Source organism: Lynx canadensis, chromosome A2 (genome assembly GCF_007474595.2).
Source record: "Lynx canadensis isolate LIC74 chromosome A2, mLynCan4.pri.v2, whole genome shotgun sequence".
Taxonomy (NCBI): domain Eukaryota; kingdom Metazoa; phylum Chordata; class Mammalia; order Carnivora; family Felidae; genus Lynx; species Lynx canadensis.
Window position 1 is genome coordinate 55,075,280 of NC_044304.2, and position 60,948 is coordinate 55,136,227.

The following is a 60,948-nucleotide window of genomic DNA, read 5'->3' on the forward strand; positions in this document are numbered from 1 at the left end:
CTGCTACACCTACCAACAGCTCTCTTAATGAGAATGCTTACATGTCGTATTTATTGAGCGCTTACTGTGTGCCAGGGGTTGTTTTGGGAGCTTTATGTTTGCCCTATCTTTTTTTTTTTTAATGTTTATTTATTTTTGAGAGAAAGAGAGAGAGAATGGGTGAGGGGCAGAGAGAGAGGGAGACACAGAATCCAAAGCAGGCTCCAGGCTCCGAGCTGTCAGCACAGAGCCCGACGCAGGGCTCGAACCCACAAACCGCGAGATCATGACCTGAGCTGAAGTCGGATGCTTAACTGACTGAGCCACCCAGGCGCCCTTATGTTCACCCTATCTTATTTCCTCCTCACAACATATAAGGTCTTGACACACTCCTGTGATTGCTCTCCAGGCCATTTAACATCCTCAGGCTCCCTGTCCCAACCTGCCCTGAGAGCTTCCTTTCTTCATCTGACCCGTGACACTCCTGGAGGCAGGTGAGGTGCGGTCACTGTGTCCATTTTGCAGCTGAGGAAACCAAGGGAAACTTACCTAAGGCCACACGGGCAGGGAGTTTCCAAGCTGGGTTCCATCCCCAGGTGTGTGTGTGTGACCCCAGTGTCAACGCTCCGGCTGGGCCAACCCACCTCTCTATCCATGTGTGGCTCTGGCCCGGGGGACGTCTTCACCTGTGGGGCCTGGGACACTTGCAGGGCATCCTCCAGGGTATACTGGTGACAGGAAACCCTCCTAGGCCAGGCTGCTGGATCTCGCCCCCCCCCCCACCGCCCCCGCTGCCTCAATGCCCTCTGTGTGCGTCCTTATTTATTATACTTTCCACGTGTGCCCGAAATCACTGGGGCCATTTATCTTCTCACCAAAGGCAGCGACGGAGGTGGGGGGCAGCCTCGTTCTTGGCCAGAGTTCTTGCTCTGGACTCGGACTGGCTGGGCTCCTGCCCTGGCTCTGCTGCTTAACAGTCTGCGTGGCTCTGGGCAGGGCAAAGCCGGCAGGTGCTCAGTACAGAGCCTGGCACACAGTAGGGGTTTAACAAGAGCTCCCTAACAGCCTGGCTGCGGTGGTGGCATAGTCTGGCAGCTGGTATCAGACTCTGCCACTTACATGCTGTGTGAGCCTGAGGCTGTCTTGTACCTCTCTGAGCCTCAGTTTCCTCATCTGGGAAGTGAGGATGATCCTAGGACCACCCTGGTGCACTGGAAGGCTTAACTAAGATGTGCATGGAAAGCACTGGATTCTTGACTTTCTTGTCTGACCTTAGCTGGGCCGTCACCTGGATGGATTTCCTGTCTCCACTCACACACAGGTGTTGGGCTGCATGTAGAATAACCATAATATGAATAGTTGTGATTTATTATTTATCAAGCCCCTACTGTGTGCCAGGACTCAACTAAGTGCTCTGTGCACAGGCTCATACAGGCCCCACTGTATGAGAGACAGGAACTGTTAGCCCCATCAGTCAGATGAGAAAACAGGCTCAGTGGGGCACACTGAGGCAGGATTCGAACTCAGGTCTCCAGAGACTTGTGATCTCTGACTCCTCCCCTCACTGTTTGCTAGGTCAGAGCTTTTCTGTTCAGCAAGAGGAAGGGATACCAGATGCATTTACTGAGTTCTTGCTGAATACCTGGAGCACTCCTCGTTACTCCCATCCATTCCACTCAGTCAGCCAGCTGGGTGGATTCTCTCTGTTACAGACAAGAGTCATTGTCAGGATAAGGAGTGAAGAGGCAGGGCCTACGTCTCATCATTATGCACCAGCGACCCCATCGAATGCCTGTGCTGAGTGTAGGGGACATGGGACAGGTGGACCCTATCCTTGTTTCGGGGAGCTCCCGGTTTCAGGGGTGGATAGTCAGCTTCACCCTAGTATGAACAGAAAGCATTGAGACCCGATAGCAAGGATTTCCAGCCATCAGGGGTCTCTGAAGTCTGAGCAGACCTTCCCAGGCAGAGAAGTTCAATGGTGCCATGCCAGACAGGACAGGCATTTGAGGTGGAGGGCCCTGCAAGTGCAAAGGCCTGGGGGCATCAAATAGCACCGCCTGGGGAAGGCAGAAGGAGGGGGATCTGCAGATTTTGGCAAAAGAAGGGGTAGGCAAGGTGAGCGCTTTGGGAGAAAGAAGACTGTGGTTTCGGGCCGGGTGCCCCATGAAGGTTTGCCCCAGGGTTCGGAATGCCCTGGTGCTTCACTCCCTAGCTGGGGCTGCAGTGGAGGAAGGGACTTGCTGCCACAGATGCCACTGCCGATGCCACCGCTGCTGGCTCTGGGGAGGATTATCTATTTTAGCAACTCGGGAGGGTGGAGGCTGGGAGCGCCCAGCCTCTGCCAGTTAGCACAGGCGGCTCCGGAGCGGAGCGCACAGAGGAGTGCCTGGCTCCAGGAGCACAGGGAGGCTTGGGCAGGTCGTGTCCCTGGCCCTGGGCCCCAAGGGCCCCGAGGGGCTGATGCTGGCTGTGTCGCTCAAGTGGCGGCTGGGCGTGGTGAGGCGGCGACCCAAAGGTACTGAGTGGGGAGATGGGCAGGGGGCAGCCCGGCTGCCTGCCCAGGGGCTGGGCGGCTGGACCCGATCCGGTTGGAAGGCGGAGGCTGAGGGCTCCTGGGGACCTGGGGCCTCCTTCCCTGCCCCGTCTCTGCCTCCACCCCATCTCTGCTGGCACTGTTTGGGCTTTGCTTCCGTTCCGGGTTTCTTTCTGAATCTGTGTGTGTGTCTGGTTTCTCTCTGCCCAGCCGGCTCTGTTGCCTTCTGCACCTCCCCATCTCTCGACGGTTTGTCCCTGCACCGCCCCCACCCCCCACCTCTTTGTCTGGCTGAGTCTCTCTGTCTCTCTGTCCATCTTTTTTTTTTAATTGTTAATCTAGTCTCATGGACCATATTGTTTTCAAATTGTTGTCCTCTGTCTCTCCATCTTTCTCTGCCTCTGTCTCTTTCTGTTCTCTGCCTCTTACTGTCTCTCTCTTTGTCTGGTTCTCTCTCATCTTTGTTTCTCTCTGCCCCAACCTGTTTTTTCCTTGTCTTTCTCTCCCCTTCTGTCTTGTTCTTCTCTCTCTCTCTCTGTGTCTCTCTCATGGTCCCTGTCTACATCTGACTGTCTCTTCCTCTCTGCTTTCCTGTGCCACAGTCCCTTTCATTGTCCCCCTCACATGGCATGTCGCTGATGGCCTTTATTTTCCCTTCTGTTTGGGGCATGAGGTTGTCTTGGTCGAGCTGGGCCGGCAGGGTGGCTGTGTGTGTGTGTGTGGGGGGGGGCGGCCAAGGGCTGTGTGTGGGCATTCAGGGCCGGGGGGCCGTGGGTGGAGGCAAGACTTGACCCTGGGTGACATGGAGTGTGTGCTGAGCCCCACTGTGTGCAAAGCCCCATCCTGCACAGGCGGCTCCAGGAGGGGGCCCGGGAGGGGGGAAAGGCTGAGGGGTGAGTCGGGGTCAGAGTAGTGTCCAGCTGGGAGTCAAGCTGCCCAAGCTGTGTGACCCTAGGTTTCATCTGTGGCTTCCCTGTGCTGCCATCTGTCCGTCGACAACATGGAGGGGAGGTGGGAGACGGTGGATTCACAGTTTTTATGTTGCCGGCCTCAGAACTAAGAATAATCATGCTGTTAATAAGAGAAACAGTCAGTGACATTAATTCAGTGCCACTGTGTGCCAGGCAATACATTCACTTAGTGATTCCTCACAACAGCTCTGCAAGGTTGGTCCCATCCTTATCCCGATTGTGTAGACGGGGAAACAGGCACAGAAAGGGTAAGTGGCTTGCTCTAGGCTACACAGGCAACACTCAGAGGCTCTCTCAAGCCAGCTCTCCTAACTGCCATGAACATTTTCTGGACTCAGAGGAACCTACAAACAGAGGGGCTGCCTCAGGAGTGGTCAAAGGGTAAGGTGGTAGGGTCTTTGGGGGTATCAGAGGGACTCTAGGCTCTGTACTTGCCCCCAGGCTGCTGCTGGTCTGACATCTAGAGGCCTTTGTCAGTCCCTTCCGTACAACAGAGCAGGAAAAACTTGGAGAGTACCAGGAACAGAGTTTCCTTTGGGGCTTTCCAGGGACTCCTGTGTTGGGACCGCCTCCAAGGGAGAAGTCCCCTGCCCCGTCAAGGCTGTTGTCCTCCTCTTCAGGTCCACAGATCCTGAGAACCGGGTGGGATCCTCCTAGGCTGGAGGGATAGACAGATACATCCCGGGCTGTCCTCGGGTTTTGGAGAACAGCCAACTAAATACTGTGGATCAGGCTCTGCCCCCTTGGAGGTAGAGAAACTACTTGTATTATCCATAGCCCACCTGGATTCAAATGCTATCCCCGTTCTTCCTTCCTGTGCAGCCCACTCAGAACCTGTTTCCTCTTCTATACGATGGACCCAGGAAAGGCCACCCTTCTGAGATTGCAGTGATGATTGGGAAAGACTAGCGCAGAGCCTGGCACACAGTAGACACCTGGGAATTTTGAATTTCATGTAGCCACTCGCTTCCTACTCCCACCCCAGCCATATGCACACCACTGACCCCAGGGTGGTGTCTGGGACCAGCAGACCTGTAACAAAACAGAGGGGGGAGCGCACCCCAATTGGGGGCACACGGTGTGCTGGCGTGTGCCAGGCTCCTGTCTGACATCTCTCCACTTCTTTGCCGGGGGCTCTGTCAGAGGCACAGGGAACTTGTTTTCATCCATTTGTGAAAATGTAAAACCTCAAGGGAGAAGGATTCAAGGGGGGAAGATCGGAGGAAGGGGAGGTGTTTCTTCCGTTTATGTTTGCAAAGCATTTTTTTTAATGCCTAAGGGCACATCTTCCCACTTCTAGCCAGTATTTTCTAGCAGGCCTTCCTGTCCCCTATCTTTTCTGGGTAAGGCCCTTAAGTTCTTTACCCTGTGATTGTTTAAGGGTGGGGGTCTCTGGGCCTTGCGGCCAGATGAGACCCCTCCTGTGTCCCTCAGACTGGGATTTGAGGCTTTGCCCAGATTGTGAGCTGTACTCCCCGCCCAGACCGGGACTGGAGACAGGAGGTGTTCAGTCCTGACTCAGCTTCCCCAATTTTGGTCAGGGGTCCGAGGTGAGAGGAAGCACCTAACGTGCATGCACAGATGGAAACACGGCCCTGCTCCATCTCAGACAGCCCTGACAGTGTCTGGATGTCCGCATCGGGACAGTGAGGAAACGGAGCCCTCGGGGGTGGGGAGGGGCCTGTGGTGCTGGCCTGACTCTAACGTGCATGTCCTGGACCCCAGTGCCTGCACAGGACACAGACATTCCCAGGCCACTGTGCCTTCTTTCCTAGCCTGGGCATAATGATGGCATCACCCCAGAGGATTCTGGGCTATCAGATCAAGGTTTCCTATGGAGCTATGCTTGGGCCTTTGCGGGCATAAAATGGTCATGTTTGATTCAAAGAGTGAGGGATTTTGTTTGCTGTGTGTGGATGTGAGGGAGGAAGGATATACAGAGCACAGGCCCTGGAGCCAACAGCCAGGGATTTATCCCAGCTGTGCAACTGGGCCTAGTGGGCCTCAGTTTTCCTGTCTGTAAAATAGAGTTAATATTAGAGCCTTCCTCCTTGGGTAGGCTGCAAGGACAACTGAGGTGAAATTTTCAGAGTGCTAGGTGTCAGGGCCCCCGAAGGAGATCACTTGCAGTTCCTGACCCAGAGGGCTTGGGGGAGGAGGAAATGATGTGTAGATGATGTTGGCACTTCAGTGGGATGGGGTGGGGGCGGGGGTGGATGGGTCCACTTGGTACCTGGAGAAGAGAGAAATGCTTTTGCTTGAGGGAGGTCAAGGAAATCCCCCCTGAATGGAGTTTTTAAGGATGAATAGGAGTTTGCCAGGCAAAGGGACTAGCTAGCACAAATATCTGAAGCTTCAAAGATCTGCCTCGGGGAGCTGAGAACTTTGTGAAGAGTGTAAAGAGAGAAGGGAGGCAGGGTGGAGGAGGCAGGAGGTTATGGAGTTTGGACTCTGTCCAGAGGTCCGTGGGAGCCATGGAAGGTCCCTGAGCAGGAGAGAGGGGAGAACAGCTTTTTGTGTTAACATAGGCTCTGGCTACAGTGCAGACTACAGGTGAGGATGCAGGGAGGGGACTAGGGTGGGGTCCAGGTGAGAGGTAGGGAGCTAGGGCTCTAGGGTAGGTGGAGTTGATGGATGTTGAGGCAGTAGACTATGCTTTGCCATTCACGATTTCAACAGGTATCTGTTAGCACCTGTTGTGTGCTAGAAATACTGTTCTAGGCCCCAGGGGCACATACGGTAGGGAACTAGATCAACCTAAATCCGGGCCCTTGTGGAGCTGACATTCTAGCAGCGGGAAAGCGAGGAAAATGTATGGCGGTGATACGTGTGTGCAGAAAAATAAAGCAGAAAGAGGGGATGGGGTATGCGGGTAGTGTGTGCGGTTTTAAGTGGTGTCTTCAGAGAGGGCCACACCGAGAAGGTGACATTAGAGCAAAGCCTTTATGGAGGTGAGGGAGGCCACATGGCTATCCAGGGGAAGATGTGGCTGGCAGAGGCCGCAGCCAGTGCAAAGGTCCTGAGGTATGAACATGTTGGTTGTTCCCAGGCTGGCAAGGCTAGAGCAGAGGGGCTGAAAGAGGATGGAGGGTATGGGCTCAAAGAGGTTCTGGGCAAGGGCGTTATTATCTGGCCTCCCAGGCCCGGGTGAGGAGAGGGGATATATTAGAGGCGCAGTGGGCAATTTTAGGGATAACAAGGTTATCCCAAGGTTAAGGACAGGAATCCCTCTTTCTGGCTACATGGCACCTCCTGGGCACAGGGAGGGACTGTGCCTCACCCTCCCGAGCTTTCTCTGCCTGCACCCCCTCCATGGTGCACATCTGTGATGAATTATTTACTCCTTCCTTCCCCTCTGTAATGAGGCTCTCTATCTCGCCTCCACATCCGGCTCCTGGCATTTCTCACAGTGCAGCAGCTGCATTGGGGTCTCACATCTGACTCCCAATGGGGAAGCCAGCCCCTCCCTCCAGCGCCTGAACAGCTCCCGGCTCCTAGGCCTCTGCCCTCCTCCATGCCCAGACTGGGGAGGGCACCAGAAGTTTAGATCAACTGCAGTGTCTCAGAGACCACGGATTTCTTTTTTTATCAAGAAGGCAGAGATAAAGTGCAAACCTCTGGTCCTGTTCTTTGTTCCCCAAGCATTTATTGAGCACTTACTGTATGTCAAGTGCTATGCTGAGTACTTCACATGTACTTTCTTATTTTCACAACAACCCTGTGAGTTATGAACTAAATTGCCCCATTTTGCAGGTAAGGAAACTGAGGTCCAAAGAAGAAGTGACTTTCCAAGGTCACACAGCTAGGAAGGAGATGGTGGAATCTGTGCCCTGCCCCTGCCCCCCAGGCAGTCTGACTTCCAAGCCCAAATGTCTCACCACAGGGGCATTTCTCAGTGGTCAGTTATCTGGCCGCCCTGCCAGCAAGAAGGGACCCCTCTGTTTCATTCCCAGCATGTGGCTGCTGGTCTGTCTTCCCCAGGCTCCCTCAAGGTTCTCCGCCCTCCCTCTGCTCCCCCTGCCCCAAGACAGCCCTGCGGAGACAGCACTGGTGCCTCCCCAAGATTGCCCTTCCAGGCTAAGTGGCCCCATTTCTCAGGGTCTCTCACCCCTCCCCACCTGGTCACCATCTCTGTCCATGTCCCAGCCTGTGTGTGTCCCTCTTGCAGGGCAGAGCCCAGAATTGAGCCCAGGCAGGGTGTGGGGAAGTCTGAGCAGGCAGAATAGCTGGGCCCTTTCCTGATTCTGGGCAGTGAACCGTCTTGATGGCACATTCACCTTGCCCATGTCACCCACCAGAACTAGTGCCCATCTTGTCAGTTAATGTCCCAGCATTGTCTCCATTTGTCAGCTTGAATGTTCAGTCCAGTGGGACCATCTGCCTGTCTTAATTGCCCGGATAATTGTGAAAGCTGCGGGCCCTGTCTCCCTTCCTGGGGAAATGGCCTGATGGAGCAGAAAGAACATCCATTAGACAGGAGACTGAGGCTGACTCTACTTTCTGGGGTCCTTCAGCGGGTGCTTGCTCTTCCTGGCTTCAGTTTCCCTTCTTTGCCCCCTGCTGTGCTCTCCAGTGGCTGGAAGCCCCCTCACTGCCTTTCCCCCATCCACCCATTTGCTCTCCTTGGGCTGACCTTCTGTCTCCAGCCCCCACATTTCGCCGTCTTGGCCGAGGTGATGGTGACTCATAAGCAGATGTGTGGGCAGGTAGGCGGGCCAAGGGAGGCCACACACTCAGCAACCTCTCACAGCTGCACAACTGGGGCAGTGGGTCCCTGTGGGTGACCTTGGGGAAGGTCCTTGCCACTTGCTGAGTCTTGGTGCCCCGTTTGCAGAATGAGTCTGTTGAGGAAGGTTTGTTTGAGATTTGGAAAAGGTTGGGGATCCTTGAGTCTCAGACAGAGACTGGGGTGAGGGGGTCCCAGGTTAGCTGAGGTCAGAGCTGAAATAGCACCCAGAGACCACAGATCCAACCCCGGCTCCAGCCCATGCGTGCACCCCTGTTTTACACATGAGAGGGTTGAGGCCACTTTTGCTGAAGGTCACCCAACCAGTCAGAGGTAGAGTCAGGACTTGAACCCGGGGCTCTGCTAAGGCTCCCACAGCACTACTGCTGGAGGAGGCGATGCTAATAGTCTGGGAGGGCAGTCTAGAATGTTCCTCACCACTTTGGTGTCAGGCTCATCTGGGGATAGATGGGCAAAGAGGGTGGGACATCTGGTGAGTGGACAGAAGTGGGACCTAGAGGTGCCCGAGGGCATTGGGAACCCAGATGAGGCAACAGCAGCTGGAGGATCAGGGAAGGCTTCCTGGAGGAAGGGACAGCGGGCAGCCTGGGGGACTTGCAGCATTTGGCCAGGCAGGCAAAGGGTGAGGGAGGGGGCGTTCCTGAGGGACCATGAGTGTGAAGGCTGGGAGGTGGAAAGGGCTCAGGGTGTGTGATGCTGGGGATGGGGGTGGGCGACGCTTGAGAGGTAGGCAGCCAGTTCTGGACACGGTTTGGCACCTCCCAGTGGTTCTTCCTAAACAGCACTGAGAGGCCATGAGCCGTGGGAGGCCTCAGCTGGCAGGCAGCAGGCACTGGCCCAGGAATCTCAGTGTCAAGCCTTGTCCTCAAACAAGTGGCCCACCCCCAACCCTGCAGGGCCCCCCCACCCCACAGCTCCCCAGTGGGAGAGCTGCTGCCCGGATCTCCTGGGATATTCATGAGCTGTGCGGGGACCCTTGGGTGGGCCTTCCCAGATCATCACCCTGCCTGAGGCGCCCCATCAGCCCCTGCCTCCAGGGTTCTCTTTCAATGTTCAGGCCCACCAGGAGGCCACGAGATAAAATGAGGCTCTCACACAAAGCCCTTTTGAGAACGTGTGGCTCCCGAACTGTGATTAAGGCTTTGGAGCCAGACACCTGCATATTCCTCAGTCTCTTGCCCCTCTGGACTCTAGTTTCCTTATCTGTGGAAAGAGGTGATTATCCCAGCCTCGTGGGCCTGGTGCAGACACACTGGAGGTAAAGGCTTGCCGAAATCCATAGGGGTTGAAGATGCACGTGTGAGCATGGCCCCAGAACGCTGGGATGTGTGGCCGCCCACTCATTCCAGCCACACACCCAGGGGAGGCCCTCGGGATGGGATGGGTGCTCGTGGGACCATGCGGTGGCAGCCACATCCAGATCCTGAGCGGTGGCCTCCCTCTCTTGCCAGGGCTCAGAGGCCATGGCCTGGGTCCAGACAGGGCCCCTGACTCTATGCGGGGCAGTCCTGGGGCAGGGGGTCTGGGTGCCCCAGGGAGCCACAGGAAGCCACAGGGAGGCAGGCTCCAGCTCAGGATAACGGAGCGACTCATCCTTTGACTCTTCAGGAGTTGGGTGGCTGCTTAGGAGGTGGTGAGCTTTCCACTCGTGGAGGTATACTAACTATATCAAACAACAGAAAACGTTTCTGTGTTGATGTGTTAGAGGGGATGAATTATTGCTTTCTTTTCCAACATAGCAATCTAGAGATTATACCTAATCACCATTTATTTTTCATTGATTTATCCTAGCACTTACTGTGTGCTGAGCTTAGCCCTGGATATAGGGTTGAAATCAATAAGCAAGATAGCCGGGGGCCCCTGTTTAGTGGAAAAGAACAGGTGAGCAAATGCATCGGTGGAAAGACTGGGAGGAGGTGAAGGGGACTCACCTGGTGTGGTCAGGGTGGGCTTCTTGGTGGAGGCAGCATTTAGGTTGGGCTGTACGGATTTTCATCTTTAGATGTGGGGAGAGACTTCCAGAAGGAGGGAAAGGCCCATGTAAAGGACCCGAGGAGGGAGTACCCGATTCTGACAATCTGTCCCTTGGCCTGTACTAGCTAGAGTCCTTGGCCCAGTCCCTTCTCCTCTCTGGACCTCAGTTTCTCCTCAAATGGGAGCAGCAGGGCTTTTGAAAGATTCTGCAGCACACTAAACATCAAGTGCTTGGTATCCAGTAGGTGTTTTGTACATGTTAGACCTTTTTTTTCCTCTGGGGCATATGCATTTGGACAAGGGTACTGCTTGACCTAGAACGTGGAAGGTGGGATTCCAGGCATAGTGCTTGCCACAAGGCTGAGCCCCAGTTCAGTCTCCTACTCCACTCTGTCACTCGAGGGCACAGCTTGAGGGCGGTGCCTTCCCCTCCCACATCCTCATCAAATACAGGGGGTGTCGCTGTAATCAGGCTCCAGTGTGCAGAAGCTCCACCCGCTGCTCCTGACAGCTTGAGACCATTCTTCCCTAAGTGTCATGCATGTGGTGGCCACGGTGCCAGGAATGCCCCATTCAGTGCATTCCCTCCTCCAAAGCAGGTCTCTGTGTCGTTGGGACTCAGCCCCACTTGCCGGCCCAGCCCACCTGCTCTTTGGGGTCCTCTGACCCCAGCCATGCTGGTTGGTGCCTTTCCCTACATATACTGTGCACCTTTCTACCTCCCGCCCTTTGCCTAGGCTGTCCCCTCTGTCTCGAATGGCGTTCCTGCCTCATCTTTGAGTGTCTGGTTCCTTTGTCCCTCAAGGCTTGGCTCAGACACCACCTCTACCAGGCAGCTTTCCCTGACTCCTCCTCTTTGGCCCCCTTTGCTATGTTTGGGCCTGTAGCAGATCCTCTTTGGGTATAGTTCCTTCTGCAAGAGATGCTGATGTTCTGATATCACATGTGACGTTCTTGGCATGGAGTAGGCCCTGCGTGAGCAGTTGCTGGGCCTTGAACCTGGTCTTTTGACACCCAGCCCAGGGTTCTCCCCGGGGCAGGGCAGGGAGGAGCCGTTGCCAGGGTGGCATTGACCTCCTGAGGTTGGAATGCATAACACTGCTCTTTCCCAGGGCTAAGCCCTGACAACTTGCCCATTTATTTTTATGTTTTGCTTTTTTTAAGTTTATTTATTTATTTTGAGAGAGAGACAGAGAAAGGCAGAGAGAGAGAGGGAGAGAGAATCCCAAGCAGACCCTGTGCTGTCAGTACAGAGCTCAATTCGGGGCTCAGGCCCACAAACCGTGAGATCATGACCTGAGCTGAAACCAAGAGTCATACGCTTAACCGACTGTGTCACCCAGGTGCCCCATGTTTTGCTCCCTTTGCTTGAAAGGCAGTGAGAGGGCAGGTGGGCAGAGTCAGAGCAGACTCTGTGGGGAGGAGCATGACGGGGGTGGGTGGGACTGAGGTCAGCTGAGGCCCTCATCCTGTGCAGTGACTCTCTTAGCACCCAGTCAAGTTTGTTTTCTAAGGCAGTTATCCCTTTCTCCGTCTAAACTCTTCAATGGCTCCCCAGTGTCCTCAGGAGAGACGCTGGGGTTCCAGGCTTCCTGCCTCTAAGGTGCCTTTCTGCTTTCCTCCCCTCTTGTCCCCACCTCTGCCCCATGCCATCCTGACCCTGCAGCCCATTCCATCTGGCCACCATTTGGAATAAGATCACAAAAGACCCTGCTAAAAACCCTTCAGCAGCTCTCCTCATGCCCAAAGCAGAATCTTGACTCCTCGTCTACCCACCAGCCTCAGCTGCACTGGCCCCCGATGTCTCCCCTTCCCCTTCCCATCCTTCACCTCTGCCTGAACAATACCTGCCCTGAGAGGCTCCCTGACCCCCCCTGCCTAGTGCTGTCCCGGCTCCCCTCAGCACCATCTCATTATGTATCTATACTTGTGTGTTTTTCTCCTTTGACCTCTGCCCCTCCCCTGAACTGGCAGCCAGAGAGGTAGGCTCTACTCATATTTTGTTCACTGCAGAAAGCTTAGGCCAAGCTTAGATTCTAGCTGGTGTGGGTGCATGATAAATACTCTTTGAATGCGTGAGTGGCCAGAGAGACAGGGCAGGGCTGTGATCACCCTAGCTACCTCTGTGGGCCCCGTACTTGACAGTTTTCTAGGTGTTTTGTTTATTCACCGAGTTTCTCACAAGAATCCTTTGAATGGACAATCTCATCAATACTTTAGAGGAGGAACCTGAGGCTCAGGGGGAGGCCCTCTGCACGGTTGTGGCCTCATGTCATCTTTTCCAGGAGGGAAGCCATTGCAGGTGTCGGGAAATACAGAGGGCAAGAGGGAGCCTTAGGGAGATGCCCTACTCACAGCCAGGCCTGGGCTGGTGCCTCTTGACCCTCTCCAGTTAGGAGATTCCCAGAGACTCCCCAGGGGCAGTAGCGTGGCCCTCCCCCTCCCCCCACAGTCCTTTGTCCTTCCTGTATCTCTCTGGGCTGGGGAGAGGGCTCCTGAGTGTGCCTTTCTCAGGGGGCTTGGGGTTGGGGTGTTGGTGCAGATGGCATCAGGAGTACCTGGGTTCAGATCCCGGTTCTTCCTTCACCTTCTGTGTGAGTAAGAGCAAGGGGCTTCCCTTCTCTGGGCCCCTGCTTTTCATCGCTGAAGTGCGGGTGTTGTGGATGAAGTGAGGAAAGATGTATACAGCGTTGAAAGTCAGGCCCGGCACACAAAGTCTCTGCACCACCTGGTTCTGTGGTTCCTCTCACATCCCAGAGCCTCCCCCTTCCCTAGTCTGAGCACACGGCCTGTCGCCCGGGTCCCCTTGGCTGGCATGCCGCTGTGCCCTCCAGGGCTGGAGGAAGACTGTGGTGAAGGGTACTGGCAACCGGCAGGTGTCTGGGGCCACAGCCTGGGAGCCGCCCACCGACGTGGCACTACCCCCCGAAGCTCTCCCTAGCCCGCCCTGGAGTAGCTGAGGGACAGTGGGGGTGTGTGTGGAACAGTGTGGCCGGAGTGGGGACTGCGGCCAAACAGCACCTCCTAAGAGGGGGGGTCACTCGTGCCTCGCCCGTGGCTGCTGGAAGGGCAGGCTGGGTCTCAGTTTCCCCAGCTGTAAAATGGGGACCCACCTCGTGGAAATGTTTACCAACCAGGCAGGGGGCCGCGATTGTCCTGGCCTGGCCTCTGGGGTGGTTTGAGGAGAGGGGGAGGAAGAAGCAACAGAACAGCAATAAAGGGTTTATCTGTCTTGTCTTCAGATCGCCGTCTCTGCCTCGTTTCCACCCAGACTTCATTTCCGGCTGTCCGTCGGGGAGGGTGGTGGTGCTGGCGGGCTTGGTACAGCTCCCCTGTGGTCATGGTGGACTCAGCCCCGGGGTCTGAGAGGAAAGGTGGAGGCTGGGGTCCAGGCTCCCACTCTGTGCTGGTGGGGGTCCCCAGACACGGCCCCATCTGGGTCTCGGTTTTCCGTCCCAGTTGTGGCAGTCACCGCTCCTGGGTGGGCGGGGTCCAGGGGTGCCAGGAGTCCCGAAGGGTGTCCTGCAGGGACAACCTGACACGCCAGAGAGCATCATGCCAGTGGCACCCTGTTAAGAGACACTAAGAAGGGCCCCGCAGGCCTGGCTTCGTGTAGGGAAGAGGTCATGTGTGCTGGACAGTCACAGTTTGTGCAGCCCTTCCAAGTCTCTTCACAGAAGTGACTGGCCCGGAGTCACATCGTTCAAGGGTGGCAGAGCTGGAACTCGAACCTGGGTGCACCTGACCTGTGTGCTCAGCCACCTCCAAGTTCTTCCTCTCTGGTCTGTTTCACAACATTGGTATATGAGAGTCTTGGTGGGAAAGTGGATGGATAAGTGCTTTCTGACTTATTAACATGTGGTCTCCCTACCCTAGGGGGTGGGTGCTGTATGGCGAGGAAGCTGAGGTCCACAGAGGCTTGGACGCATGCCCCAGGTCACACTGCAATCCATCTTCCAGTTGTCTTACAAAACCTAAGGACATGGGGGTGTCAGGGCCTCCACTGGCCATGGAGGGTCTGCCCACCGGCTCAGTGGCCCTGCCACCTCCCCTAGGTTGTCCAGTCTTCCTGTCTGCCCATTCACAGTGCTGGAAACATGACTGGGAGCTGCTGCCGGCCCGGATCCCTAGCAGGCCTGGCTTCTAGCCACATTACACACCCAGCAGTCTGTCCCCTTTTCCCTCTGCTTCCCTGAAGTTTGGCAGCACTCATTGGATGAGAGGGGTCGTCTTTGGAGCAGGACCGACAGCAGCTTCGCCTGCTCTCAGCTCCCAGAAGGGACCCTTGCTGCTCACTGCCAGGCCCCCCTCCCTTGTCCCTCAGGTGGTGCCGCAGGTCTGAGGTCCTTACAGAGCCTTCTCACTCCCTTGCTCTATAACCATCCTTGGCTCCCGTTGCCTACAGGATGAAAGCCAGACTCCTAACAGAGCACTTCTCAAACTTCTATGTGTCCCCTGGGGAGCTTGTTCAAATGCAGATTCTGATTCAGTGGGCCAGGGTGGGGCCTGAGAGTCTGCATGGCTGAGGAGCTCCCCTGGGAGGCCTTAGTAGACCCTTCACAGCCTGGCTCCACGTGCACTTCCTGTCTGGTCCCCTCATTTCTCACCCAGGATTGCATTCCCCGACACACACCTGCAATGGATTTTCCCTTCTTGGGCACATTCCCTCTCATCTTTCAAAGTCAGACTCAAAACGCTTCCTTGGTGGAACCCCAACAGAGCCAACTGCTCCTCATCTGCACTTCTGGAACCCTTTACTAGCCCCTGAAATCCTGAGAGGCACACAGCAGTGACTTTCATTCTTTTTTTAAAAAAATTTAAAGTTTATTTACTTATTTTAAGAGAGAGCGCAAGTCGGGGGCACAGAGAGGGAGAGAGAAAAGCAAGGCTTTTCTCGAACTCAAGCAGGGCTCGATCTCACGAAACCGTGAGATCATGACCTGAGCTGAAACCAAGAGTCCGAGGACTCTTAGGTGTGAACCTGGCTCCACCCTCATAGCTGGGAGATCTAGGGCAGGTGACTTAACCTTTGTGCCAGATATTTCTTTAAACCCTGCTTTGTTCTAAAATGGACCAGCACTTGCTTCCAAACCCACTCTTGGATAAAATCAAGAGGAAAATGTGCTCAGTGGGATGGCAGGGACAGAGGGCAGAGGGAAGACACTGTTTCCCACCTGTCTCCTGGTGTCTCGGTCCCCAGCGCCTGGCACAGTGGGCATTCAGAAAAACACCGCACGGAAGCTCTCTCATAACCCATGGCGTGACCTTTCCAGGAGCTTCTCATCCACAAAAGTAAATACCAAAGGAGCAGGAAGAGAGATCGCCAATCTTCATCGCTCATTTAAATGCATCTGTGTGGCTAGCAAATATTTTCTTACAAGAGGGGACGGATGTAGCTCTAAAGGCTCGTGCACCATGCAGCTGGCCCCTCAGGGAGCTGTAAATAAGGGGTGAGGGGAAGAGGGTGAGAGTCTGTCAAGGGCGGTTCACAGGCTGAGAAGGGCCACGTCCCTGCCTGGTATGGAGCTGGGACTACCCCAAGGTGGCCCTTAGCGTCCTGCTCATGGTCATTGAGAGCCTTGTCCTGACTATTGCTGGGTACCATGGACGAACCTGAGAGACTGCACCCCCCCTTCCATGCCTGGCTTGATTCTCCCAGCAAATTCCTCCCAATTCAGACCCCCCTCTCTGACCCAGTGCTCACTACCCCTTCAGTGGCTGAGTCCTTGGCCTCACTTCTGGCCCAGTGAGCTTGACCTGGAACCTGGACCCTGCCCCCTGGGGTACATGTGGAGTCACCCTAAGAAGAAGGCAGCCTTGGGAAGTGGGCAACGGGAAGGAACCTAGAAGAAGCCCCCGGTCCCCAACCACGGTACTGTACATTTTCATTTACTGCAGGACACAGAACAAACTGGAGCCCCATTTGTTTCCGTGTATCCAGGAAACTCTCCATGGGAGCTGGGACCTCATCTGTGTTGCTCTCTTCTGCATTCAGCAGGAGTTAGGCATACAGGCTATTGACACCCTGTGTCCCTATCACCCACCTTTCTTCCCAGCACCTGTGCGGGGTCTGGCCCTCAGTAGGTGCCCGCATACACTGGTGGGCTGGGAGGAGGGGCCTTGTGTGTTCATCAGGGTTGGCAGAGTCAGTCCTGAGCTAGCGTGGAGGAATGTAGGAGTGTGCAGGGCTGAGGCCCAGCCGGGGCTGGAATTCTGACCAGCTGCCCCTGCCCATCAAGCCCAAGGCAGGCGGATCCTTTGCCCATCTTACTCTGTCTTCCCCAAAGGCTGGGGGAGTGCTCTATGGGGCAGGCTGCTGGGCTCATCCTCCCCAGGCCCTCCCTTACAGAAAAGGAAACTGAGGCCTGGAGGAGGTAGTTGGAATGTCAGTGGAAGAGCCCCAGGGGGCTCTGAGCTCAGGGATTTCTAACGCTGAGTCCTGCAAATGCTCTTTGGCATATGGCTGCACTTTATCTGGCTTATGTCCTGGGATTCTGTGCGAGATTCTGTTGGAATCTGCTACTTAAAAAAAAAAAAGTTTGGAAGGCACTGTTCCTCTTTTCTAGATGGAAAAACTGAGGCCTGGGGAGAACAGTCACTTACCAAAGTCCTAGAGCAAGTTAGGAACAGAACTGGCTCCAGGGGTACATCTGCTTGGGGACCCAGCGGGAGGACCCAGACATGCCATCTTCAGAGATGCCCACCCAGACTCAGACCGTGGGCCCCGGGGGGTGTAGAACCACATCCAGGAGCCAGTCATACAGTGGCCGTGTCCCCTTTAAGCAGAGAGCCGCCCGCTGCAGTGGGTGGACTCGGTGCCCAGCCAGTGGGAGCCGTGAGCTTCCCTCCCACAGCCCCTCCCCGGGGAGGGTGAGGGAGGGCTGAGCAGCGTGGCTCCCGAGGGAGTTGGTGGGCAGCCGAGGAGACAATAGCAGACATGCTGTGTGGGCTCAGCCGGGAGACCCCTGGAGAGGCGGGTGAGTAATGGGAACCTGTAGGCAGAGTGATGGGACTGAACCCTCCGGAACTGCTGCCCAGAGAAGAGACAAGGATGGCTACTCCCTGGAGACCCAGAGCCCCGAGAGAGTGCAGGGCTGGGACACCCGGCCCCCGGTGGGCCCATGAGAGGGCTGCTGTCCTGCAGCCAGGGACTGAGTCCCCCCGGGGCTGTCCTCTGTCCCGCACGGCAGGGGCAGCAGGCAGATCTGGAGTTCCAGAGGGCAGCCCTCAGCCCCTCAGAGGTGCCTCAGGGAGGTGCGTCCCCTCTCTGCATGGGCATCAGCTGGGGGGAGTGAGCTCCCGGCCCAGAGATATGAGAGCAGAGGCTGAGCTCAGGGTGGTGTGGAGGGAGCTCCTACAGTAGGCGGGAGGCTGCACTCCTGGCAGGAGGCAGAAGCCCCGGCCCCGCCCCGGCCCGGGGTCTGGCTGGGGAGCCCCGGGGTTCTGGGAATGCAGTGGGGCAGGTATCACACAGCTTCCACATTCTTAAGTGGGCCTAGGATGGGTGCTGTGGGAGGGGCTCTGGAGCAGACATGGTTGCTCCATCTGTCTGTCTGGCCGCCTGTCTTTCCAGCCTTCTCCTGCTGGGCTACCTTCCTAACCCTGCTCCTGCCCTACCCCCGACCCCAGCCCGAGCTTATCAAGAGCCGGGAACCGGTCATCCTTCACTCAGTGCCCTGGGACTACTCCTGTCAATCCCTTCCCACACTCAACATACTCTTAATGGTACCTCTTTGAAATAGTTCCGAGGGTAAGGGCTGTGGTCCTAGTGGACCGATGGAAACAGGCTCAGAGAGGGGTGGTGGCCCACCCAAGGCCCCACAGCTACAGTGCAGTGTCCAAGCAGGACTAGCCCCAGATGACTTTTATGGCACAGCTACCTCCATCTTGCTTCCGAGGGCCCGGTGAACTTAGGCTCCCACCCCGCCCCCTCCCCCATGGCAAGGGGCAGGGACAGGGTCACCCCCTGGCCCCCAGATAATAACATGAATAATGTAGCTAATAGCTGTTGAGATCTTACTCTGTGCCAGGCTCTGTTCTAAGCTCTTTCTGTGCATTTTCTCATTTAATTTGCACAACACTGTGAGTTTGGTACTATTTTTCTCTCCATTTTCCAGCTGGGGAAACTGAGGCATGGAGGTGTTAAGTGACTTGTCCAAGGCTACACAGCCAGAAGTAGCAAAGCTGGGATGTTCCCCATGTGGTCTGCCCCGGCTTCCTCCCGGCGACTACACTGTAAATGGAGGCATTGCTCCCCTGGCCTGGGTATATCTGTCCTCTTGACCTAAGGCCCAGGTGAGTGGGGTGACCTTGTCCTCCAGTGGTCAGAGCCACAAGTGCAACAGCGCCCTGGAGACCTCCCCTGGAGCACTGCCAGGGAGGTTGTCTTCCCTCACCTCATGGGCCTCATGGGCCTGTGGCCTCCACCTAGGCTCAGGTCTCAGCATTGCCTGCCTGGACCTTTGCCCCAGTCTCTTTCTTGGCCTTCTAGCCTCCACCCCACTTTCCCATCCTGCCCTAGGAGGGAACTTTCTAAAACTCAAATCTGATCACAGCTCCTTATCTTGGCATTCAAGGCTTATCTTGGCATCTCCCTGGCTTTTTCTCTCTCTGTTGACTTATTGGACCCCCATCCTCACCACAGCAGCCCCCACCCTAGACTCCTTCCCAGGCCACAGAGCCTCTTGAGTACACCTGCTACATTTGATGTTCAGCACTAAGGCTTTTTTTTTTTTTTTTTTAGAAAAGTCCAAAGGTGGAGCTTAGGTACAGTGGGATCCAGGTGCTCAGTTTACATCATTAGGACTCTGGGTCTCTGCTTTGGTTTAGGCAATCTTCATTTCCAGGCAGACTCTTTCCTTTCCTTGAGGTGCCCAGAGGGCCCCATAACCTTTGAGCTTAAGGTCAACCAGGTCAGTCGTCTCTAAGGAAAGAGAACCTGTTTCCAATAGTTCCAGCAAACATCCCAGGGCCAGCTCTTGTTGGCCCAGCTTGGATCACATGCTCACCCTTGAACAATCACTAGGCCTCTGACTGGCTGGCCAGGCCTGGTCGAGTGGCCTCCCCAGGAGCAGGGGAGACAAGGATAGCCAACAGGTGGCCACTCCATACACCCTGCACATTTTGCAGGGAAGGCTGGGCTATAAGAAGTCAGGCCACTTGCAGAGCTCCTCAGTGAGAGCCTGGCTTGGGGTTGGGGTCTGTGGAATGCACTACCCAGTGCCCTTTCTCTGTCCCCGATGGACTCCTGCCTGCACATGCCCTGGGAGCCTCGTTCACCACCCACTAACCCTAAGCCCTTGCGGAAAAGGATGTGACCAGGGTTGGGTGCACTGGAGGCCTGAATGCGGATTTTGGCAGGAAGCCCCACCCCCAGCCCTCCCAGTGTTCACTCCCCTCTGACTCCTGGCCACAAAGTGGTCTTTGTTCCCAGGGCCTGCTGGGCCTCAGTGAGTATCGCTTGGGCCTGGGAAGGCTCAGGCAGGGTATGCATGTGTGTTGTAGAGATTGGGAAGGGTAGTCCTTCTGCTGTGGCCTGGGCTGCCCACTCCTCTGAGGGGCTCTCACCATCACTGCCTGGATCCTCTGTCAGGCCTCACCTCCTACTGCATGGCAGGGGCTATGGCCATGGGGCAACCCCAGGCCCTCCACCACAGAGGCCACAGTATGGATCCAGGGAGGCCTGGATTGGCATCCTCGCTCTGCCTCTTCCAATTGTATGACTTTAAAAATCTCATGCCACCTCTTTGATCCCCCTTCTCCTACTCTGTAAGTGGGAATTGAATTCCAGATTATTTACTGAACACTTACCGTATGCCATGCTTTCCTTCCGGGACACAGCAACCAAAACGCCAGCCCTCTGGAGCTGACATCCTAGTGGGCAGAGGAAGATAGTAAATGAGATCACTAAGTTTTTACAAAAGTGAGATCTGTTAGATGGTGTTGAGTGCATGAAGAAAGATACAGAGTAATGGAGGTATGGGAGGTGGTGGTGGGGTGCAGGGTAAGTTCAAACAGGCTGATTGGGGAAGATCTTCCTGAGAGGATGACATTTCCACAAGTTGCTGAAGGAGGTGAGGGAGGGAGTTTTGTGGATGTCTGGGGAAGTGCATTCTGGGCAGAGGGAACAGTCGGTGCAAAGGCCGTGGGGTGGGCACAAGTCTGGTGTGTGGAACAGCGAGAACACCTGGGACCTGGAGTGGAGGGAGCTGGCGGAGGGATGCGTATCATCTGGCAAAGTCAGGGAGGCCGAGGGACTGTCACTTGTGGCAGGAACTTTTGCTTTTACTCTTCACGGAGTGAAATGAGTTTTTACTGCTCTAGGCAGCCACCGCCAGGAAATAAAATGGTTTCATTGGTGACTCCCCAAGACTGTCATAGGGTAGGAGGAGGTAGGAGGCTGGAGGGGGCCCATGACTAGGAGCTTAGGAGCTGTGTAACCCTGGGTAAGTCCCTTAACCTCTCTGTGCCTCGTTTTCCTCATCTAGAACATGAGGATGATAATGGCACCCACCACATAGGATTATCGTGAGGATAAAGTGGTACTAATTTTTAAAAGTTTATTTGTTTCGTTATTTTGAGAGAGAGAGAGCAAGCAGGGGAGGGGCAGAGAGAGAGAGGGAGAGAATCCCAAGCAGCACAGAGTCCCATGCGGGGCTCGAACTCACAAACTGTGAGATCATAATCTGAGTTGAAAACCAAGAGTAGGATGCTTAACCGACTGAGCCCCACCCAGGCGCCCCTAAAGTGGTAATAATTTTAAAGTTCATAGAACATGGCTTGGGTTCAAATCTTGACCCTGCTTCTTACCATTGGAAGTCAGATAACCTCTCTGTGCCTCGGTTTCCCCCTCTGTAAATCGGGAATAACGATCATACCATCTCAGAGGGTAGTGAGGATTAAATGAGACGATGCTTATAACGTGCATAGCACAACACCCAGCACTTCATCAAAAGGAGTTGTTACCATTATTAATCTATGAAAACTTTTCTAACGAGGTCAGTAACGGGGACAGGGAGAGAACTCCCATATTTCATGGCTTGTGTGTACCCTATAATGTTAATTAGATTGCTCATACCAACCCATGAGGCGGGCCCTCGCCCCCCACTGTGCAGAGTAGAAGCCTGAGGCTCAGAGAGGAGAAGTGGCTGGTCCTAGATCCCTAGCCAGTGGGCAGCAAGGTTTAGAATCAGACTCTGAAGTTGGCCTAACTCCAAAGTCCGTCCTTCCTTTTTCCATCGGACCAGCCATGCCTGCAGAGGTGGGAACAGCGGAGCTGGGGCCGGTAGATCCCGGGTGGCCTGTGGGAGCAGTGAGCGGCTGCTGCCCCAGGGTCAGCAACGGGCCCCTGAGTACTGTACTTGAATGCAGTCAACGTGGGGCCCAGAGGAAAGTGGGGCCCCCCTTCTCATCAGTGCGGGGCTGGGCTGGCCCCGTTGGTGGCTGGCTGTCACGCAGTCATTTCCTGTTCCCCCCAGATTGAGCCTCGGAACATGTGTTTTCTCAGTGGTCCCCCCTCAGAGGCCGAATGCTCCCTCCTGGAGACCCACAGAACCAAGCTCAGTAGGCTGAGTCTGCCGCCCCGCCCTCCCGCGCCCCTTTCTTGCTTAGGCGGGATCCTGGCACAGGCAGCCTGGCCAGGGGCAGAGTTCCTTTGCCCTTTGTCAGAGCTCAATAGCTCCCTGGGGCCCCAGAGAGATGGGGATAATGAAGGCAAGTTAGCAAAGCTTTCAAGAGAAATAAAATAAAAAAGAAGCCCACCCACCCGCCCCTGGCTGCAGCGTGGGGCCTGGGACCAGGTGTATACCCTGCACTGGGCACTGCGTGTCCTCGCTCCCTTCTGCTCCCTGACGGGGCCAGCCCGCATCTGCCGGGACAGGCTGGCTTCGCTGCGGAAATGCATTTCCCTCTGAAGCGAGTTCTTACAGGACGGATTGACTGAAGGCAAAAGCTCATAATTGCCCATTGCTGGAAGGAGGAGACAGGAAAAAAGAAACACGCGGATAAAAATATCTCTGTTTTTATGCACGTTTCCAGCTGAAAATTGGTGGGAAAGATGTTTTTGAAAAGCCTTCATCTCTAGGCATATAATTACCAAGTCCCAGAACAAAAAAAAAAAAAAAAGACAGAGCGGGAGAGAGTGAGCACGTTGTGCTAGGGAGGAGGATAAGGGTCTGAACCCCCATAGAATTTTCTATAAATAATTCCCTCAAATTCTCAAGACTGGCTTGGCTAGAGCCAGCAGTGGGGGGATACACCCCCATTTTATGGATGGAGAAATAGAGACTCAAGTCACGCAGCCAACTGAAAATTCTGGCCTTGCCTTGATTCTTGGTTTGAAGGCTGCCTTGGTTTCCCCCCACCCTGGATGCTCATGAAAGTGGGGCACTGTTGCTGAACAGGCACCAGCAAATGTTGTCGCATTTCTCATGGGTGCCTTCCTGAATATGGTACGAGGTCTTGGCTATCCAGGAGCCTCTTACCCAGCAACTGGCTGTCTTGAGTGGCCTCAGTCTCCAAGAGAGGTCATCAAGGCCACACACAAAAATGCACACGCCTTTTCTAGAGAAGAGTCTCTCAAGTCCCAGTTTATTGCCCACTGACTCTTTGCACACAGTCGTATGAATTTCAGTTCGCAGCACACCTGCCAGCCGGGAAAAGAGATGGCTCACAGCCTGAGCCCAAAGCCAGCAAAAGAATTGTAGAAGGGAGGGAATCGGGGTCACTCAGGGTTGAGACAGGTGGTCCTGACACCTCTTTCCCAAGGGGGTCATTGTGGGCCGATGTGGCCCCGTATGGTTCAGCGGAGCAAAATCTGAATATTGGGGTGTGCAAAGGGAGGAGAGGCCACGTGGAAGCCACACGTGGAGACACCCCAGGACATGGGTTTTCTCTTTCAGAGCCAACATCCTGCAGCCTCTGCTTCGGAACCCAGCATTTGGGGATCCCACCGTTCCTCACTCTAGGTTTCTAGGTACTTTGTTTTTGATATCAGGGCCCAGAACACCACCTTAAACCCACTGTTGTCTCATACTCCATTCTTGGGGATCCTGCTGCACTGAATTTGGTGAACTTGACCCTCTGCTTTCCCTGTCCTTTCCTTAAGAGATAATCTCTCCCCTCCCCGCAACCGCCTCCCTGGAATCAAACCTGGAGCTGGCAAGCTTATCTCTGGTCCTCCCAGGACAGCCCAGGAGAGAGGGATTTTCCAGTGACAAGAATCTCATTTGCAGGAGATAAGGCCAATTTTAATTCTGGAATTGCCCACAATGAAATACCAGAGATGTTCGCTGTCACAGAGTTGATAGAAACCAGTCTTTTTCATTTTATTAGCTCAGAAACATCTTGTTGAATCTAAATGAAGCGCAAATTAGGGAACTGTTACGGGAGGCATTATACTTAATGGTGTGTTGCCTCAATTGGTGGTGGCTTGTATGAACAAGGGCCTGGGGGATGAGGTGGGGGCAGCTAGTAAGCAAAGCTGCAGGGGGCCCAACTGCGGGGGCCCTGGAAATGGTTTGGGGCTCACCTGCTATCTGATTTGTTACTTGCCACCTTCTGGCAAGCAAAGGGAGCCTAGCCTTGGTCTGGAAAAGCAGAGCGATGGGGGAGCTGGGTAGTTTCTCAGTGGCTAGAGCTGCAGGTGGTGAAGGGGCTCACCTTCCTGAGGTTCTGACTGTGCTGTGACCCCAACCTCCTGCTGAACCTGACCCAGCCCCAGCTTGAGCCCCACTCTGACTCTAGAGCAGTGATTTTCAGGGGGAGGGGGTTGGGTGGGGGCACTATTGCCCCCTTAGGGGACATCTGGCAATGTCTGGAGTCATTTTTGTTGTCGTGAGTAGGGGTGGGGTGCTACTGGCATCTAGTGGTTAGAGGGCAGGGATGCTGCTAAACATGGTACGGTGCAGGACAGAGCCCCCCACCATGTGGAATTATCTAGCAAAAAAAAACGTCAATAGTGCAGAGGTTGAGAAACCTGCTGTAGTTTGACTGATTCTTTTATTTTTAATGTTTATTTGTTTTTGAGAGAGAGAGGGAGACAGAACGTGAGTCGGGGAGGGGCAGAGAGAGAGGGAGACACAGAATCCGAAGTGGGCTCCAGGCTCCAAGCTGTCAGCACAGAGCCCGACGCAGGGCTCAAACTCACGAACCGTGAGATCATGACCTGAGCCGAAGTCAGACGCCCAGCTGACTGAGCCACCCAGGCTCCCCCAGTTTGACTGATTCTAGCTGAGCCCTGACCTTGGCCCAGCCTGACTCCACCCCCCCCTGAACCCTAATCTGAAAAGGACCTGGCTGGGATGGGATTTGTGGCTTCTGCCCCTTGCAGGGGCCAATTCCTCATTAACTCTGCTTCCACGTGCCTCCGCAGAGGAGTGAGAAGGGAAGATGGGTGCTGTGAGTTAGGTCTTGCCATGGCCAGAGGCTTGGGGAGAGGAGTGGCCTTCCCACAGCTGGTGAATAGCTGAGCCGGAGCCTGCACTCAGGATGGGTTGAACCCTGAGCGCATCCCCTTAACACTGGGCCAGGCTGGAGCTGCCTGAATGAGGGCAGCAGGAGGGCTCTTCTTCCTAGGTGGGTGGGGATGTGTGCAGGCTCACATGAGGCCTTGGAGACCCATGGGACATGTCTGGTGCTGGGAGGGGTGGCCCCCGAGTCAGCACGGGAGAGCCTGCCAGCCTGATGGTTTGCCAGTTGTCTTTGCCCATCTCAGTCTGGTGCTGAGGAAGGACCTGGAGAAGGAGTGCGAAAAAACTGGTTAAGGGGGCCGGGAATGTGGGGTGACAGGGGCAAAGGGGCCTGGGGTCAGGTCCTGGCTCTTGGCAGAAGCTTCCTTGGCCAAGAACTTTGCCCCTCTGAGTCTCAGGTTTTCTCATCTGTCAAGTGGAAGTGATGGTAACATCTCCCTCCTCCCAGGGTTACTGTTAGAAGTAAATGAGATATAGGGGATGGTGTGGATGGTTGGTGCATGATGTGTGAGCCCCCCTTCCCCCCTGCTGCCAGGGCATAGAGGAGAATCCAGGGTATGCACAGTGTCGAAGACAAACAAGTTCTGGGGAGAGGCAAGGGCTCAGGCATTATCACAGAGCAGGTAACCTGAAACCTTCCAGCTTCAAACTCTTTTGAGATGCACAGATAAACTCATAGGAAATGAAGAGGGTGCATTGGAGAGGAGATAAGGGCGGCATTCATAACCACTTCTGTCAGTTTTGCACTGGAAGTCTGGCCAGTGCAAAAAGGCAGGTAAAAGAAATAAAAAGTATGACATTTAGAAAGAAAAAAACCTGTCATTTTTCACAGATAACAGAAAAGCCCAGAGAACTTACAGATAAACTATTAGAATTAATACGGGAGTTTTAAAGGTCAGCATACAAAATCGACTCTGTTATTATATATCAGCAACAAATGATTAGAAAATTAAATTTGAACAACAATCCAATTTACAATAGCATTAAGACACTTCAAATATCTAGGAATATATTTAATGAAAGATGTACATGGTCTTTGCCCGTGGAGGTATACAATATTCTTGGCAGAGATTAAAGAAGACAAAAATAAATGAAAGAGTAGACCATGCTCATTGATTGGAAGACCTGATATTGTAAAGATGTCAACTGTCCACAAATTGGTCTGTAAATTTAGTACATTTCTAATCAAAAAATGAAGAGAAAACTGAAAACCAGCAGGATGCATGTAGGCTGATAAGCTTCCTTACTGGGGTGGCAGCAGGAATGAAGGTGTTTGCTGGTCTGGCAACCAAAGGCTTAGGTTTTAATAGCTTAAGGATACAGGAGATGAAGTCCCTATACCTTCCCTAGTTGGAACTCACACCCCAGCATAAAGCCAGGACCTTTAAAAAGACATACCCTCAGCGAAAGTGGGGACTGGGAAAATACCCACCCATCTACCAAAGAGAGAGAATGTCTGTCTCAGCTAGGTCTTGAGATTTGGGTTTCTGAGATGTGCCCCTGGTATCTGTTGAAGGTTGTAATTCACACTACTCCCCTGGTTCCAGAACCCCTGAGCCAATATTTCTATAAATAATGCCTTGGCAGGCACTGAGGGAAAGGAATTGCAAATTCTCTCTGGACCCTGGAGGGACCTGCCTTCAACCAGGCTGAATAAGATTCCCACAGGTGAAGCCCTACTAGAGATGAACTCACAATCCAACAATTACCAAATATACAAGGAAGTAGTTCACCACGAGGGAGAGTCATCAGACATCCCAGACAGCAGAAACACCTCTCAAGAGTCTGAGATAATAGAAAATTGAGTAATAGATGAACATTGCAAAGATTTAAAATTATTAGAGACCTGTAAGGTGCACTAGATAAGGAAAGAACAATATATGACAAGGATATAAGCAAAAGAACCAAACACAACTTTCCAAAACCAAAATTGTACTCGTTGAAATTAGAAACTTACTGAAGTTGGGAAAATTTGAATATGGAGTGGATTTTAATTAGTAATTTAATAATGAAGGAATTAAAAAAAATATTTATTTATTTTGGGGCACCTGGGTGGCTCAGTTGGCTGAGCGTCTGACTTCAGCTCAGGTCATTATCTCACGGTTCGTGAGTTCGAGCCCCACGTCGGGCTCTGTGCTGACAGCTCGGAGCCTGGAGCCTCCTTCAGATTCTGTGTCTCCCTCTCTCTCTGCTCCTCCCTGGCTCACATGCTGTCTCTCTCTCAAAAAGAAATAAAGATTAAAAAAAATTAAAAAAATTAATTTATTTTGGGCAGAGCACAAGTGAGGGAAGGGTAGAGAGAGGGAGACAGAGAATCCGAAGCAGACTCTGTGCTGACAAGCTGACAGCAGTGAGCCTCATGTGGGGCTCGAACTCACGAACCGCAAGATCAGGATCTGAGCTGAAGTCAGACACTCAACCAACTGAGCCACCCAGACGCCCCAGAAATCATTTTAATTTTGTAAGGTGTGATAGTGATATTTTTGCTATTTAAGAAATGTGTTCCCACTTTTTTTTAATGCATACTGAAATATTTAGAGTGTAATTTCATCATATCTGGGGCTTGTTTTAAAGTATCTCAGCATAAAAATACATGGGATAAATATGACAAAGTGTTAATAATTGTTAAAACTAGATGTTGGGTAAAGATGATTCATTATACCAGCGGTTCTCAAACTTCAGTGTGACACAGAGTTGCCTTTGCAAAACACAAAATTATTACATCTACACAGAGGAATCTGGAATATATAAAGATTTGATAACAAGAAAACAACCCAATTTAAAAATGAGCAAAAGGTTTGGATAGATATTGCACCAATGAAGATATATATGGGTGGCAAATGAGGAAAAGCGTACCACATCATAGTCATTAGGCAAGTGTGCGTTAAACCACAATAAGAAGGGCACCTGGCTGGCTCAGGCAGGAGAGCATGTGACTCTTGATCTCAGGATTGTAAGTTTGAGCCCTCACTGGGTGTGCAGTTTACTTAAAAATAAAGTCTTTAAAAAAAACACAGTAAGAAGCCTCTACATATCTGTTAGAACGACTAAAATTAAAACAACAACAACAACAAAACAAAACAAAAAAAAAAAACAATCCTACCTGACATTGCCAAATACTGGTGAGAATGTGAAGCAACCAGACCCCTCCTACATTACTGGTGGACCCACAAATAGTGCAGCCACCCTGAAAAACAGGTTGGCAGTTTCACACAAAGTTAACCTCATCCTTACCATGTGACCCAGAATCCCATCCCTGGGTATTTACCCAAATGGAACAGAAAGTTATGTTCAAACAAAAATCTGTATGCAAATATTTATTATGCCCCCTGTGAAATTGCACCAAACTGGGAAGAGTGGAGATGTATTTCAGTAGGTGAATGGCTAAGCAAACAGATGCATCCCTGCAGTGGAACATCTGTCAGCAATAAAGAGGAGCAAACTGGGGCTCCTGGGTGGTTCAGTTGGTTAAGCATCCGACTTCGGCTTGGGTCATGATCTCACGGTTCATGAGTTCGAGCTCCTCATTGGGCTCTGTGCTGACAGCTTAGAGCCCGGAGCCTGCTTTGAATTCTGTCTCCTTCTCCCTCTGCCCCTTCCCTGCTTGCTCGCTCTCTCTCTCTCTCTCTCTCTCTCTCTCTCAAAAATAAACATAAAAAAACTTTTTTAAATAAAAAAGAGGAACAAACCACTGATCCATGCAAAACAGGAGTGAATCCCAAATGATTATGCTAAATAAAAGAAAGTAGACTTAACAGCCCACATACTTACTACATGATTCTATTTATATGGCATTCTAGGGAAGCCAAGAGTATATATAGAGAAAACAGATCAGTGGTAGTTGGGGGCTGAGGGTTGGGCAGGGACTGGTTGGTTACAAAGGGGGGAGCAAGGGAAAATTTTGGGGGTGATGGAATTATTCTAAATCTTGGTTGTGGTGGTCAGGACACATTTCCCAAAACCCAGAGAAGAGCACACGACAAAGAATTTTAATGTCTATAAAATTTAAAAAATAGATGAAAATGTTAAGTTAGGGTAATCTACTAAAACATGTACACATGCAGATTGCTGGACCCCCATCCTCAAAGTTTCTAATGTACTACGTCCTAGGTGGGACCCGAGAATCTGTTGTTTCTGACCAGCTCCCAGGGGTTGCTGGTGCTGCCGGTCTAGGAGCCATGCTTTGAGAACCTCCGCATTGTACTATTCTGTTTTCGTTATGTTTGAAATCTGTGAAAACTTCTTAAAGTGAGCGTTTTCTAGAATTAAAGCTAAAGGAGACAGACTTCTCGGAGAGTGTTTTCTAGAATTGAAGCTAAAGGAGAGAGACTTCCAGGAGAGTGTTTTCTAGAATTGAAGCTAAAGGGGACAGACTTCTCAGAGAGTGTTTTCTAGAATTAAAGCTAAAGGAGACAGGCTTCCCAGAGAGTGTTTTCTAGAATTGAAGCTAAAGGAGACAGACTTCTCGGAGAGTGTTTTCTACAATTGAAGCTAAAGGAGAGAGACTTCCAGGAGAGTGTTTTCTAGAATTGAAGCTAAAGGGGACAGACTTCTCAGAGAGTGTTTTCTAGAATTAAAGCTAAAGGAGACAGACTTCCCAGAGAGTGTTTTCTAGAATTGAAGCTAAAGGAGAGAGACTTCTCGGAGAGTGTTTTCTAGAATTGAAGCTAAAGGAGAGAGACTTCCGGGAGAGTGTTTTCTAGAATTGAAGCTAAAGGGGACAGACTTCTCAGAGAGTGTTTTCTAGAATTGAAGCTAAAGGAGACAGACTTCTCGGAGAGTGTTTTCTAGAATTGAAGCTAAAGGAGAGAGACTTCCGGGAGAGTGTTTTCTAGAATTGAAGCTAAAGGGGACAGACTTCTCAGAGAGTGTTTTCTAGAATTGAAGCTAAAGGAGACAGACTTCTCGGAGAGTGTTTTCTAGAATTGAAGCTAAAGGAGAGAGACTTCCAGGAGACTGTTTTCTAGAATTGAAGCTAAAGGAGACAGACTTCTCGGAGAGTGTTTTCTAGAATTGAAGCTAAAGGAGAGAGACTTCCGGGAGAGTGTTTTCTAGAATTGAAGCTAAAGGGGACAGACTTCTCAGAGAGTGTTTTCTAGAATTAAAGCTAAAGGAGACAGGCTTCCCAGAGAGTGTTTTCTAGAATTGAAGCTAAAGGAGACAGACTTCTCGGAGAGTGTTTTCTAGAATTGAAGCTAAAGGAGAGAGACTTCCAGGAGAGTGTTTTCTAGAATTGAAGCTAAAGGAGAGAGACTTCCAGGAGAGTGTTTTCTAGAATTGAAGCTAAAGGAGACTTCTCGCGGGCTGCCAGAACATCTGAGAATGTGAACTGTAAACGATCAAGTGCAGTCCTCGTGAACGAGTGCTGAGTGGGTCCATTCGACTGAGTTTGCTCACAGTCAGCCCCGTCTCACCTGTGCCGTGGTGCCTGCATGGGAGAGAGTTGCCAGTCCCGGCAGTTGTGCAGGCACAGCCCCCGGGTGGTGGGGCCCCAAGACCTGTGCTCTAATCCAGATGGCGTGACTCCCCAGCTGTGTGACTATGGGCCTGAGTTGTCCCGCTTGGGGCCTCCGCTTCTCTATCTATACAGTGGAATGACACTCAACCACAGGATGGCTGTGAAGCCCCAGTATGTGGTGGTGTTCAGAAGAAGGTTATTCCACTCAAGGGCAGAGATGGAGCCTCCTTTGGGAGGAGAAGCCAGGAGGACCGCCCCCCCCCCCCCCGCCCCGCCACCGCCCAGCAGATTCAGTCGGAGCCGGTGGCAGGAGGGAACCCCTTTTACAGGTCACATCCATGAAGCAGAAGAGTCCCAAGGCAGAAAGGTTTCACCTGCACGGAAATGAAAGTGGAACTCAGGGCCTTTTCTCTTTCTTGCCTGCAGACGATGGACCTTACTCCAAAGGGGGCAAGGACGCAGGAGGGACCGATGTGGCCCTGGCATGCCGCAGACAGAGCATTCCAGGTGATGAGCCTCTTCCCCTTCCCCTTTCTCTGTCCTGGAGGCACAGGTGGCTCAGAACGGGGGGGTCAGACGGCAGTGGCTCTGCCGATAACTCACTCTGTGACCTTAGACCGGTCACTTAACTTCTCTGATCCTCTTTGTGTAAAAAGGGGATGATCTTACCCAGCATTTTGCAGCCAGGTGCTCTGTTTACCAAGTGTGGGTCTCATTTGTATTGGAGCTAGGGGCCTGGAATTGTGCCATACTGCCTGCTCACCCCCCCATCTGTTGACAGAGGAGTTCCGCGGGGTCACCGTGGTGGAGCTGACCAAGAAGGAAGGCAGCACGCTGGGCCTAACCATCTCAGGTGGCACCGACAAGGACGGGAAGCCCAGGGTCTCCAACCTGAGACCGGGGGGGCTCGCAGCCAGGTGAGGATTGGGCTCCGTGGGGCAGGAGGAGGCGGGCAGGGGCCAGCGGAAAAGGTACCAGGGCTGTCGGTAAAGCCATCAGTCAGTTGTTTCCAGAAGCGCCCCAGTGCTCCTTGGAGGGAGGCCTCCGGTCGGTGGTGGCTGTAATTCTAGGCCCCAGCTTCTTCTTTTCCCCTTTACTCAAGGGGCTGGCTCGACCACAGCATCCCACTCTTGCCAGGCCCTCCAAGCTTTTGCACATGCAGTTAACTTGCCAGAAGGCCTGTTCCCCACTGGCAGCCTCCTATTCATCCATCCACACTGCCTCTGGGAGGCCCCCCGTACCCCAGGCCCAGGCGGCTCCTCTGCTCGGCTCACATGGCCCTGCGTGCCAGTTCTGCACACATCACTCTGGATTTTCCTGTCGTCTGGCCTATGCGGGTCCCTTGGATCAGGAGTTCCATGAGACTTGGGGGTTAGCCTCTCTGTTGCCACCTCTCTGGGCCTCACACAGGGCAGGCGTCGGTAGCGTCCAGTTGAATAGAACAGAAGATTAGTGGTTAGAAGCCAGGGTGAGCTCTAGGAAACAGCAAATAAGGAGATGATCCAGCCACTCTGTGGGCTCCTCTGAGGCTGGTCGGAGCCTTAAGTATGAGGGCAACACCCCAGCCGGAGGAAAAGCAGGCAGGTCGGCATCGGGGGAAATGCCAGGCCTGGGTGTCAGACAGGTGTAGGTTAGAATCTGCACTCTCTTACTGACCCGCTGTGTGACCCTGGACGATGTCTGACCTCTCTGAGCCACTGCTTCCCCATCTGTGACATGGGGATTCGGAGATCATAAGGATTCAACAGAAGAGTGGGTGTGAATGCTGGCACCTTCACCGTGCATGTGCTCTGGCCTCCTTGCTCCCAGGAGTGACCTGTTGAACGTGGGCGACTATATTCGGTCAGTGAACGGGATCCACCTGACCAGGCTCCGCCATGATGAGATCATCACCCTGCTCAAGAATGTGGGCGAGCGCGTGGTGCTGGAGGTGGAGTATGAGCTGCCCCCGCCCGGTGGGTGCCCTTGGACGGGGAACTTTCTCCACTGCCTTAGTCATGGGTAGACACAGCTGCCTCCCTGCCAGCACCTGGGTGGTGGGGACCAGCTGGGTGGGTGGGACCTGAAGACCGGCCTATGTCACACCTAGGGACTTCGGCTGCAACTGCAGTGTGGTGTCACCAGGAGGTGACAGGGCCCTGTTTATAACCCGTTGTCGTTTTTTACATGTAGCGTCCAGAATTCTACCTCAGGGCGGAGGGGGGGGGGATGGTTTGGGGAATGGGGGCTGAAACAGTTATTCCCAGCCCTACTGGTGTCTTCACCCCTCCAGCTTGCACAGAGTACAGTGGGCAAGGGTTTAGCCTAGCTCTGAATTTTCAAAGCTGGTCTAAAGTCTTAAGATTTGAATGACTGGAATTCAACCCTGGCCTGAGCCCATAGCCATGGACTCACGTCTGAGTTCTGTCGTGGTCTCTGTGTGAGCCTGGGCAGGCCTCTCTCTAAGTGGGTGTTAAGGTGAAGGGTCCCTTGAAGTCTTGCTTGTCCTACCTGTAAACTGGGGTGGGGGGAAGTTTACCCTCCCTGTAATCTCTGTCTGGTCACCCAGTTCTCCCAGAATGAGCTTTGGGGATGTCTGTGGCTTGGTGATGTGACTGAGGTACTCAAAGGAGCCCTCTATTTCTCCCCAGCCCCTGAGAACAGCCCAGGGATCGTCACAAAGACAGTGGACGTCTCCCTGTACAAGGAGGGCAATAGCTTTGGCTTTGTCCTCAGAGGTCAGTGTAAGAGTCATACTTGGGGCCAAGAGGTGGGAAGGAGGCTACTGCTAATTCCATGTGTGAACACATGCTTTGCTTTAATGAGGTTGTAGGGATAGGTATATGGATAGATAGGATCGCTTCTTGCTTCTGACTCTAAAGAACCCAGGGCCATTAAGTCAAATGTTAAATGGAAACATTTGCCAAGCAATGAAGGGTGCATGATTGCTGGGAGTGAGATTGAGAGGAAAGTTTGGAGCTGCCTAGCAACCAGGGCAAAAAGGGAAGTAGGATGAGATCATAGGAAGGGAAGCAAGCCATTTAAGAAAGGATTTCGGTCACGTTCCCTACTTTTTGTTCCAGCTCTGGGGATTTACGGTTGGTATCTTACAAGAGGGCCCGTGAATAGAAGGGACAGGTCCTAAAACAGATTTAGTTAAGGGAGCCTGTTTAGGGGCTGAGTCGGGGCATCTAGGCATCAGGGAAAGAGTGGGTAGATGACTGATTCCTCTTGTTGAGTTCTGTCCAGGGGGTGCCCATGAAGACGTACATAAGACCCGCCCGCTCGTCCTGACCTGTGTCCGGCCTGGCGGCCCTGCAGACAGGTGAGCCTGAACCAGAAGAAACCTTACAGCCTTTCCCTGCCCTGACTGCCCCCAGCTCCTCTGTGAAGAAGGCAGACCAGAAACCACTGTTCTCTAGATGAGCAAACTGAGGCTCAAAGAGAGGACACACCTTGTTCAGAGTCACTTGGACTTGTTGGTGGAGCAGGACTCAATGCCAAACGGGAGAGACCCCAAGATCTTTCCTCCCCAACAACCTACTGTCTCAGGGGTGGGGAGGGAAGCAAGCCTTGGCGTTATGTTGTTCTTCCCTTCCCTGGCTTTAGTTTTCCCCATCTGTGGCATGGGGCGGATACTACAGCCCCTAGGAGTTGCTGTGAGAGATTCGGGGGCCCTGTTAGCAGTGCCGCTATGGCCTCTATAACGCAGCCTCTGGAGTCCTGGCTGTGCCACCCTGCCTGCCTCTGCCTGGGCATAGCTCAGAAGGACCAGGCAGGCAGGGCCAGGAGACGAGAATGTGGGAGACGAACGTGTCCAGTTCCCAGCACCTGACCCCTGACCTCCCCAGTGGGAGAGTCTTGGCCATTTTAAGAGAAGCCTGGAACGGCCTTGTCAGAAATCTAAACCCATTCTTGGGACAGAGGCTGTGATGAGCTATTCATAGAACCTCCCAGAATAGCTTTGGCCATCTGTTGGGGCAAGCACTCCAGGGTGGAGATTTGACCCAAACCGAGGTGAACCCCCACTCAGGCCCCTCTCCCAGGGCCCCTGCTGAATTTGTTCCCAGGTGCATTTGTCACCAGGCCAGAATCACTGCTGAGGAGCCAGAGTGGGGGCAGTGAGAGCGGACCTCATGACGGGCAGCATGAAGCCTCCAGACTGCCCCACCCCTGATGCTGTGTGGCCCTGACAGGGCTGGTGTCCTTTCTGGGCACTGGCATTCTCTTGTATCCCTGGGTGTCCCCACTCAGACGTTCTAGGGTTGAGCTGGGGCTATGAATTTATTAAGCACCGAGAAAGGGGGGAGCTGTCAGAGCTGGTCGCTGGTCCCAGCTATCCTTACCTGCCCGCTTCATTTATTCAGCCGCTTACCCATGGACTCCCTCCTACGTTCCCTCACTCATCATTCCGTCCCTTTCTCCTTCACCCACTGCCTGCCCCTCTCTGTCCCCCGTGCCCCAACCTTTCCCAGCACCCTCTCGGGAGGGCTGTGCACAGTGCTCACTGAGGCCGGGCTGGCTGACCAGGCCCTTCCCTGCAGGGAAGGTTCCTTGAAGGTGGGCGACAGGCTGCTCAGCGTTGATGGGATCCCGCTGCACGGGGCCAGCCACGCCACTGCCATGGCCACGCTGCAACAGTGCAGCCACGAGGCGCTCTTCCAGGTGGAGTATGATGTGGCCATCCCAGGTGAGTTGGGGGTCTGAGGACTAGGGTTGGGGCAGAAAGAGGCCCAGGGCTTGGGGCAGGGGGTAGCAGACCCAAATCCTCACCACTGCAAAGGCTCTGTGACCTTGGACCAGCACCTAGCCTCTCTGAGCCTCTCTGGGCAATAAACACTATGTGTCAGGCATTGTTTGAGGCACTAGAGATCCAGGTGAGAGCAATACAGACAAGGCCTCTGTTCTCAGGGAGCTCACCTTCTAGTGGGGAGAGGTGGACAGTAAACAGAATAAATCAAATATGGGAGGCATCAGATAGCAATAAGTGGCATTCTAAAAAAAAACAAAACAAAACATCAGGGAGAGATGGGAAAGGCTAGGAGAGAGAAAGGTGATGGTGGCTGGACCAGGCTGGTTGCCTGGGAAGCATAGATAGGTTGCATTCAGGAAATATGATGAAAGTCGATTTGGTCTGATTTGCTGACGTTTGGACACAGTGGCGGGGGTTGGGCAGGGGCGTCGAGAGCACAAGGAGCTAGGTTTCATATTTAAACCACTGGGTGGGTTAATGGGGGTGCCATTTTCTGAGATGGGAAAAGGTTGTAGACAAATGGCAGGCTCTCCATAAGTGGGAGCACCTTAGTGTTGTCTAGCAGAGCCGTAGGGTCAGAGCCCCTCAGAGCTGAGTTCGTGACCCTCCTCTGCTGCTGAGTGTTTGTGTGAACTTGGACAAGGCCTTTACCTCCATACATCTCAGTTTACCCATCTGTAAAATGGGTACGGTAATCCCTCCCCAGCAGTGGGGGTTAAATTGAGATAGCCGACTGAGGCTGGGGAGGCAAGCGTTCAATATTTGCATTTCGAACTCTTGTCTCCTTCCACGTGCCAGACACAGTGGCCAATGCTTCGGGGCCCTTGATAGTGGAGATAACCAAGACGCCTGGGTCCGCCCTGGGGATCTCGCTCACCACCGGCTCCCACCGGAACAAGTCGGTCATCACTATCGACCGCATCAAGCCGGCCAGTGTGGTGGACAGGTGAGACACACTGGGTGCTGCCCCCGTAGTGGCCAGGGATGGACGGAGGAGAGGCCACCTTGAGCTCTCTCTGGCCAGACCAGCCTCCCCTTTCATTCTCCCACCCGGCCAGGAGTGGGGCCCTACATGCTGGAGACCACATCCTGTCCATTGACGGCACCAGCACAGCACACTGCTCGCTTCTGGAGGCCACCAAGCTCCTGGCCAACGTGTCAGAGAAAGTGCGGCTAGAGATCCTGCCAGCACCCCAAAGTCGGAGGCCCCTGAAACCGTCAGAGGCAGGTGGGTCCCCTTGGAGGGTCTCAGCCCCCAAACCTGAGGGCGGATGGGGAGGATTGCACAGGGTCCCAGAGGCCTAGGACTGTAGCCCTGGGCAGGCTAAAATTTACTGGAACAAATGTCCGCTCCCATGGGGAAGCTCAGACTGTCAAGTGCAGCAGCCGAGGCTGGGCCGGTGGGGCAGAGAAACAACTTGAATGTTTGAGTGTTGACAGTCTGCTGGGGTGGGTGTCCCAAGGCTGTTTCCGTCACTCTTTGTATTAATAGAAATACAACGGCTAGACCAAGGTTGGGGACAGTCCTTCTGTGCTCTGTGCTACTTAGAGCTTAGATCTGGGGCTCAGCTTACCATCCTCAGTAGGACCAGAGGGGGCAGCCAGTCAGTCAGGAGCACCGAGAGCCCCGCCTTTTGAGGAGTTGGGGGCTCCCAGACCAGAGCAGAGAGCTGGGTGCGAGGCAGTCCAAGAACAGAGGAAGCAGGTGGTCTAAGAGACCAGAGGGCAGAGCTGAACTTGGGGCAGGGAAGTGCCTCTAGCATTCCAGACCTTGGGCTTTGGGTTCAAATGCCAGCGCTGCCCCAGCTGAACAGCCTCTGCATCTCTCAGCCTCCGTCGCCTCGTCCGTAAATGGGAGTGAGGACCCCACATGCACAGGCTTGGGAGAAGTTAACCGAGGTAGAGGATAGAGCACAGCCCAGGGGTGTGAATCCCAGCCTGGTACGCCCGATTGATCATCTGGGAGAGAAAGAAACCCCTCAAATAAAATGCGGGGAGACAGGTGTTGGGGAGGGTCCATCTGTGTGGTCTCTGCCAGGGTCTGAAAAGGCCCCATCAAGCCACAGCCAGGGCCTGACACGGAAGGCTTTGGGGCTTGAGCTGGAGTCACATATGGAGCACCTGCTGTGGGCTGGGGCTTCCCATGGGTCGCCTCCTTTCATCCTCAGGATGAGTCTGTGAGGTCAGTATTGCTGTTATTCCACTTTCCAGAGGAGGTTGAGGCAGCTGAGGCTCAGAGAGGCACCCCTGAGGTGCCTCATGAGGGCACACGGCTGCCGACAGCCCTCCTGGCCCTTGTGGGCCTCCGCTAGGTGCCAGGCACTGCTCTAAGCACGTCCTGTGTGGTAGCTCGTTCACATCCTCCCCGTTATCCTGGGAGGCAGCCACTATCTTAGCCCCATTATACAGATAATGACAGTGAGGCACAGAGGGGCCAAGTGGCCTGTCTCAAGGACCTGGCAGCTGGCTCCTGAGTTGGCTTGTGTGCCGTGCCCTCCCTGTGTGGGATGGAGGTGCTGCACAGGGGGTGGAGTCACTGGGCTGAGATAGCTGGGTTCTCACTCATCCGTCCGTGGACACGTTGCACCAGGCTGGCCCCCCCGAAAGCCCCACAGCAGAAGGAAGAGCCAAGGCGGGACCTGGGGCAGTCTGGGAGGAGGCGTTGCATGGCAGCCGGTTTAGAAGATCTGGTGGGGCAGGTGGGGGAGGCAGGATCGCTGGAGTCCCGTGGGAAGCAGATGGAGGAGAGTGCAAAGAATTCATCTGGGGGTAAAGCCTGCGCAAGTTTGGAGGGCAGGGGGCGGGAAGCCAGAGCAGCTTCAGACTGCAGTGCAGGGGTGAGCAGACCTCGGCCAACTCCTCGGCCCTGGAGCATAGGTTGCCTCGAGAGCCCAGCATGGGGCAGAAACAGCCAGGCCCTAGTGCCCCCATGTGCTCAGCCCCTGGCCAGGGCTGCCCAGGCCACAGCACCGCAGTAGATCCTAAAGGCGCAGGGGCCCAGTGGGGTCTGTCAGCCGCGCTGCCCAAAGCTGATGGGCCAGTTCTCAGGCTGGGCCTGCTTTCCCTCCCATCCTTGCTGCCGCCTGGCTGAGAGCTGAGCACAGTGCCTGGCACGTAGTGGGGGTTTCAGGACACATGAGCGGCATCCGAATGAATGCCTGGCTCTGGGAAAACTCAGGCTGTCTGGTCCTGCTCTTCTCGCTTCATCTTGCAGATGGGAGCCTGCCCTCCAGGGGGGCGTGGTGAGTCCAGACTCGCTCAGTCCCTAACACCTGCACCTCTGTCTCCTCTTCCTTGGGTCACAGTGAAGGTGCAGAGGAGCGAACAGCCACATCGCTGGGACCCCTGCGTGCTCTCCTGCCACAGCCCGCGGCCCGGCCACTGCAGGACGCCCACCTGGGCCACACCTGCCGGCCAGGACCAGAGCCGATGTAATGTGCCCATCTCACCATGGCTTGTGCATGTTTCATAGGGGAGGAAACCAAGACGCAGAGAAGTTAGGGGGTCTGCCTGGTATTACCCAGCACATTAGTGGCGACATGAGCCTGGCAGCTGGGTTTCACCAGGTCTGTGAAAACCCTGCAGTCTTTGAGGCCCAGAGTGGGAGAGACTTACCTGAGGTCACACAGCCAGTGGTTGAGGTGAAAGGGGGAGTGCGTCCCCGTGTCGCCTTGTGCTGGGGTGGCTGCCTAGCACCCACTGTGTGGCAAGGTGGTAGGCCCTTCTGGGATTCACGGGGCTGTGCTCTCATCTCCCCAGCCTTGTCCTCGACTCCCTTTTCCTCGCCGACCATGAATCATGCCTTTCCCTGCACCAACCCCAGCACCCTTCCCCGTGGATCCCACCCTATGAGCCCCCGGACCACAATGGGGCGGAGGAGGCAGCGAAGAAGGGAGCACAAAAGCTCATGTAAGTAAACCATGGGCTCTTCCCTCCGCTTTGAGCTACGTGTATGCCTGATCCTGAGAGATTTGCCGAAGAGTGGGGGCATTTGGGGCAGGGCCCCAGTTCTATGTTTGTGGGGTCATTAAATAGCATGAGTGGTATGCCAGACTGCCTTGGATGGTTGGGTAGGTTGTGCAGTGTACAAGGATGCACCTGATGAGTTCCAGTTGCTTTGTACATTTATTATGGAAAATTCCCAGCAGGTGATAGACCTCACCATCAAAGAGGCACCTCACCTTAAAGTGCCTTGAGGAGAGGATACCTGAATCTGAAAAGCTTTCCCCTTTCAGATTTGCACAAAGGTCTTGCAGGAACTCCATTTCATTTTCTTTCATTCTGGATTCGTTCTGATCCATTCAAGGAGAAAGTGTGAGCGTGGTGCAGCTACGTCTTTACCACTTCTCTGACATTTTTTAATTTCCCCTAAGACAAAGACATGTAGGCCTGAGGCTAGCCATCCAGCATGTGGTAATTTTCACGTTCGGTCTGTATGTATATATACACCTATGCGTGTAGACACACACACATATATACACACACGTATAGATTTCTACTTACCTTTTGTTTATAGGCATTTCTATTTGCAATCACTGTATATGTAGTTCCCTTTTGAAATGAAGGTATAAGTATTTTAAAAAGTGAGTGAATGTAAAGACAAATAGTAGTGAATGATAATGCAGGAGACGTGTGGAAATAGCAAAAGTCACGAGAATGCCAAGAATTTTGAAGTCTTTCCTGGGAAAAGTCCTTCCTTTGTTGACGTAGAGAGTTTATCCAGCCTTCTGCTCTGTGAGTTGTAGAGGCCTCCAGGAAGGATGAAAGGTTAACTGGGCCGTTTGTAATTGAACCAGGTGAGGGAGAAGAGGAATACAAATCTCCTGGAAAGGAGCTAAATACGGTTATGAGCTTCCTGGAAGCCAAGGTGAAAATGGAAACATTTCAGAGTCAGATGAGAGATTAAAATACGTCTTTACCGGGGCGCCTGGGTGGCGCAGTCGGTTAAGCGTCCGACTTCAGCCAGGTCACGATCTCGCGGTCCGTGAGTTCGAGCCCCGCGTCGGGCTCTGGGCTGATGGCTCAGAGCCTGGAGCCTGCTTCCGATTCTGTGTCTCCCTCTCTCTCTGCCCCTCCCCCGTTCATGCTCTGTCTCTCTCTGTCCCAAAAATAAATAAACGTTGAAAAAAAAAAAAAAATTAAAAAAAAAAAAATACGTCTTTACCAACCTCCTTTGTCAACCACCAAAGCTGGAGGTGTGTAGGTAAAAAGATTCAGAAATGCTGTTCATAGGCAGGGGCATGTGGAGGCTAAGGGCTCTTGGGACACCTTTACCTGTCCCTTTCCTAAGATGGATGACTAGTAAAGTATTATTATTATTATTATTATTATTGATGATAACCATTAGTTAATTAGTTAAACGTTTTTTTTTTTTAATTTTTTTTTTCAACGTTTATTTATTTTGGGACAGAGAGAGAGCATGAACGGGGGAGGGGCAGAGAGAGAGGGAGACACAGAATCGGAAACAGGCTCCAGGCTCTGAGCCATCAGCCCAGAGCCTGACGCGGGGCTTGAACTCACAGACCGCGAGATCGTGACCTGGCTGAAGTCGGACGCTTAACCGACTGCGCCACCCAGGCGCCCCAATTAGTTAAACGTTTTGAACACCTCCTATATACCAAGCACCATTCTTGTTATTAGTGATGGAACTATGAAAATTATAGCAATACAACATATGGAACAATACAATATATTACACAGATTGTAACATGTAATATAAAGTATAACAAAACAGTAATAAAAGTATAATAGTATAATAGAATTCATAATAGAATTAAATATAATAAATTATATTTAATACATAATACCTATTAATAATACAGGTATTTTTATATCTGGAATATAAAACAATATATATTAAGTAACAATGTATCAAACAGATATAAAATTTTCATATGACCCAGCAATTCCACATTGATATATGCCCAAGAGAAATGAAAATATATGTCATGTCTACCCAAAAACTTATACATGAATACTCGTAGCAACATTATTCATTTTAGCCAAAAGGTGGAAACAACCCAGATGTCCATCAAGAGATGAATGGATAAGGGCGCCTGGGTGGGTCAGTTGGTTGAGAGTCCAACTTTTGGTTTTGGCTCAGGTCATGATCCCAGGGTTGTGGGATCGAGCCCCGCATCGGACTTCTCACTGAGCATGGAGCCTGCTTAGGATTCTCTCTCCCTCTCCCTGTGCCCCTGTCCTGCTCTCATGAATGCTCTCTCTCTCAAAAAGAGAGAGAGAGAGAGAGAGAGAGAGAGATGAATGGTTAAAGAAAATGTGGCGTATTCATACTGTGGGATGTTATTTAGCCTTATAAAGGAGAACCTTGAAAATATTACGCTTAGTGACAGAAGCCAGACACAAAAGACCACATATTATAGGATTGAATTTATAGGGAATGTCTAGAATAGGCAAACCCATAGAGAAGAAAATAGATTAGAGGTTGCTTAGGGCCGAGAGAGATGGAAGGATCTGAAGCACTAGCTAAAAGGAATGGGGTTTCTTTCTGAGATGATGAAAGGATTCTACATTTGATTGTGCTGATGGTTTTACTACGTTGTTAATATACTGTAACACACTAAGTTGTACACTTTAAATTGGTGAATGCTATGTTAGGTGAATTGTATCTCAATAAAGCTGTTACCAAAAATAGCATACTACGTATTATGGTATTATACTAGCATTAGAACAACACTAACCCAACGTAACATCACAATCCTCTGTTTTACAGAGGACTTTACAACATCACATCACACATCACAATCCTCTGTTTTACAACATGGCAGTCCCAGGAGCTGTCTCCCTTAATCCTTGTCACGGCCCTGCTGGGTGGGAATCCCCCGCTGTGCAGATGAGGAGAGCACTGCCCAGAACAGGCTGTGACTCCCTGGGCCACTCACTTGCCCGTCTGACTCCAGGTTCTTGAGCCTAGGAATGGGTTGGTTCTGGCCCGAAGGGCTCTCTGGGACTGCCCACCTGACAGCCATGCCCACCTGTCCTGCAGTGTCACTGGCCTCCAGCACAGTGGGGCCAGGGGGACAGATCGTGCACACGGAGACCACGGAGGTCATACTCTGCGGAGACCCCCTCAGCGGCTTCGGCCTCCAGCTCCAGGGTGGCATCTTTGCCACCGAGACCCTTTCTTCCCCTCCGCTCGTGCGCTTCATCGAGCCCGACAGCCCAGCAGAGAGGTGAGCCAACTTCCCCTGCCCCACTGGGCCTGCCACTCTCCAACTCAGGGCTCATAGATAGCCAGGGAAACTGAGTCACATGCCAAGCCTGGCTTCACAAGTGTATCTCGCTCCGCCATCCCATCAACTCCGTCATCAGCCCCACTTTACAGATGAGGAAACTGAGGTGCAGAGAAGCTGATGCATTGCCCAGGGTCACGCAGCTTGTGAGTGCCCCAGGACTGGAACCCCTGTCTGCCTGAAGCCAGAGTCCTCTATATACATATCTCCTAAGGCAAGCATCACCCCCCTTGGGCAGACAGAGAAGCCGAGGCCCAGCAAGTTCACTCCCTTAGCCAGAGTCACATGCTGAATGGCCTGAGGATGTACAGCTGGTATAGGGCCGAGCTGGGAGTCATACCTCGAGCCTGCCCCTGCATGGCATTCCTGTCCCCCAGGGATAGCCGTGCTGGTAACGGAACTTCTTCTCTCCGCGGGGCTGCCCGGGATTCAGGTGTGGGCTGCTGCAGGTGGGAGACCGGGTCCTGTCCATCAATGGTATTGCCACCGAGGACGGGACGATGGAGGAAGCTAACCAGCTGCTGCGGGACGCGGCGCTGGCCCACAGGGTCGCACTGGAGGTCGAGTTTGATGTGGCAGGTGAGTGAGTGTCCCTACCTCCCCCTCGCCCTTGGGGACCCTGTGCTCCCTCCTGTCCTGTGCTCTCGCCCGGTGCACGTGCTCCTCCACCCCCACCCCACCCCCCCTTGCAGCAACCCTTCTGCCTGAGTGTTTGCAGCGTGTGCCTGAGCACCAGCACCAGGAAGGCACTGGCCGGGGAGGCAGGAATTCTGCACACCAGTGGGAGCGTTGATGAGGGAGTTTTGTGCCGAAACAGGACCGAGGGAGGGCAGAGGGGGGCTGAAAACATTCCCTGCCCCTCTGCAGGGCTTAGGCAAAGAACCCCACACAAAAACTCAGTTAGACGTTCTGGTCTTGTGATTTCGACATTCTGTGACTTTGGACACTCCCTCCCACCACCCATCCTCAGCTTCCCCAACTTGAACTGGTGAATAGAGTCCTACTACAATGGATATTGTTGGGTTAGATGAGATAAATTGTGTGGAAACACCAAGCTAAGGCCCGGCACGTAGTAGGTGCTTGGTAGATTGTTACTGGGTCTGAACTGGGTTGGCTGGCCGTCATGGGGCCTGGGTGCCAGCCCCAAATCTGCTCTGACCAGATGGGTTGTCTTGGGCAAATGCCAGCTCACCATGCCTCAGTTCTCTCATCTGTCAGGTGGAAAACGCAGGATGGGGTTGGGATGGTGACTTTTTGCAGTCTTTCCCAGCTGGCCTACTGGGACTCCCTGAGTCTTCTCCCTCAGGCCTCACATGAGTCCACGTGTGTTTGCCTGCAGAGTCCGTCATCCCGAGCAGCGGTACCTTCCACGTGAAGCTGCCCAAGAGGCGTGGAGTGGAGCTGGGCATCACCATTGGCTGTGAGTCCCTCCCCGCCATCCAGTCCCCACTCCGAGTGAGCCTCCTGCTGAGGGAAAGCACACACCTCCAGCCTAGAAGAGGGGGTGCTCCAGGTGGGAGGGCTGGCTTGGGTTCCCTCTGCCTGCAACGCTCAGCTCTGTGTCCTTGGGCGACACCCTAGCCACTGGGAGCGTCAGTTTCCCATTCTGCACAATGGGAGTTTCCTGGCCATGTGGCTCTCCCAGTGGGATTAAGTGGCTTGTAAGGCACCAAACACGTGGGCCAGATTGGTTTTTTATTTGTTTTTTGTTGTTGTTGTTTTTTACCTTCACATTCCCAGTAGTGGGAGGATGAAAACAGAAGAGTAGAATGCACAAGCATAGGGACCTTCAGAACCCTCCCATGGCTTCATCCTACTCTGAGTAAAAGCTGAAGTCCTCACGGCTGATGAGGCCTTTGTGATCTGGTCCTAGTGATCTCTGACTTCATCTCCTGCCATCCCTCCATCATGCCCCACCAGCCACTGCTGGCCTCCTGGTTGATCCTTGAACATACTGCTCCTTCCAGCCTCAGGGCCTTTGCACTGGCCATTCCCTCTGCCCTCTTCCCCACCATTTGCTCAAATGGCACCTTTGGAAGTCCTTTCCTACCACCCCGATTTACACTTGCCCTACCCTCCACATGGCCCCTTCCATACTTTCTTTTTCTCCACAGCATGCTTTATCAGTTGACAAACTATGTACAGTTGGCCCTTGAACAACATGGGTTTGAACTGTGCAGGTCCACTTAAACATGGATTTTTTCCGATAAATACAGTACATCCTGTAAATGTATTTTCTCTTCCTTACAATTTTCTTTTTTTAATTTTTTTAATGTTTATTTATTTTTGAGACAGAGAGAGCCAGAGCATGAATGGGGGAGGGTCAGAGAGAGAGGGAGACACAGAATCCGAAACAGCTCCAGGCTCTGAGCTGTCAGCACAGAGCCCGACGCAGGGCTCGAACTCACGGACCGCGAGATCATGACCTGAGCCGAAGTCGGCCGCTTAACCGACTGAGCTACCCAAGCGCCCCTTTTCCTTATGATTTTCTTAACATTTTCCTTTTTCTAGCATACTTTATTTTAAGAACACAGTATGTGATACATATAACATACAAAGTACATGTTCATCAATTGTGTTATTTGTAAGGTGTCCATTCGACCGTAGGCTATTAGTAGTTAAGTTTTGGGGGAGTCAAAAGTTAATATTCAACTGCACGGGGAGACAGCACCCCTAACCCCCACATAGTTCAAAGGCCAGCTGTACTTTAAAATGTTGTTGATTATCTGTGTCCCCCACCAGACTGGTAGCCCCAGGAGGGTGGGGATCTTTGTTTTGTTCACTCTCCCTCTCCCTTGCACATACATAGTAGAGATTGAACTGTGTCCTGGGGATCCTGAAGGGAAAGACGTTGGGATAAGGGGTGGAGACACCCCCCGGCTGGCTGTAGCATTGCCACCCCCACCGCCCTGCTGAGGTGACCTCCTGGCGAGTGTCCACTCTGGCCAGGGCAGCACACACACTGGTAGGCTGACCCCAGGTCAGGCAACAGATGCTTGGACCTCATTCCCTAGGGAGATTCAGGGAGCCCCAGAGAACAGAAGACCAGGATTGCAGTCCTTGTGTGAAATGATCCTCAGTCCCCACCCTGGGCTTGACAGAGGGTGACTGCAGCTCCTTCCTTCCCCAGACTCCACAGTCAATGGAGGTGGAAGTTTAAGCACTCTGGGAGGGGAGAAGCTGCTTCCAGCCCAGGAACCTCTGGGTAGGGCTGCCAGATACAGTTGCACAAGTTGCACATGACACAAAGATGCCCATTTGAGGTAGACTTACAATTTTATTGCATCAGTCGGAAGAGGTGCCCTTGTCTCATCTGCAAAGATGCCACATGGGCTAGAAGAGGCTCCTACCATCTGGTCACTAATGGGAAAACCCATCCGCCCAGATGGATTCTTTCTGCAAGAAGACTTAGCTATTCATGCAACACCCATTGTCTTAGGTCACGTTTCCCCAGAAAGAGCTTCTTAGACAGAGTTATGTTCCGGGGGTTTGCTGAGAAGGGCTCTTGGAATCACCACCTGTGTGAGGTGAAGGATGTGGGGCTGGGCAGATGGAGGAGCTGGGTTGTGATGCGACCACAGCAGGTGGCCCAGCCAATCCCACGGAGAGCCCAAGGGCCAGGAAGGCTTTGGAAGTTGTCCTGAATGAGGCTGGGAGCCAGGCCTTTGCACCTCTGTTGGACCAGGCTGTACCCAGGAGCTGCATAACCTTGGGTGAGGCTGTTCTCTTGGTCAGAGGCAGTTTCCGGAGAGGGAGCCCCCTGTGGGCCATTCAGCTAGCACTCCCTGCAGATGGGAGAAGGGAAAACTCAGTTGTGGAAGGGTCACCCAGTTCCTGGGTCGTGTCCCTGTGCCAGGTGGGAGTCCCTGACACAGCCCCTGAAGGAGTTCGCAGTTTGCTGGGGGATGGGCTGAGCAGAAGGGAAAAGCGCTGATGTGGACTGAGCACCTGTTATGTGCCGGGATCCATGTTAGGTTTTGCTTTGTCTAGTTTGATCTCATGACATCTTCATGAGTTCTGTGGCATCCCCCCCATTTTACAGAGGGGAAACTGAGGCAGAAAGGGGGCTGATTTGCTCACGGTCACCCAGACAGGAAGCAGTGAGAGCAGGACATGCTCTAACTCCTGACCCCTCCAAACTCCCTGAGGCTGAGGTGGTCAAAGGTCAGATTCATGCTTCTCCCCCCTCCCCCCCCCCCCAGCGACCAGCAGGAAGCGAGGAGAGCCCCTCATCATCTCTGACATCAAGAAGGGCAGCGTGGCACACAGGTAGGGCTGGCCCTGGGCACAGGGCAGGGGGAGTAATCCAGGGGGAGTAGCGTGTGCCAGCCTCTTTCTGTCCCCCACCCCTGCTCATGCAGGACCGGCACCCTTGAGCCAGGCGACAAGCTTCTGGCCATCGACAATATCCGCCTGGACAACTGCCCCATGGAGGACGCTGTCCAAATCCTGCGGCAGTGCGAGGACCTGGTGAAGCTGAAGATCCGGAAGGACGAGGACAACTCCGGTATGGCCCCTGCCCGGCCCTGCCGCCTCTCGGTCCACCCCCGGATGATGCGTTCCCAGCTTGCAATTTGGGGTTCCCTCTGGCCAAGGAGGGAGGGAGGCAGGCTGCTGGTGCAGGCTCCTTGAATGAACAGATGCAGGGAGGAGCCCCAGCACAGATGTCTCACCATCCCTGGGGCTGCCTGGATCCTCTGCACCCAGCACAAAGCCTAGCAGAGGGGACCCCCAGGGGGCAGCAGCGAGCAGATGAGTGGGCGGGGCAGGGATGCCTCAATGACTGCACCCTGCACGGGCAGTGTGTGAGTGAAGAAGTAAAAGCTGTGACACCTCTGAGGCCAGACAGGTGACAGAAGTGAGTGAACTGGACAGAAGGTAAGAGAAATGTATACAGGTTGGGGAGGCAGTAGGGAGGGGTGAGGCTTGTGGTCCCTGGAGAGCCAATCCCTTATTCAGAGAGGCAATTCCTACCCTGGGAAGTATGCTGTCTTGTGGGCAAAACTTCTTCTAAGTTTTCTTTTTTAAAGAAAGCTGGAAATCTGGTTTCTTCTTCTCATTATTGTTATTTTGTGTCATGCATGAAATATATATTTTAGAGTGTTGGGTTCATGGTGTTTGGGTGCCAGAAAACATTTCTGGAGGCAGAAGATGGCATCAGAGTCCCCGGGTTGTGCCATCCAAAGTCATGGCAGGAGTGAGTGGGTGAACTAACAAATGAGTGAGTGCGAGTGGGAGTGAGTAAGGACACCAAGGTGTTGGGGGCTGGGGGCGTCCATCTCCTGGGTCCTGCCCCACTGCACCCCGCCCTGATAGGTGCCACCTTTGCAGATGAACAGGAGACCACGGGTGCCATTAGCTACACAGTGGAACTGAAACGTTACGGGGGTCCCCTGGGTATCACCATTTCGGGCACAGAGGAACCTTTTGACCCCATTGTCATCTCAGGCCTCACCAAGCGTGGTCTGGCTGAGAGGTGAGCCAGGGTTCTGGGGGGGGGGGGGGATGCATGGGGTGGGCCCAGGGACCCTCATGGGGCAGGGGTTGTGCTTTGAGAACAGCTGAAGTGGATTCTGACCTTGGTTCCAACGTTGACATTCTGGGTGACATCAGGACTGTCCCTTCCCTCTCTGAGCCTCAGTTCCACAGAGGTAGACCAGCCCCTCCCTGGCTGACCTCTCCAGCTTTAGTAGGTGCCAGATAAATGTATGCCAACTCTCCTCTCTCTCCCAATGTGGAGATTCCTGGAGATTTCTGGAAAGTCAGCATTGTGAGCCTTTTTGGAGCACCTGCTGTGTGCCTTCAATCCTGGCACAGCATGGGGCTTTTCTGCAGGCATTATGGGCCCCCCTGCTGTCCTCTCCCCTGGGGAAGGTGTGAGAAAGAGGGTGCCCCAGGCTGGCCAGACTGGGGGGAGCAGGTGAATCTGGGGCCCAGAGGTAGAACAGGGCCCCATGGGGGTCACAGGGGGTGGTCCCAGTCTGGGCGAGATGCAGCTTTCTCCAGCCACTGAGAGGAACTGGCTGTAAAGGGAGAGACTGGGCAGGTCTGGAGGGGGCAGGCTGGGCCCCTGGGGGAGGACACAAAGCAGGAAGGGCCACGTGGTGACAGGGTGCCGCAGTGGGACAGAGGGGGCTGAGGAGTGTGGTTCCTGGCTCCCTGTTGGTGTCCTTGCTCCCGGAGCGCCCCCTGCTGGCCCACTCCAGGGGCCAGTGTGGATGGTTCCCACCTCAAGTATGTTCATCTACTCCCACGTTTACTGGGTACCTACTATGTGGCGGCTCATCCTGGACGCTGGGAGCACAACAGACAGTCCCCCGTGCCCTCACCAGGCTGATCTAGCTTAGTGCTGTCTAGCTGCAGTGTAATGCGAGCCACACATTTAATTATCAACTTCCCGGTAGCCATATTAGAAAAATAAAGAGAAATAAAACGAATCTTACGTATGTATTTATTTCAACACGTAATCAATATACAAATGATAAATGAGATAGTTTACACTATGTTTTTAATTGTGTCTTCAGAATCTGGTGTGTCGTTTGCCTAAGTCAAGGTGTCTCAGTTTGTGGCAGCCACGCTATGGGGCCCAGTAGCCACAGGCGGCTGCCGAACTGGACAGACCTCCCTCCCTCACTCAGCCCGCCACCCCCCTGACTTAGTCCCCTGGACTCCTGGGGAGCTTGGTGGGCGGTGCCCACCTGCAGCTGCTCTCCCTGCTCTCTCTCAGTGCTGGCTGTTCCTCAGGATCCCCTTCCCCAGCCCGATTCCCAGGGATACCATTTAATTGGCCAGGCGCGGGGGCCAGGCGTGTGCATGTTTAGAAAAGCTCCTCAGGTAATTCTAATGGTGTCCAGGCAGAAACCCACTGGACCGGATCAATGCTGCTGCCTGGCCTTGTCAGCCCCTTGCATCCCCTTGTGAGGTCGCCTGGGCACCCTGTGCTCATTCTCTAGGTGAGGAAGCTGAGGCCCAGGGAAAGGGAAAGGCTGTCCATGGAGAGAAGCATGAATCCCTTCCACCCATCCATCTTTCAGTTAGAATTAGGTAAAGTAAGTTTATCACTCTCATTTACGGGCTCCAGATCATGTGGTAGTTGACAGCTGCTCTGCGCGATTCAGACCGTGCTCAGAACTCCTGCTTCACCCTGCTTCCAGAACCTGCCTTTACAGTCAGGCAGGATAATCCCTCCCCTCCCAAATTCTAGACTTTGTACCTCCGTTCATACCACCAGAGATCACACTTGCCTTCTGTTGCAGCTGGGTTTGATTGAGGTCCGTCGGGCTTGTGCCTTGGGGTTCCTGAGTTCCCTGAAGGCAGACCCCCACCCTGAAGCCTCGACTGTGTCTCGTTCTCTGTCCTGTGCCCCCTCCCCAGGACTGGCGCTATCCACGTTGGGGATCGCATCCTGGCCATCAACAGCGTCAGCCTCAAGGGCCGGCCTCTGAGTGAGGCCATCCACCTCCTGCAGGTGGCTGGTGAGACTGTCACACTGAAGATCAAGAAGCAGCTAGACCGTGAGCCTCACCCCAACACCTGGGGGCCCTCAGCCCATGTGGGAACCCCTCTGTGCCCAGCCTCGTGGAATCCCCACCAAACCCCACAGAGGTGGGAAGGCACCTGGGACAGCTGAGGAGATGAGACCCAGAAGGGTCACAGCTTGTATGGGGCAGAGTCTGGGCCTGAACCACCCACTGTCTTCATCGCCTCCTGCCTCTCACAGCTGCTCGTTATGCCTTCGGGCCGTACCTGTCCTTTCCTCAGTTTCCCCCGATTTGTACCCTGTACCTTGGCAAGCGAGGCCACCGCCCGCCGTGGAAGGAGCCTTCAGGGTCTTCCTTCTGACCCGGGCCCCACTGTTGCTCACCCTGTGACCTTGGGCATGTTGTGCACACACAACGCCACGGGGGCTTCCCGAGGCCCAGCTCAGAGAACTCAGCCTCCGTTTTCCTGTCTGTGAAATAGGTTTGCCCATTGGTGCACCACCTCCCTCATATCAGGGGGCCCAGCAGTAGGCTTGGGGGGAGTGCTCAGTGCCTGTGAGTTCCCAAACCAGACTGAAGTGGGGAAACTGAGGCTCACTGAGCATCTCTGTCTCTGAGGTCAGAGGCCAGTGGCAGTGACACCCCCTTTCCATCCCAGGCCCCCTCCCACACCGCAAGTCGGGCAGCCTCAGCGAGGCCAGCGATGCAGATGAGGACCCTCCAGAGGCACTCAAAGGGGGCTTGCTGGCAGCTCGGTTCTCCCCTGCCGTGCCCAGCATGGACAGCGCCGTGGAGTCCTGGGACAGCTCGGCCACAGAGGGGGGGTTTGGGGGCCCAGGTAACACTTCATCGCCTATAAGCAACATGCTCTCTCTGGGCCGCCCCAGCTGCCAGGCCTTTGTAGGGGCTGCTCCTTCTGCCTAATCCTTCCTCCTCCTCTCCCAGCTCCTTCCTTCAGGGACGCTTCCTGGAGGCAGACCCGCCTGGGCCACATCAGCCATTCCCAGGGCCCCTCACTGCTCAGAGCATGGACCCCAGGCCTTCACACATCTTTTGATTAGCATCCATAGCACCTCAGCTGGCTATTCAGAGTTCCCCACCCTGAGGTTAGGGACCAAGCTGGCCATACTTCTGTCTTTGTCATTCCCAGCCCAGTGCCCTGCACACGGCAGGTGCCCAATCAATGTTTATTGCATCCGTGGAGTCCTGGGCAAAAAACCCCTTCCCACCTCATCCCGCAAGACCCAGCCTTAAAGTGGACACCTCCAGGCCACCCTCTTAGGACACGAGCTCCCCTGCCCATGCGTGTTGAGACCCATAGGTAGCTTTGGAGGTTGGGGGCATTTGACTGCAGCAGCTGGCCTTCTGGCCTCTGCAACACAGAGCCACAGGGGCTCCCCAAGGCCAAGCTCAGAGAACTAGTGGAGCGAGGCTTCTAAGTGCCCTCAGGTGGCTCCCAGCCCCTGTCCTCACTGTCTGTATATCTGCCTTCCCTGGGGTCTCCGCTTCCCCATCTCAAGTACTTGATCAGTATCTCTTAGCTTACTCCCAGGGCAGGGTCGTCAGAGCTCCCAAAGGCAGGCAGAGAGGAATGGTCAAAATAGTGAAAGTCCTTCCCGTGCAGGGGCAGCTGGGCGAAGCTTCTTGATGGAGGCGGGACAGGGTCCTGGAGCCCTGGGCATTAACTCTTCTGCTGGGTGATTCAGAGGGTTCTGGGTGGCGGCCGGGACCTCAGGGGACTCTGGGTAGTCATGCAGGTCCAGACGGGGCAAAGACCTATCCACGGTCACCCAGCACAGCTGGAAAAGGGGCAGAAAGGAGGGTGAGCTATACCCTCTCAGACACCCCCCTCTCCACCTGCCAGGCTCCTACACTCCACAGGCGGCAGCTCGGAATGTGACCCCCCAGGAGTGGCGGCCCAGCCGGCTGAGAAGCAGCCCCCCACCCACGGAGCCCCGGAGGACAAGCTACACCCCGGCCCCCACAGACGAGAGCTTCCCTGAGGAGGAGGAGGAGGAGGAGGAGGAGGAGGACTGGGAGCCACCAACTAGGTCTGTGGTGGCAACGCCATGAGGGAGGAGGCAGTCACAGTCTCCTGGCTAGGATGGGTGAGGGTCCCTGTGCCACCGTAGGGGGGCAGCGGAGGAGTCTTGTTCTGGCTCCTAAGGAGGGTCGCTTCCCAGGAGAGAGGAGGAAACGTCGGTCAGAGCTGCCTTGGCCTGGCTGAGATGGGGATGAGGCTGTGCTGAGCAGAGGGCGCTGCCATGGCAAACGTGTGGAAGGTGTTTGCCTTTCTGAAGTCTGCTAATCTCTCGTTCTCAGAAGAAAGGCAACAGACTCAGAACTTGAACCCGACCCTCCTGACTTAGCCCAGATTCCTTGACGGCCCCCCTACAAGGGCCTTCAGGTCACAGGTGCCAGCCCTGAGCTGTGGACGTGATGGGTTTTGTAGTGTTGGCTTTGAAGGGCACGTTGTCACCCCTGGAGGAGGCCCCTGTGGAGAACAGGCCCTGTGGCTGTTCCTCACTGAGCCCTAGCTACCCCTCCCACATCTGGGCTTTCAATCAGGCACTTCCTTCTGCCTACTCTCTCCTGACCAAGGCCTACTGTGCCTTGAAAACCCAGGTCCTGCCTCCGGGAAGCTTCCCTGACTTTTTCAGGCAGAAGGCATGTGAGCCTCCTCATGGCACTGGCCGCCTTGTGTCCACCTGATGCGTTCCCTGGCTATGGTCCCTTCTGCTAAGTGCCTGGCACCCAGGAGGCATTTCTGCACACTTTGTGAAGGATCCGCCAGCTCCTTGAGAACAGGGGCGACACCTTCTTTACCTCCGTAGCCGTGAGCCCTGTGGATGGAGCCCTGGCTCAAAATATTTGTAGAAATGATTTGAATGGAGAGAATGTCCTTTAGCCTCAGTCTTCTCATCTTTAAAATGGGAAGGGCAGGAGGCAACTATCATGCATCAGCCTCCCTGAGTCTCCCTAGGAGAGAAAAGCTGGAGGGCCTTTATAAGAAAGTGCTTTGCAAATCATACTTTATAAGTGGCCAGGACTTTGTAGGCGGCAAGTGGCTTTGTGAACTATGAAGCGTGCGTGTGACTTGGTATTATTCTATTGTGCCTCAATTTTAAAGTGATGATGGGCTCCTACACCCTGTGACGGAAGCCGTGGGGTGGCCTGGACCCTTCCCCAGCACAGACACGCCATCTCCATCCATCTGTGTCCTTGCTGGCTCCAGCTCTGTCCCTGTCACTGTGCTATGATGCCATGTGTCTGGGTGGGGCCAGGGGCCGTCCTCTGGGGCTACACCATGGATCTCCTCTCTGTCTATCTGTCTGTCCGTCCGTCTGTCTCTCTTCCCAGGCGTCCTGTGTCACCGCTCTCCACCCCGTCTCATCTGCCCCTGTTCTAACTGGCCACCGACAGTCCTGGTCGCCCCTAACTGCGTCTTCCCCCCATTCCGTGTCACCAACCACTGCCCCGGGGCCCCAGCACTGCCACCGAGGACGCCCGCCTGCCTGCCCGCCCGCCCGCCCACCCTCTGGCCCCTTGAGCCCAACGCCGGGCCCTGGGGCCCCGAAGACTCCTCAGGCCCCAGCCCGCCTGCCCGCCCATCTGTCCACCAGGAGTTGACGCTCTCTGGTTCCTACGTTACAGCCCAGCCCCTGGCCCTGCCCGTGAGGAGGGCTTCTGGCGCATGTTCGGGGAAGCCCTCGAAGACCTGGAGTCGTGTGGTCAGTCAGAGCTGCTGAGGGAACTGGAGGTAGGGCCACCCACCCCGCAGACCTTCCTGGGGGCACCTGTGCATGGACACACTGATGGGCATGCCATAGGAGACAAGCGTGTTGATGGGATCCTGCCTGCGTGTCATGTGTGTCATGCACTCACCCGGCACCCGCCATGTAAAGGGGTCTTCACACATGTGCGGACACATACACAAGTATGACTGAGAACACTGTGGTGTGGTGGTTCGAGGTGTATGCACATGTGGACCTGTCTGGTATCATGTGTGCATTGGCAGCATGCGTGTGGGCATTTCAGAGCAGGTGTGTCTGAGTGTGCACAGTTGGATATGCACAGGGACAGTTTCGGTGTCTGTGTGTGCATGTGCAGTATGTGGACACGGTTGTGGGCATGCCCTGTGGAAGCACGTGGATGTCAACATCAGTGACAGCACAGGGGATCGGGGTCAGGGGAGCTGAGAAGTGACTACAGCTTTGTGTGAGGTCAACATTGCCCACAACAGATCAGGCTGCGCAGAAGGTCTAGGAAAGATCCAGCTGGGTCATTTCAGAAGCTCCTTCATACTCTGAGAGTGATAATGTAAACTTCTGCTTTACCTGTGCTTTTGCCCCTAATATTGTTGACTAGGGCCTTTTTCTTTTCTCCATCAGCCTTGCTATTTATTATGCTCCTCAGAGAACTAGTTTTTGGCTTTGTTAGTTCTGTCTTGTGTTTCATTGTTTTCTATCGTATTCATTTCTGTGTTTAACTTCTTTGTGTTTAAGTAATGATACTTTTCCTGGTTTCTTAGGTCCTTAATTTTCAGTTTCCCTTGTTTTCTACTGTGGTGCATCTTAAGCTATGATTTTACCCATAAGTACTGCTTTGGCTGCATCCCACAAGTTTTGATTTGTAGTGCTTTAATTGATTATTCAGTTCCAAATATTTAAAAAATGTCTAGTACAATTTTAGTTAGACCCTTAACATATACAGAAGTGGAGAGGTTTCTTTCTAGTATCAGTTCTAGTAAATGTTTCGTGTATGCCTGCAAAACAATGCGAATTCCCTTTTTTGGGTGTAGGGTTCTCTGCATGTCAAGATTGTTCATAAACTTGTTCAAATCTGCATCCTGATGAATGTTATATGCTTTATTTATCTTCATGTGGTTTTTTGTTGTTGTTGTTAGTAGTATGATAAAATCCCATTGTGAGTAGAGATTTGGCAAATTCTTGACATTCTGTCAATTTTTGTCTATGTCAAAATTTGTCTGTCATTAAGCGCATGATGGCTATAACTTCTTGGTGAATTTTTCTTTTTGTTATTAATCAGTATCTCTATCCCTATCTGCTTTCCACTTTAAATTCCATTTTTCCCATAATAATATGGCTCCACCAGCTTTATTTTAGTAATGTTTCCTGTCTTTTTTCCAATTTCTTTATTTTCAAACTTACTGTGTTACTAAGTTGTACATTTCTCATTTTAAGTGTATCTGTTGTATGCTATATATAGCTGATTGTCCCCCCAAGCCAAGGGTCTTCTTTTAAGGCAAGTTTAGTTCATTTATTCTTTTTGTGATTACTAATATAAAGTTATTTCTAGCAAAGAATTTATACTTTCTATGTATCCTACTTTCTCAATACTTCTGATCTACTATCTTAACTTTTCTTGTATTGATAAATCTCCTACTCCTGCACTCTTTCCATCATGAAAAAGGATATTTTTTATAATTTTTATTCTTTTAGTGATTATCCTTAATTCATTTTACGTTTTTTTTATTTTAGAGAGAAAGTGAGTGTGAGCAGGGGAGATGGGCAGAGGAAGGGGGGAGAGAGAGAGAGAGAGAGAGAGAGAGAGAGAGAGACTCTTAAGCAGGTTCCATGCTCAGCATAGATCCTGATGAGGGACTTGATCCCATGACCCTGGGATCATGACAAGATCAAGAGTCGGGTGCTCAACCTACTGAGCCACCTAGGTGCCCCTGTTTTACTTTTTATTTATTTTTAATTTTTTTTAACGTTTATTTTTTTTTTTTAAATTTTTTTTTTCAACGTTTATTTATTTTTGGGACAGAGAGAGACAGAGCATGAACGGGGGAGGGGCAGAGAGAGAGGGAGACACAGAATCGGAAACAGGCTCCAGGCTCTGAGCCATCAACCCAGAGCCTGACGCGGGGCTCGAACTCCCGGAGGACCGCGAGATCGTGACCTGGCTGAAGTCGGACGCTTAACCGACTGCGCCACCCAGGCGCCCCCGTTTATTGATTTTTGAGAGAGAGAGAGACAGAGCGTGAGTGGGGGAGGGGCAGAGAGAGAAGGAGGCACAGAATCCGAAGCAGGCTCTAGGCGCTGAGCTGTCAGCACAGAGCCCGATGTGGGGCTTGAACCCACGAACCATGAGATCATGACCTGAGCCAAAGTCGGACACTTAACCGACTGAGTCACCCAGGCATCCCCCTGTTTTACTTTTAATATTGAATTTTTACATTTAATTTTTTATTATTACAGAAGCCATACATGTGGATGGTGCAAAATTAGATAAACAAAGTAAAATAAAAAATGAAATAAGCAGAGTAAAACATAAGAACAAAACAGTCTCATCACACATAGATTACCACTGTTACTGCTTAAGTGAGTGTGTATGTATTTTTAGGATAACAAAACCATGATATACATGCTCTTGTATATGCTTTTTCAGTCAGCTACTCTGTTTTTCCGTATATGGAAATAATCTTCTAATATATTTTCATCTCTTCTAATAGCAAGGTCATAGGTTTTCACAGTTGACCGCAAATTTCCCTTTAGGTCTGGTCTGGCTAAACTAGTCCCTAATCCATGCTTGGCACTTGGTTTTTATGCCTTTTCAGTCTCTCTTAATTTTAGTCCAGTGCCTTTTTAACGATGCTGACATAAAATTTTTGTTTATCAAGATAAAATTCACATATCATAAGATTTACATAATGTTATGGGGCCCCTGGGTGGCTCAGCTGGTTAAGCGTCCAGCTTCAGCTCAGGTCATAATCTGGTGGTTTGTGAGTTTGCACCTGCGTCAGGCTCTGTGCTCACAGCTCAGAGCCTGGAGCCTGTTTCGGATTCTGTGTCTTCCTTTCTCTGCCCCTCCCCTGCTCACACTCTCTCTCTCTCTCTCTCTCAAAAATAAATAAACATTAAAAATTAAAAATTAAAAAAAAATTTACAAACCGTTCAAATGTAAATTAAATATTAAAAGTAAAAAGAATGAATTAAGGATAATCACTAGTAATTCAAGGGCTTTTATAGTGTATTCACAATGTTGTGCATACATGACCAGAACATTTCTAACATCCCAAAAAGGAGTCCCACATCTCTCAACCGCTGTTCTGGATAGTTCTTATAAATGTAGTCATGCGGTATGTGGCCTTTTTTCATTTAGCTTAATGTTGTAGAACGTATCAATACTTCATGCTTTTTATGGCCACATAATATTCCATCCCATGGATAGACCATGTTGCTGACTATTTGAAAAGACCAGGCCCGGTGGACTTTGCCTTGAATTTTTTTTACCATCTTCACTTTCCTTTTTGTTTTTTTCTTTTTTTTTTTTTTTTTAACAAAGTCTAATCAGTGCCTTTGTCTTCCTCCTCAATGAGACAGGCCCTGCAGAATGCTTCCATTTCCCTCCCAACTCCTCTCCCCACTTGTTTATAAAATTGCTCAAAATTAGTTTTGTGGGATTTTAGTCAGTACTCATTTACTGTTACTGGTAATTTCTGTGCTCACCATTGTTTCTCGCATTCCATGTTTTCCGTCTCAGTTCATCCTTTAAGATATTTTAGTGAGAATCTTGAGGCGGTATAAATTCTTTTAGGTTTTGTGAGTGATTTTATCTTACTTATTTTTACCAATAGCAGGGTAGCAGAGTGGTTAAAACCTTTGACTTTGAAGGCAGACTCTGAGTTCAGATCTTAATTTCTCTTAGCCTCTGTTTCCTCACCTATAAAATGGACCAAAGGAATCGTAGAATGGTGTTTGCTTGTTTCATAGGATTGTAGAGAGCAAAATGAATTCTGTGGGGACAGTCCTTAGACTTGAGCTCGGCACAGAGTAAGTGCCATTCAGTGCCAACAATTAGTATGCTAATTGCTGGTGTGATCGAGGACCTCCCCCACCTCACCCCTGCCCACCCTCAGACTGAGAGCCACAGGAGGCCAGAGACCATGACTATGCTGTTCACTGTTGTGACCTTGAAGGCTGGCACATAGCAGGTGTCCATAGATGCTGACTGCAGACGGCGAGCCAACAAGCATCTGAATGAAGCTCTGTGTGTCCTCAGGCATCCATCATGACGGGCACGGTGCAGAGTGTGGCCCTTGAGGGCAGGCCTGGCCACCGGCCCTGGCGGAGGAGCCAGGAGGTACGAGCGTCCCCTGAAGAGACACAAGAGCTGCTTGTGCCGACACCCTTAGAGATGCACAAGGTGGGCACCGGGGCTGGGCACGGGAAGCCTGGATGGGTGTCCCGGGGCCGCGAGGACTCACCAGGGGCTCCCGAGGGGCCCCACCCCTCTCTGGGCTTCATTCTCCACCACCAAACACGATTTGGTATTAGACTGAGTTTTCCAAAATTCTCATCATTTGGGTAATACACACCCCCACCCCCAATGATACACACCAGGCTGCTATTAATACATTTCTTTAAGTAGACTCACTTTTTTCCCACCTAAGTTAGTGTGTGTGTAAGATCTAAAGGCATTTATATAGAATACATGTATATGTAGTTGTATGTGTGTATCTATATATATCACTTCCTTAAAGGAGAAGCCAGCCTCCCTTGCCATCTGTAGGTTACTATATAGAAAAACAGAGAAGAAACCTCTCAGCTGGTAGTCCTCAGAAGGCTCAGAGCCTCTTGGTAAATTGGGAGAGGAGCAAGTGTTAGAAGGGTGAAACCCATTGGTTACCCACGGAGACTTTCTTCTGGGTGGAAGGGAGAGGATTGAAAAAGAACTGAGAAGGTACCCTATCCCTAACTTCCCCTTTGTGACTGGTGCTGGGAACCCGAGGATATGCTGCCATGCAGAACGCAAGGGGGCGCTGTGGGACAAACGCAGTGAAGTGTGGGGAGCACAGCTAGGGGGCAGGCTAAGTGTGTGTCCCGCACCAAGGGCTGCTGTGGGGGGCGGGGGACAAAGGTCAAAGCTCCAGGGACCTCCTCCTCCTTCCGCTCCCAGGTGACACTGCACAAGGACCCTTTGCGGAATGACTTCGGTTTTAGCGTCTCCGATGGCCTCCTGGAGAAGGGCGTCTATGTCCACACTGTGCGCCCTGATGGGCCAGCCCAACGTGGGGGCCTCCGGCCCTTCGACAGGGTCCTTCAGGTAATGCTGGGCCGGGGGCACCATGGATAGCGTGGCCTTTTCTTGCCTCATGGTGGAGAAAGAGCCCTGTTTCTACCCTGGCTGAAAGGCCTCAGGCAGGTCGCCTCCCCTCTCTGAGCCCCAGCTTTCTCATAGAGCAAAGGGAATGACAGGACCAGTCCTCTAGTCACGTTAGGTTCAGTTGTGTTGCAGTAACAACCCCGAATCTCAGTAGCTTAACGCACATGAACGTATACCTGTCCACAGTGGGCTGGCATAGGCTTAATCCACCCAGGCTGATGGGGGCTGTACCCTCTTGTAAATACCTTAGATGATGTGACTTAGGAAAAGCGACTGGAACATCATACATGGGTTTTTTCCTGCCTTCACCCAGAACACCTGCTACTCCCCTTCACAGCCTATTGGCCTTCTGGAACTAGTGATGTGACCTTGCTAACTGCAAGGGAGCCTGGGAAATGTGGGCGAGCAGATCGAAAGCTCTGGGACAGGCCTGGCCCAGCCACCCTGCACCGCCTTTCCCAGGCCCCAGCTACCTTTGTTCCCATGATGTGATTTCTGCTATATCAGTGCTACATTTTTACTAAATATGTTTCCTTTCAGTTCAACTGAAATTTATTTTGAAAGGAAGCTTTTCGTGTCAATTAGGAATGAAAACCCAGCACCCCTTTGCTTGACATAAAAGATCAATCTAAAATAAAAATAAAACAGAAACAAAGCAATGTCACAAAATTCTAGGCAGGAAGCTGGGTGTGTGGTCTGCTCTTTTATGTTAAAAAAAAAAAGGGAGAGAAGTGGGTGTTCGTGGAGTGGGAAGGAGGTACTGGCACCCCCTTTGGGGTTTCTCTTTGATAAAACCTAACCAGAAAGATTGAAAGAGAACTAAATGAAGGAGGACTTCGTCTCTAGGAGTGTTCTAGATTTACCCTGTACCTGGGCTGGGGCAGGGCCCACGCTTCAGGAAGTCCCACGATTCCCACCTACTTTAACCCAGGCTCAGCTAATGCCGTTCTGTCCCCTTGGCTGTATACTGTGCAGGTCAACCACGTTCGCACGCGGGACTTCGACTGCTGCCTGGCGGTGCCACTCCTGGCCGAGGCAGGCGATGTCCTGGCACTGGTCATCAGCCGCAACCCGCTGGCGCAGAGCAGCCGAGCCCCGCGAGCACCAGGCCCCAGCAGCCCCCGGATGCTCTGAAGTCAGCGTGTGGTCTGGACACCCCAGGGGCTGCCCGAGTAGACCCTGACCCCCAGACCTGTAGCTGGGCTGGAGAAGTGGCCGCTCACTTATCCATCTGTCCGTCTGGCAGGCTCTGAGCCGGGGACCGGACTCTGTGTCTATTCTCCGGTTCTGTGGTGCCTGGAGTCCCAGGCATTGATGTCCCTGTGCCAGCTGGAGTGACGTCTAGGTCTTTCTCCATGTTGGGGCTCCAAGATGCCCAGAGGAGCCCCACTCAGTAGGGGCTGAGACAGGCTGCTCAGCTGGGAGAAGAGGGGCTGGGGAGCCCAGCTCCGTGTAGGGAGTGCTTTCTCCCAGCAGAGCTATGGAGGTGCCAGGGAGGAGTGAGCTCCCCATCCCAAGAGGTGAGCAAGTGGGAGCTGGATACCCCCAGTGCAGTCATGGACTGAGGTATGAAGCATCCGGGCAGTGGGTCCACACATGCTCAGGTAGTTAGTTTCCCAACAGGGGGAGAGCATTTAGGGTGTTTCTTGTTTTCTGGACCGCCTCCCACCAAGACAGATGCCACTCAGGGTGGGAGCCTAGCCCCTTCTCTTCTCCAGCATTCTGGTGTTTGGGTCTCACTGGCATCCCCACTGGAGAGACTCTGGAAGCTGGGATGGCTGAAGCCCAGAAAGCGTCAGCCCGCCGACTCTGAAAGCGAGTGGTTTTCTTACTTCGGCGTCTGTGGTCTGAAGCCTCTGTGATTTGAGACCACAGTGCTGGGCCCTTTGGGCAAGCTCAGTGTGGCTTTGGGCTCTCAGCCCCTCCTGCTGCTTTTGTAGGATGCACAGGCACAGATCCATAGGAATACACCCCTCTCAGGCCAGGTCCTACACTGTGGGAGGGATTCATTTGGAACAGACGACCCAGGGGTTTCCATTCATCTGCCATTCCAGTGGAGATGGGAAAACCATGGAAGTATGCCATGTTAGATGACACAGCTCCTCTTCAATATCTAAATTAGTGAAGGAGGAGAGACAGGGAGAGGGAGGCACAGAGATAGAGAGGCAGGCAGGAGAGAGATGGGCCGTTTTCTCTCATGCCCAAATCGACAGTGTC

At 52.9% G+C, this 60,948-nt stretch overlaps 1 protein-coding gene across 1 annotated transcript; it reads left to right on the forward strand.

The window, feature by feature from the left end:
- Nucleotides 1-6,451: 6,451 nt before the first annotated feature.
- GRIP2 (glutamate receptor interacting protein 2) lies at nt 6,452-59,895 on the forward strand. The gene is made up of 26 exons (XM_032592491.1): nt 6,452-6,510; nt 8,060-8,192; nt 13,042-13,159; nt 30,560-30,640; nt 30,915-31,050; nt 31,943-32,088; nt 32,764-32,850; nt 33,362-33,437; nt 34,657-34,802; nt 35,664-35,811; nt 35,924-36,093; nt 38,171-38,296; nt 38,625-38,774; nt 41,872-42,058; nt 42,552-42,697; nt 43,458-43,538; nt 46,321-46,387; nt 46,480-46,625; nt 47,450-47,594; nt 49,493-49,632; nt 50,258-50,437; nt 51,464-51,650; nt 53,254-53,359; nt 57,628-57,771; nt 58,525-58,671; nt 59,707-59,895. Exons 1-26 carry the CDS (start codon nt 6,452-6,454, stop codon nt 59,863-59,865), a joined length of 3,411 nt encoding a protein of 1,136 aa, XP_032448382.1. The 3' UTR covers nt 59,866-59,895.
- The last annotated feature ends 1,053 nt before the right edge of the window (nt 59,896-60,948 follow it).

Coding starts and splice junctions, on each gene's coding strand:
- GRIP2 (XM_032592491.1), top strand. CDS start 6,452: ATGGCTATCCAGGGGAAGATGTGGCTGGCAGAGGCCGCAGCCAGTGCA. Junction 8,193..13,041: donor ATAAGCAGATGTGTGGGCAG/GTAGGCGGGCCA, acceptor TGTGCCCTCCAG/GGCTGGAGGAAGACTGTGGT. Junction 36,094..38,170: donor CCTGAAACCGTCAGAGGCAG/GTGGGTCCCCTT, acceptor CTTGGGTCACAG/TGAAGGTGCAGAGGAGCGAA.